This window comes from Arachis hypogaea, chromosome 10 (genome assembly GCF_003086295.3).
Source record: "Arachis hypogaea cultivar Tifrunner chromosome 10, arahy.Tifrunner.gnm2.J5K5, whole genome shotgun sequence".
NCBI classification, from domain to species: domain Eukaryota; kingdom Viridiplantae; phylum Streptophyta; class Magnoliopsida; order Fabales; family Fabaceae; genus Arachis; species Arachis hypogaea.
Window position 1 is genome coordinate 112,871,440 of NC_092045.1, and position 69,745 is coordinate 112,941,184.

A 69,745-nucleotide genomic window follows, 5' to 3' on the forward strand; every position below is an offset into this window, starting at 1 on the left:
GTTTGTGGCATGCTGTTTCAAACCTCTAATCTTCTTTTATTTATTTATTTTTTGGGAGCATCTTTGGCAACAGGTGGTTTCAAATTCAATAAACTAATCTTTTTGTTAGAATTTTTTTTTTGAATTTTGGACATGAAATAATATTTTCTTGCAAGTTTGGAATTTTGATGGAATTGTTGTCTCCATTTATGATCTGTTTTAGCTTGGTTTTTGTTTCATTTCTTATTTTTGTTCCTCTATCTCCCTTAGAAAAAGAGAAAGCAAACAGAGGAGGAGGGTCAGCTGTGGAAGCAAAAGACCAATCTACTGGTTCAAAACAACAAAAACCAAAGACCACAAAAGCTGAAAGGCGAGCTCTTCAAGAATCTCAACGTGCCGCAAAGGCTGCTGCAAAAGGTGTGTTATCATGCTCTAGTTTAGTTAGATATGTTAATTTGCCTGCCCGTGGCTCCACCTTAAGCTAGCTTATTGAAAACTCTCTTACCATGGACATATTATGCAATTCTATGTTTATTTTTTTTTCATATATGGCTGTATGACTAGTAATAGGACTTGGTTCATTTAGAATAGACACATTCCTCAGGATTCACTGGACTTGTATTGTGTTTTGTAATGATTTTAAGTTTAACCATGCCTAAAATTGGATGCGTAGATCAACAAAGGGTTGGTTGAAGTAGTAGACAACTTTGTTCCCTTGAAGGGAATGCAAATTCAAGTCATACGGATATTGAGAAGTGCTATAGAGCAACCATGGGGGATTGTAGAAGATTAGTGGTGTAATTAGGTAAAGGGAATTTAGGCATGTCAATGGGCCCACAGCTCCTTAACAGACCTGATGAGCTGTCCTTCTCTGGTTGGTATTGAGTATCCCATTTGATTCCCTCTCTTTGTTTGAGGTTTTTTTTCCCCCCGGGAGGGTTGCTGGGTGGAAGTTTAAGGGAGCTCATTCTACAAATGGTAAACTTGGAATTGGACATTGAGAGAGATGAAAAACCCACGAGAGTGGGTCAAATAGAGACAGCCTGATGATAGCCAGAGGTAGAGGGAGAGAGACTGCGGAAAATTTTGGAAGATAAAAGAGATCCAAGTAGAAATGGATGAGTTAGACACTGAAATACTCAATGACAGGGCATTATGGTTCTATGTGGTCCATCTAACCAACTCTACCTAGTGGAATAAAGTTTTGTTGTCATTATACGGCTACTTCTTGTTATTTTTTATCTTCATCAACAGAGTCCATATTGGATACCTTTTGAGAGTATTAATATTATGTAAAATTTCCCTTTCTTTTCTCTCCCTATACCGAGTATTTATCATGATGATGCTAATAAGATAGCTTTAAAAATGTGTCATTAGCTGAAGGCAACAAGGCATCTGGAGCTGCAACTTCAGTGAATGCAAAACCAGCCAAAGCTGCCAAGCCCACACCAAAAGTTGATAATGCTGCAGTTGCAGCATCTGAGAAGAAGGGTGGTGATTGTCCTCCAGAAAAGGATAGAAAGAAGGATGTTCCTCAACCACGAATGCAATATGATGACAAGAGTCGAGTGGAGAAAGCTAAGCGACGAGCTGTGGTGAAACAAACTGAAGCTAGGAACAGAGTTGAGTTGTTCAGGCATTTACCACAATATGAACACGGAAGTCAGCTTCCAGATCTTGAGTCAAAGTTTTTTCATCTGGATCCTGTACATCCAGCTGTTTATAAGGTATTTGCGGTTTTCTGGTATCCATTATCCATTATTTCGTGTATGTTACACTTCATGTTCATATAAGGTCCTCCCATGTTTGGGACCACTTTGTTAGTTTTTTGATTGTTATATGTAATGATTATGATAAATAATTAACTGGTCATATGAAAGAAATAAATATAGATAATTAAAACCGAGTCCAACAACTTTTTAGAATTGCAAGTTAATCCTTGTGTGCTCTTCCTGAGTTGTCTCTTTGCCTGCCATATCTAGTTTCAGTGGCTCAACATTGTGAGTAAGAATATACTAACTTTAGCACTCACAGTTGTTTCTCAGTTTGTCATAAAAAATACAATATTGATGGCATGACTAAAGGAAACCCATAACCCATAAGCCCAAGTTTCTTTGTTTCCCTTGCTCAGTGCACCGAACCCAAGTTTATGTAACTGCTGATACGGGTACTGAAACCAAGGTTGCAATAGCTCCAAATTCAGTATAAACCAAGGTTCCAGTAACTCCAAATTCAGTATATGTAAGTTTATTCAATAAAATATAACATCAATAAATTGTTGGGATGTTAATATTTAGAAAGTAAAGGCCATGTTTTGAATGGTTAAATGGTTAATGTGGCCACATGGAATAAAGAATAGTGCTTGTCCCTCAAGGCCTCCATGGGATGATTAGAAGGACAAGAGAGTAGGACATGTTTCCTGTTCAAGCTTTTCCCTCAAGCCACATTGATGTTGGCCTATAGTGATATATTCAATATAATCTGTTCTGGTCTTGCATTTTAATGCACAACAGTGTCTTGAACTCTCCTCCAAATTGCATTCGCAATAAAAATCTTAATGATCTTCATTGTGGTTTGTTAGGTGGGTTTGCAGTATTTGTCTGGCGATATATGTGGTGCTAATGCTCGTTGTATTGCAATGTTTCAAGCATTTCAAGAAGCCATAAAAGACTATAGAGTTCCACCTGAGAAGACTCTTGTGAGAGACTTAACAGCAAAAATAGGTAGTTATGTTTCATTTCTAAATGAGTGTAGGCCTATTTCAATCAGCATGGGAAATGCAATTAGATTTCTCAAAAGTCGGATAGCCAAGCTACCTTTGACCCTGTCTGAGTCAGAAGCCAAAGTTTCTCTCCAGTCAGATATTGAGCGTTTTATAAGTGAGAAGATTGTACTTGCCAACAAGGTGATAGTCAAGCATGCTGTCACCAAAATAAGAGATGGTGATGTTCTTCTAACTTATGGATCATCATCGGCAGTTGAAATGATACTGTTACATGCACATGAATTGGGAAAACAGTTTCGTGTTGTTGTAGTTGATTCTCGTCCAAAGCTTAGAGGACAGCTTTTACTTCGGAGGCTTCTGGAGAAGGGTCTTAGCTGTGAATACACTCATATAAATGCTGTTTCATACATAATGCATGAAGTTACCCGAGTTTTTCTGGGTGCTTCGTCAGTGTTGTCTAATGGAACGGTATATTCAAGGGTTGGGACTGCATGTGTTGCAATGGTTGCTCATGCGTTCCGAGTACCTGTCATAGTATGTTGTGAGGCCTATAAATTTCATGACAGGGTACAGCTGGATTCGATATGCTCAAATGAACTTGGTATGTATAATGATAATTTTAGATGATGAGAAGATCCTCTTTATGATTTATAATTTGACCTTTTGCCTTGTGACTGTAAGATGTTGATGTTCCTATGATGTTTTTACAGGTGATCCAGATATAATTTCAAATGTTCGGGGTAGAGAGGATGTCAACTACTTGGATGGTTGGGCCAATGTTGAAAATCTACAACTTTTAAATCTGATGTAAGCATTTTAAATTGTCCAAATACGATGCGAATTTGTCATTTGCTCACTCTAACCTTCTGGTTTCTCCTTATACATTATTGGCAGTTATGATGCAACACCTTCAGATTATGTTTCAATGATAGTCACAGATTATGGCATGGTAAGTTCTGGAGTTATAAAGATGTTGACATTCTCAACATGCATTATCACTTCATTTCATATCTTCACACTTGGATCATATGATAATTCAATTTTTTATTGACATTTTTATTATGGCAGGTGCCCCCCACAAGTGTTCCTGTAATTGTAAGAGAATATGGGAGAGAGCAGGTCTGGATTTAAATTATGCAATTGTGGATCGGCTCAATTTGGTTGGCTTCCAAAATCTATTTGAAATCATGGTAACAATAAATTTAAAGATTTTAGTTGTTGTATTATTCCCCCATCTTGGAATAATGTGATGTAGTGTACCTTTCTCTTCTGAAGTTACTTACAATTCTGTATTTGCCTGTCCAAGCGAAGAGTGCAAAATTTTGCCTCTCCAGGCAGATTTAGTATGCATTCTCATTCCAAAATTATGTATTCAAGTTTTGCATAATTATGCTACAGTTTTGGGTTTTTGCCAAGTTTTAGTTTTGACCGGCTGGAATCGTAGCTTGTTCCCTTGCAGAGTGCTTACATTTTATCTTATATAGGGTGAGGAGTCCAGAAGGCCAAAATAAGAAAAAAGAGTACGGGGGCAATGATTGTTTCAAACCATTCAAAAATATTCTTGTTCCTTTCATGTTTCAACTTTTTATTTTCAAACAATAACTATTTAAAAAAGAGGTGTTTGACGTAAGAAAAACAATTATATAACAAAGGTTTTTTTATATGTAACGATCACAACCACAAATTTTATTCCATTAGTTTAGGATCAGTTAAACGGATCAAACGATACTATATATCATTACATTCTGCTACTTTTTCCTTCAAAGAGTTAACCATTTATCGTTGCAACATATTTGATGTCATAGGCTTGATTGAGTTGATGCCATTGCTTTTTTGTTCTTGTTTGGTGTGTATTTATTAAAAAATTGAATTACACAAAGGAAATCGCTAGCATAATTTATGAAGTAAGAAATTTTTATGATACATTTATTAACTTCAAAATAACATTTTTAGATTCAAATTATTTTTGAAAGATTATAAAAAGAAATTTGAAAAGATGATTTTTTTTAATTTTTTAAGTTTCAATGTAATTTTTCCAAAATTCAGCCATATGCACCCTAATATTATGTTAGCTTTATTTATTTAACTATCAACTTCACATCTAGATAACAAAGCTTTCGTTTATTTAATAACAATAACAGTAATTAGGAATTAGTCGAGCTATTAACACACTAAATCACTTAAGCAAATATGGAGAAAATATGGAGATTGATTATCATATGATGTACCTATTTAAAAAAGTGATTATTTAAAATGAAGTATAGGGAGCCAATGGAATATTTGTACAATGTGTACAATGAAGGTTTAGGAATATTCGATTCAATAGGAGATCAAATGTTTATTATCTCTGGTACCCAGATGGTTATTATTGATAGTATGGATGTATTGTATTTGATAAATTTGTAGTATTTTATTCTGGATGTTTATTTTTTAACTTATATTTGGCCAAATAAATAGCCTATTGTACACATTGTACAAATACTCCATTGACTCTCTAGCGGGATTCATTTAAAATTATTTTATATTTAAAAATTATTAAATAATTTAATATAAGATTTAGCTAATATGTATTTTTAGGATATATAATAAGATTATTATTAATAGAATATTTTAAATATTTTTATTTAATAAATATAAAATAAATATATTAAAAACTTTTTGTATTTTTAAAAAAAATTATTTATTATTTTAACATATATTTTTAAGACATAAGTTAGATAAATTCTTTAATATATTTGTCTGAATTATTTATGATAACATTTATGGTAACATCTTATGTATTCTTTGCCACCCATTCTAGTTCAAATTTTTAACAAGGAAGAGAGAGAGTTTGGATGGAATTTGGACGGAAAGGATGCCCTTATTTTTCAGCAACGCAACCTGAATATAAGTCAAGAAATAAAACACAATCCAGTTTTACAGAGTGTTGCGAATTTCACGAAGTCGATGCCGACTTCACTCTGCTATGGTAATTCCTAAACTGTTCAAAACCGTTAGGTTTTTCTTCTTCTTCTCACTTCCTCACTCTCCTCCTTCTTATTCTTCCACCTGTCTCTTCTCCAATATCACTTCTTCTCCTTCCACAATTTTCCTCCGCCTTTTCCACTCCCCAAGTTCCTTCCTTTTCTCAACTCCGACCTCTTCTTCTACTATGCACTCTGATATTCATAACTATGCCACCACATGCTCCAGCGCTGCTCTTCACTTGCATTCACCTTCCACTCATAGGTATTTATATTTGAATTCGTATTCGTATTCGTATTCGAACTCTTATTCTTCTTACCGTGGTAGACTATCTGGTGAAGTTTCTGATATTGTTGCCTTGATTCGTGAGGATGGGAATGATTTAGGGATTAGGTTAAATAGGATGAACTTGCGTTTGTCTAATGCTTTGGTTGTTGAGGTTTTTGAGGTCTTGGCAATTGAGAGAGTTTCAGCACTGAGGTTCTTTGATTGGCTGAAAAACAACCATGCTGAGATTTGTGGCGATCCGGAGATAGGTTTCTTGGTTGTTAATAACTGTGGTCTCTTGGGAAATTATGAAGCTATGGTTCCAATTTTGAATGAATTTAACCTTAAAAGGGTGCCCTTGAGACGAAATGCTTTTGGATTCTTGCTGTTTTTGTGTTTGGACAAGGCTTCTGCAATCGAATGTGTAACCAAAACGATTGGTGTGCTAAATGAGGTTGGTGGGGCATGTCAAAGTTCTGGTTTTCGGTTATTGATAGAGATGTTGGGTGTTTTGGGGCTTGTTGATATAGCTAAATTTGTTTTAGGAACAATGAGAAGGAAGGTGAATCACTATAATATCTTAATAAGTATAATGTGCAAGAGAGATGATTGCAAAGGAGCAGAGGATTTGTTAAACGAGATGAAGAGAAGTGGTTGTGATCCAAACAGACTTACTTATAATTTGTTGATTAGTTGTCTATGCAAGAATGGTAAATTTGCAGAAGCTTTTGAAATGGTTAAAGCTATGGAAAAAGAGTGTGGTAGACCTGAGGCAAGCACCTTTGATATTCTTATTAACTTATCATGTAAACATCACCAGTTTGATTTAGTTTCAAAACTTCTTGATGAAATGACGCTGAAGGGTATTGAACCTTGTGTTTCAACTCATGCTGCGGTAATAAAGTGTTATTTTGCTTCAGGAAAATATGCGGAAGCGCATGAATACGTGGTTGGTACTACCATTAAGCGGAGTTTTTCCAGCAATGCAAACTACAGCTTACTTGCTGACCTTCATTTGAAGACAGGAAATGTTCTACTTGCGCAGAAGATTCTCTTCGAGATGATGGATAAGGGTCTTAAACCAAATTTTCCAGTGTACATGAAGATAAGGAAGCGTCTTCAAAAGAAAAATGAAATGGATTTGTCTATGGAATTATCAAGAAGATACTTGAACTTGATTGAAAAATGAAGAACTATTGTGACATTCATGTCATGTGATGCTTTAGTGTCATTCAGCATTGGCTCAGTATTGACTTTGCATTCAGAGAGGATGGCTGAAGATTGTTGCTTCATCAATATTTTCCTTGCATTCTGGTACGCGTGATTTCAATTCAGGTACCTGTCAAACAAGGAATGGCTGGATCTACTATTGCATCCACCAGGTACTCATCAAGGATCCCCAGATTATGTTTTCGGATATTTAATTGACACTAAACCTGACTTAATGACCTTTTCCTCACCACCGATGATGACTATCTGGGTCTGCTGTTATCTGTGAATCACCGGGTTTCTTGAGTATATCTTATGGAGCATGAATTTTTTACATATCCAGTTATCCTTAAATTTTTTTATCAATTTTTTTCCCTCTTGCTTGAAAGTAACTATAAGATTGAAATTGGGGGCAAAAATAATTTTATGTATACCTGTGTTGCTCGGATTGTATCAGTAAGAATAAATTGCTCTTGTTAATTTGTTATTAAAGAGAGAGAATAAAATGAAATAGCATAAGAAAAAGAACAAAATCATGTATAGTTCTCTAGATATGGTCTTTTTAGATTCTTCAACAAGTAAAACAAAGGTAGATGATAACATCAGTAGGGCGATATCTTAACTACTATACGCTTCTTGTGTGTTTTAAGATTGATTAGTTTTTTCCTGTCCTTATATGGTCTTTTTAGATTCTTCAACAAGTAAAACAAAGGTAGATGATAACATCAGTAGGGCGATATCTTAACTACTATACGCTTCTTGTGTGTTTTAAGATTGATTAGTTTTTTCCTGTCCTTATTTATCAACTATTTCCACTTTCTGATAGAAAGATGCTTATATATTGGTGATGATAAGTAGATACGCATGTAATATGGGGAATCTGTGTAAGCAGCTTTGTTTAATCACTGGAAACTTTGATCATAACGTGCTTAAACTCAGAATCAGAATCAGAACCAGAACCTCTGCATCATAAAAGAATTTTGTTTCCATCAAAATTCCTGATGAAGCTCAAGTAGAGTCATATAGGGTTAGCAAATCTTTAAGGAAATGAATAAGACTAGAAAATAAAAAATCAATTGAATTATAAATTGTTAGTGTAGATGACAGGTCTCTCTAAATTTTTCTATTGCTATATTTGGTAGCATTTATTTATGGAGAAAGGGTATATAGAGGGAGACAGGGAGTCAACCTTTGGAAGAGTGTTTGAAATGAGAGATAGGACTTAAACAGCTGGTCTTGGGATACAAAATTCATGTATTTTGGATACTTCCAAGAAGTGGGGACATTGGAGACGCAATATTGACCTCATTGCCCTGCTAGACCACCGCCGTTGCCGGTGGCCTTTCGGCAGCATTCAACAATGGTTTGGTCCTGTCTCATGCCACTCCCAAAGTAGATATAAAGACATTTTTTTGTACATCTATCTCCACTATACTGATATTTCTATCCATGAAATTCATATGCCACCTTTTCTGATCCATTTATATTTGTCCAATTATCTGGTTTTGTCAAAATCTTTCACCTTTTTCTTTTTTTGCCTCATGTAGAACAGCTTTAAAAGCTCTAGTAAGGAGTAGATTAGGTAGAGGCCTAAACATGGTAAAGGGAAGTCTGAGAACAAAATTATAGGCAAATCCATTCAGAATGAGCCATTGACATGGTCTCCAGTAGAATGAACCAACGTATCTGATTTATGTAATCACCTTCACTTAGTGAAAAAGGCTTTGTTGTTTATCATTTTTTCAAAGAATGACATGATTGACGCATTTCTTATTCATCTGTGGTTGTTGGCGACTTGGCGTTGTAAATGAGCCCGGCTGTTGATTTTAAAAGTGGATTCCCACTTCTTCCTCTTTGTGTGGCTGTGGTTGCATGTGAGGTTATGCAGTGGCCTGTTGATTAGTACCTTGCTTCTTCTTTGTTTACGCGTGTTATATTGCAACAACGATAAGGTGGCTTGGTTTGCCTTGGCCAAGAGGTTTTTTTTTTTGAATGCTTGCTCACGGTATCCTTTAGCTCGACAAGTTAATGACTAATATGAGCTTCATTTAGAAGTTTATCGCTGGCCAAAGGATTGCTCCATGCACAAGGTAAGTTTCGAACTTTTGACACTTATTTAGACGGACGAGTGAGTTGACCACTCGATCAATCCAAGTTGATTAAAGAGGAGATACCGGGTAAATACGGCATAATTAGGACTTCGCAAGGTAACAAAAACAAAAACGGCATCGGAAACCAAATTTGCACCATATATTAACATGATTTGGTTCTTGATACAATTTTGCTTTGTGGTCATGTCAAACAATAAAGGTCCCCCCCCCCCCCCCCCGGCCGCGTTTCTTTTCTTTTCAGTCCATTGACTTTGTGAATTGTTAGCTTTCCGATTTCAATTATAATGCCAATCTTCTTCTTTCACCGTGTCGGTTTGTGACCAATGTTTAAAAAACGAGTAATATTAAGAAACTAGTTTTTTTTATTTTTTTATTTATTTAAATTTTTAAATTATAAATTATAAATTTTAATTAAACCCTCTAACAAAATAAGAATTTTAAAAATTAAAAAAATTTACTAATATCAACTAATTTCTATACTTTTTCTTAAGAAAAGTATTAGCATTTTGCATTTTCATTCCCTTTAGCATATCTTTGACAAGCACTCACGTGGAAAATATTTAGAAAGTCAATCATTAGGCTCCAGGCTTGCGTATTGAAAGGTTGTTCTTTTCTAAAGGTTTGAAAGTCAACTGAAATTACAATTGGTTCACCTAATTCAAACTTTCCAATATGCATGATTATAAGTTGAGTTAAAGTTTTAGAAAAAAATGTATATATTCTAAAATAAAAAATTAATAAAGTGAAAAAGTATTGAACTGTCATATTGAACTGTCACACTTACAGTTTGCGGATGACACTATCTTGTTCTGCCCGCCGGAGACTGAAACAATTGTTAACTATAAGAGACTGTTGCGGTGCTTTGAGTTGATGTCGGGGCTGAGCATCAATTTTGAAAAATTAAATCTGATATCGGTGAACTGTGAGCAAAGATGGATTGATCAGGCATGTGGAATACTGGGATGCCAGCAAGCTGCTCTACCGGTAAGATACTTGGGAATTTCTTTAGGTGCAAATCCGCGGCTAGTAAAGACTTGGAAACCAATCATTGATAAGGTGGAACAGAAGCTTAGCTTGTGGAAAGCGAAGGTGTTGAATAAATCAGGGAAGCTGGTCCTTATCAAGTCGGTACTGAATAGTCTTCCCATATATTATCTTAGTCTGTACAAGATGCCGAAAGCCGTGGCAGACAAGCTGATCACTCTACAACGGAACTTTATGTGGTGTAAGGAGAATGGTAACTCTGGTATACCTATGGTTAAGTGGGAGCTAGTACAGGCTCCAAAAAAGGTGGGGGGCTTGGGGGTTGGTGATGCAATGCTAAGGAACACAGCGCTCCTGTTTAAGTGGTGGTGGCGGTTTTCAAAGGAGGATTGCCCGCTGTGGAAGAAGATTGTTTGTTCGTGTAACAAGTTGAACCCGAATGTAATGTTGGCAACTCAGCCTTTACAAGTAAAAGGAGGGCCTTGGAGGGACATCTGTCAGCTGAATATAAAAGAACCGCGGATTCGGGATAAAATGGTAAGTGGACTGGCAATGGAAATAGGCAATGGTATGCAAACCCGATTTTGGGAAGATAATTGGATTCAAGGGGGTGTTCTCAAAGGGAGTTATCCGAGACTATACTCTATCTCAAGCCAGCAAGGACTTCTAATTGGGGACTGTGGCTTTTGGGATGGGCTTGATTGGATTTGGAATTTCCAATGGAGGAGGGAGTTATTCCAATGGGAGCTAGAACTTGTCAATCAGCTGCATGAGAGGTTAAGGCCAGTGAGGTTGTCATCAGGTCGGGAGGACAGCGTGGTCTGGAAGTTTGACAATAAAGGTGTTTTCTCTACTCGTTCTGTGATACAGGCTATACAAGCGGAGACTCTTTCGGCTGAAATAACGAGTTATAGTTTCACGAGCTCCGTTTGGAAAGGTTTTGTTCCTCCGAGAATTGAGCTATTTGGGTGGTTTGTGCTAGTTGATCGAGTTAACACCAAGGAGCGGCTGGGTAAAATAGGAGTCAACATTCTGGGGGATAGTTTATGTGTAATGTGTACTAAGGAATTAGAATCTGCTGAGCATTTATTCCTTAGGTGTGAGGTAGCTTGGCAGGTGTGGTGTAAGTGGTTGAGGTCACTAGGTAGAGCGTGGGTGATCCCTGGAACCATTAGGGAAATGTTTGAAAGCTGGCATGGCTTGCATAATAGACAACAAGGGCAGCAGATGTGGATGACAGTGTTCTTTGCAGTTATTTGGAACATCTGGTTGGAACGGAATGCACGAATCTTTAAGAATACAAGAGCAAGTCTGGAGGTAATCCACACAAAGACGGTGATGAGCTATACAGAATGGCGTGGTGGTGATTCTGGGGGAGGCTGTTGATAGGTCTGGGGTGTTAGGTGTTGGTTTGGTTGGTAGCTCGTTGTGTGTCTTCTTCTTTATTTTATGCTCCACTTTAATGTGTTGAGCTTTCTATGTTTCAAAAAAAAAATAAAGTGAAAAAGTAATGATATGATTATTATTATTGATTTTATAATTTACATTATGCGTAAATTTTATTATCTTGATTTAAAGATAATTAGTCTCATTTTTTACTTTGTTAGTGTTCTGACTTTAGAAAAAATTGATTTCAAATTTTAGGTGTATATATTTATTGGATTGACGAATAACAACAACCACCCTAATAAAGTCAACTAACGTGTGTGTGTTGTATCAAAGACAGTCTGTACTTTTGATTTGATTTAAATTTCTTGGTAACAAAAAACTCAGGAGTAATTGAGGAAAATAAATTTCTATTCTCTTAATTAAATATTGTGTGCTTAGTTTTTGCATTGGACATAAAAAGTCTTTAAAATTTTGGATCACTTACACAATCTATCTAGTTAATTACTATTTTCGTGGGAGAAAAAAAATTCTTTAGTTAAATAATCTTAAGATATGACCTTGGCTATTTGCTTTCTGTTAGGAGCGTTTATGAATCGCATCGAATCTGTAAATCCGTGGTAAATATTCGTATCCAATTCGAAAATTACGGATACGATCCGATCCGTAGGCTGATCGGATCGGATATGATGCAATATGCACCCTTTAAGAATCGGATCGCGAATATCTGCTCTACATCCGCAGATTTGCACAATAATAATTAATATATATATGTTTAGTATTATATTTACTTGTTTGTATGTTTTAGTTAGTAGGTATTATTCATATATTGTATTATTTTATTTTTGTTATTTAGAAAAAGTTTGATTAAAAGTATTTTAGGAATAAATAAGTTTAAAAGTGTGAAAGAAATAAATTTATTGAATTTTTTACATAAAAATATGATTAAAAAGATCATGTTCAATTATGTGGATATATTCGATATCCGATCCGAACTGCAAATGTGCGAATCGGATATCATATCCGACACAAAAAAAATTGCGGATATCATATCCGATGGAGATTGTGCAGATCGGATCGAATTTTCGACTATACCCAATCCAATCCACGTACACCCCTACTTTCTACTGATTGAATTCGATACGGGTTTCAGATTCCAAGTCTTATAAAACAATTTATATGCAAAATGTATTCAAATATTTTTTAATATTTAATATAAAAAAAACCCAGAGAATATAAAATGTCTGCATTAGTTTTTTACTTCTTCACAAAGAATTTTTCAATTTTATTAAGTATTGTCATCTTTAAATGGCTAATTTTTTTTATATGAGGATCACATATGAGTTTCGCTGAGTTATGGAACTTTGGGGGGTATACAATGTTGTGACGCTGTTGCTTTTTTGAATTTAGGCGGAAGAAATTGGATCGTCCGATTTCTTTGCAGAGAGAGATAGACACAAATTGAACCGTCTGATTTGTGTGAAGCAAAATTTGTGGGGGACCGAAATTGGACCCACCGATTTCTGAACTAAGAAAATTGTTTAATTTGAGAGAACACTAATCGGACGGTCCGATTTGTTTTCTGTAAAAAAAATGAAATGACAGCAAACGGTCAGACCGTCTAATTTATTTGTTTGTATATATAAGCCAATTTTCCATAGCTCCCCACTTCTTCTTCTTTTTCGTCGTCTATTTCAAATCTCAGGAAGTCATCTTCTTCCTCTCTTCTCGTTCTTCTTCTCCATTCTTTTAAAAAAAATAATAGTGAGATTGAGAGTGTTTTATACACGTATATTATCATGGATGAAAAGTTATGTTAAAAATATATTGTTATGGACAGATTTTATTACAAACATATGAAGGAGTTCAATTTGTATGTGAAAATTCATTAGATGTTATTCCGTTCGTATTGTCATTTGAGGAATTAAAAGGTGTGATTTGTGAGAAGATAGATTCTCAAATATCTAGGAGAGTATCGTGTATTTTGTACATGTATCCTTTATCTGTATTTGGTGAGTTCGTTCAATTTCAAACCAAATATGTGACAGATGAAGCGAGCATACATGAAATATTTTCAATGTATATTGCAAATCGCCACCGAATATCATGCATCAAGCTGTATATTGAGTTTGAGTAATTTGAAGCGGACCGAAATATTGAATTGAAAAATTATAATAGTGATAACGAGGAGGAATTCGAAAGTAACTATGAGATCGTTGGTCCAGGTGAAGATGAATATGAAGCTGACAGCACTATGAACGCAGACGTGGCGGAGGTTGTAAATGCACTATCAAACCAGCATCCGTTTCTGGAGCCTTCTTTCATGTGATTGTTGGATTTAGAGGCTATGCATGCACCAGAGTTTTCTCAATATATGAATGCAGGTATGTAAAGAAAGATAGCTGTGTGATAGTTTAAAGTGGTAGATCAAGTAGGTCAGATGAGTAACATATGTGATCTGTAGATTATAATTTGTTAAATAGCATTTTATTACTTTATTGTTCTTTATTTAGATAAAATAGCTAAAATATAGACTATAATTATATATGTTAAAGTTTATTAATTATTTATGTATATTTTTTAATTGATTAAATCATATCTTTGTATAGTTATTTATTTATTAAGCAGCATTTGTTTGCTTTTTTATATTTAATTTATTGTATAGATAATAAACAATTTATTATTTATAATGTATAGATAAATTTTAACCGTTAAGATATATATATATATATATAATAATAATTATTTATGAAAATATATATCTTGCGGTGTGATTGTAGCAGAGTTTCCTATTGTGGTGGATGGTAAATTCACGGTGGGAATGAAATTCAGTTTGAGGGAGGCAATAATCAAGGCAATGAAAGATTATACCATCTATAGAGATGTAGATTATCAGGTGTATGAGTCGGAACTGATGACATTCTATGCTAAATGTACATAATATGGCGCAGGTTATGATTGGCTGATCAGGGTTACCAAAATGCAGAAGAAGTACTGCTGGGAGATAAGGAAGTACAATGGTAGTCATACTTGTACCAAATCTACTATTTCTCAAGACCATTCGAAACTGGATTCCAAGACAATTGCAGAAGCAATTAAGCCGTTGGTAGAGGTTGACCATCTATAAAGGTGAAATCAGTCATTGTAGAAGTACAGTTGAAGTTTAACTACACCATTAGTTATCGCAAAGCATGGTTAGCAAAGCAGAAGGTAGTGGAATCGATTTTCAGAGGTTAAAAAGTTTCGTACGAAACTTTGTCCATATGGTTTGAGGCCATGTGTAACAAGGAGCCATCAGCAGTGGTTCATTTAAAAACAATGCCTGTATGCCAAGGGGATGATTTGGTTCCTGATATCCATGTACTACATCGAGTCTTTTAGAGTTATTATCCTTGTATTAGAATATTCAGACATTGCAAGCCGGTAGTACAGGTGGACGGGACTCATTTGTATGAAAAATACAAGGGTTGTTTGTTGGTTGCAGTTTCACAAGATGGTAATAACAATATTGTGCCTATTGCATTTGCCATAGTGGAGGGAGAGACTTCTGAGGTATGATACTTTTTTCTTAGTAACTTGTGACAACATGTGGTGACAGTGATGATGTAGGACTTATCTCGGATCAACACGAATCTATCAGGTCAGCTATTGCTCGTAGTAATGGGGCTTGGTCTCCTATATGTTTTGTATCAGGCATATTGAGTTGAACTTTTTGAGAAAGTTCAAGGCACCTTACCTGCAGAAGCATATCGTCAATATCGGTAAGATTGAATAAAAGTAACTTTGTTATTAATATAACTACATTTGAAAAGAATGTTGTTCATAGTTGACTTTTTTTATCATAGGATATTCGAGGACGATTTGGAAGTACCTAATGCGCTATCAACGATTACGCGAAAGGGGTGACGCTTACACCAACTGCCTTGACCGGATTCCACGTGAGCAGTATGCTTTGGCATTTGACGGTGGATACCAATGGAGTCATATGACCACCAATATTGTAGAGTGCATCAACTCTTTCTTAAATGGGGGCACGGAATCTCCCAGTCACTGCGCTTATTAAGGCAACATTTTACAGACTGAATGAGTTGTTCACTAGGAAAAGAGCTGAGGCTGAGGCTCGGATTAATGCTGGACATGTGTTCTCTGAGCTTGTGACCTCCAAGTTGCATGCAAATCAACGGGCATTGAAAAACATCCAGGTTAGTTTCTTTGTTAGAGAAAATGAAGTCTTTGAAGTACGTGAGATACCCAGTAGGATGGAGTATGCAGTTGACCTACGCCAACAATGTTGCGACTATAGTGAATTCTAGGTTGACCGAATTCCGTGTCGACATATATTTACTTGTTGTGCAAATCAGTGGTTGGATTGGCAAGTGAACGTTCATGACGTATTCAAGATGGACTAAGTTCGAAGAGTATACAGAGCTAGGTTTAGGCCACTGAAAAATTCTACAACATGGCCTGCTTATCATGGACCTCGATTCGTTGGCAATCCGTTCCTTAGACGGGTAGCCAAATGTCGGCCTAAGATGACCCGTTTCTTGAATGAGATGGACACTCAGATGTTGCATGGTCCTAGACGATGCAAGCAATGCGATGCCGTGGGCCATAGTCGTAGTAGATGTCGTCAAAGTGGTGGTCCAAGTGCGGGTCTGTGGCACTCCAAATAATCGAATGATGACTGATGTCTAAAGAAATTACGTCTGGCTCAATGCGTTTAATGCCATAAGCCTAACAAACAAACTGGACACATCGAAAGTATAAGATGATTACACAACAAATAATTCATTGACCAAGCAAAATTAGGTACTAGTTTTTTACAACATACTTGTTCTTCTTGCAAATCATCCAACAACCTCCTATAGTGAGCAAGAGAATGATATTTGTAAGGCCGATTTTTATGGTCTCAGTTACGCCACCTGCCGTTAGACAATCTCTTAGTTAACTTATATTGTAAAAAATAAAATACAATTTCCTACACTTATTCAAGAAATACAGTAATTCATTTTACCTGTTTGCAATCGAAAACACTCGAGGATTGACGGGAATCGGCCAAGAAATGGTAGACGGATCCAAACCCAAGTAAGCAAAAGTGTCAATGGACCATCCATCTCCTTGCAGTCGACACGAGTTATCCTACACAATGATCTATGCAAGTGCGCAAGGCATGTCGATCCCCAACTAAATTGTATGATCCTACCGAAGTTACAGAGCAAAGGCAGAAATTTTCAGTCCACCGCTGCACCTGACTTGTCTCTAAACTGAATTGTCCTAAATAATAACAATACGTGACACTTTACGTACCTCTAAATGTGAATATCATCAGTCAAGACTATGCGATCTTTCAAACCTCTAAACCACGTCAACTTTATGAAGCTTCCTCTACAATTCATCTTCCTTGGTGCAACCTCAAACTGGTACAAGCATTCGGCCTCTAAAGCCTCAAAACTACTCATGGTCGGTCTTATAATAAGAAGACTATTTGTCGGCAGACCAAGGATTATCGCCACATCCTCCAATATCACAGCACACTCACCAACCAGAAAATAAAATGTGAGTCTCAAGCCGTCACCTCTCGATTAGAACATTAATCATTGCTGACTGACATTGGATAACTTAAATTTAGAAAACGTGATAAAAATCAGTCTCCCATAAATGCCCCTTAACAATTTGGTTATACCTATCCGACGGCATTAAGTAGTCATATATCAACATCCGTAAACTCTACAATATCACATTTTTATTATAACTACGAGTATAATTGTATTTCAAACATACATACTAAATCTGTTATACAAAAATCCTACATTCATATTTATTAGCTTATAACAAAAATTAATTAACCTTAAATAAATCTAACATATAAATCTAATTATTGTTTTCACATACATTAAAAATATATTTTCTAATGTTTAAAATCTATTTATTTTATAATAACAACTATTATTTATAAAATTCATATATCTGTTTTGTACAACAGGACAAACCTCTAAAATCTATTTATTTTGCAATAATAATTATTATTCATTATATAACCAGAATAATTTTAATAATAATAAATTATTTATAAAACTGATCAATTATTCATTATTTATAAATTATTATTCATTATTTATAATTATTATTCATTTTATAACCAGAATAATCTTACAATAATTTTAATATATATTTTTTATTTATATAACCTCTAACATTATTATTATTATACATACATACATACATACATACATACATACATACATAAAGACCAACGTTATTATTAATAATCATAAAACAATCTATTAAATTTATGTTTTAAATTTAGCATTTACTAATTTATTGTCTAAATTACTCTAAATTATGTTAAATTCAATTATTAATAATCATAAATAATTTATTAAATTCATTATTTTTAACTTAACTTAAACTATCATATTAATTAAAATTACAAAATAATAATAATAATAATAATAATAATAATAATAATAATAATAATAATAATAATAATAATAATAATAATAGTATGCATACAGATTTTATAAACTAATTTCATTCCAAAACATATTAATCAATAATTGTTCACAGATTTTATAAATTAATTCTATTTTATTCACTATTTCTAGTAGTTAATAATAATAATATCATACATATATATCTAATCTCTAATTAGCACTACTATAATATTTTTACTAAAATCTAATTTTATCACTATTATTTTTATTAAATCAAAATGTTAAATAATAAAACTTACATAATTTGGATGCTCAAGATAATTAACAATGTGAAACTCTAAGTGATTCACTTCTTTCATTTTTGTTTTTCTTGGCATTGTATTTAATTTTTTTTCCTGCTACTTTGTGGTCCAATAATAGCTAAAAATAAGATAGTTGTAGGGTTGGAGGGCAAGCCATTCGAAAGAGTGTATGAGAGTAAAAATGATGGATGTTGGGAGGGGGTAACATTCGAATGTGTATAGGAAGCAACAAAGCCAACCTGGGAACCTGCATGCGAGACACGTGGACGTCAGTATGCAAATCGAACGGTCCGATTTATGTACCATTCGATTACTGTAATTGGACCGTCCGATTACACTCCCTTCATCGAACCGTTCGATTTGCTTGACACAACCATTACAGCCCGGTAAAATATCCTGTACCCCCATAACCATGCCATACACCAATACTTACTCCATATCAAAATTAAAAAACTTTCTTTAAATCATATGTTTAACAACATAGATTCTTCTATGTTCTTATGTAATAATGATACTTGAATATAAAATTTTACATTTAATGTATAGATATCATAATTTTAGTCAATAATTTTATATTTTATATTTGAGGCTTATAAATTCAATTTTTATTCAAAATCAATGATTAATATTAAATGTGATGTTTATATATGTTTTCATTTTACCAAAAACTACAAGGAAAAAGGGAATGAGAGTTGAATATTAGATCTCAAAGAAGGTGACATAATTGCTAAGTTGTGTTAACTCAACTGTTGTGGTTTGAATGTAAAGTTTTAATTCAAGTATCATTATTGTTTATTGATATAATACAATAATTTTACAAATTGAAAATGAATTTTTTATTTGATACTATGCTATTTGAAAAGTTATATTTGGGTATATACTCACATGCTATCCTTAGCCTCATATTTATAGCCTAAGCCACCCACTCCATTTGCTATCCTAAGCAATGTGGGACTAATTCAACCAAATCCTAACAATCTCCACCTTGATTGAAATAGTCACACATCTTCAGCTTCCATTGTCAACACCGACAATTCTTTGCTGCCATTGTCTATACCGACAATCATAGTTCAGAGAACTATCATACTCCACCATGAAAGTATACTCACTTGGAATTAGACCACTTCAAGCATTTCGCCTTGGTACAGTTCGAAACCTTACTGAAAATTCATGGTCCAACTTCCAAATTGGCTTTTCCTGGAAGTTCTTCAGCCATCGACCTAACTCCGCCACACACCTTGCATCTCAACGCCAACCAATGCCCGTGTGTAATTGTGGACCCGATTGCCACAACTTATCCTTATCCATGGCAGTGCGGCAATACCATGAGGATACTTCTTGTCTTCTAGAGAACATCATCTTCTCTCATAGAGAGAGCAACCAGAGATTTTCTCCTTCAACGCCTTGTGCAAACCTGATTGTATCAACACATCCTTGACTTGTATTTGCCACAAGCCAAAATTGATTCTTCCATCAAATTTCTCTATTTCAAACTTCACAACACTTGAATATCCTGACATTGTTGCAACCGTATACTGGGATAGTATAACTCAACTGTAGACCGTAAACTAGGAAAGGTCCCCAGGAAAGAGAGGTGGGTCACAATGGACACACTTAAATACCAGGTCTTTCCTTAGCCAGAACCTTTCCAAACTGCACTCTCACAGTGTCACACTGCCTTCCAGCAACAACAACAGCAACCAAATATCAACCTCAAGCCATAGGACAAAATTCTTTTCTGATGTGGAAGGTCAGACTAGGCTGCAACCACAGAGCATACAAGAATAAATCCCACCGAACCGAAGCTCTGATACCACTTGTTGGGAATAAGACACCATTCCCCCTTGAGAAAACACCTTTGACAGAGAAATAAAATAGACACAATCACAACACAAGAATTTAACGTGGAAACTCCAATTACCAGAGAAAAAACCACGGCCGTTGTCAAATGACAACCAGAGAATATCACTATGTGAAAATTGTTACAACACATAGACTTCTTTCTCTCACCGGCACCCCAGTACACCCACACTCTCTCAAAGCAAATATCTAACTACACCTCACAACACTCTCTAATCAAAGAGTACAGAGGAAAAGAAAAATCAGATACAAGTTTAAAGTGTTTCTGACTGGTGCAAAAACAAATGGAGAACTTAGCCTCATATTTATAGCCTAAGCCACCCACTCTATTTGCTATCCTAAGCAATGTGGGACTAATTCAACCAAATCCTAACAGTATATTTGGAAAGAAAAATATTAATTATAAAAAAATTGGTAATAAGAATAAAATTGATGCAAATAAAAAATTTGTAGCACAAAATTAAAACAAATCAAAACTTAGGAATATTTTTGAATTTTTAGCAAACTTTAAGGATAAAAAATATATTTTACTTAAAAATTAATTAATCATTTTAAAAATCGGACTTAAATTAATTCATCCGAATTTTGAGACCAAAATAAGGGAAAGATGATGTTTGTAAGTTTAAATTATATTATATATATTTTTAAATATGTAAGTCTTATTTGGGTTTATTTGATATTTATATAGGTTTTTTTTATTTGTCTTATACTTATTTTTTTTATTTTAGAATTTGTCAATGATCGAATTTTAAATTTTTTTGGACAAAAAATTTCTGATATTATATAATGAAATTACTCATTTTAAAAATTTAAGTTGATGAGAGAAATCAACGAAAATAATTATTAACAGGACACTCAGTGTATAATGAGATGAAGTTAATGTGTATTTAGTTTTTTAGTTGGTATTGACAATTAAAGAGCATCATTATAATTTATAAAACTATATATAAATTGTAAAGTACGTACAACCATTTTATATGAAAAAAAAGGGATGGACGAAAAAGTTGATATTATTCTTTTATTTATGAGAAATATTTTGATAATATGAAGAATAGAATAAAATAGATGACATATATATTGATGATTGTGACTGAGTGAGGTTTGTTTTGTAGAAAATATCAATATAGAAGAATGAATTTTGTAATACAGTTGAATCTTAGAAATTAAATGATAATTTTGTATGATAAACGTGAATACATTTGACTGGAGTCTCTAGTCTCTAGTCTCTACCATGGACTGTGTTCTTCCGCGTTCTCCACATTTTCACACGTTAACCACGTTTCACTCTCTCCGTCCACCCTCACTTGCAATATGATCTTAATTTTATCTCACTGGTCGGTAATATGACTAGTATCCCTTTCTTTGAATGATCATATTTTTATTTTTTATTTTTTCAATTATATATACTAGTTGATTCTTTTCCGATCCTTTTAAAATGCATATGAGAAAGTGAATTCCAAGACATATGCCACAATACATCATGGATTAAACTCTTTTAAAATAAAAAATAGAATTTAATTATTTTAAATTAAAATAATAAGATTTATATAAAATAAAAATTATAAATTTAATAATAATTAAATTATTATTTATAATTCTCTTCCTTTTGAATAATTCTTTTCAGTTATATCTCTTATAATTTTCTTTCTCTAAATAAAATATAATTGATTATAACTATATTAGATGTATATTAAAATCAGTCACTAAATTAAAATATAAAAAATATATATATTTATATAAATAAATAATGACTAATTTCGATAGTTAGTTTTAGTATATACATAATATTTTTTATTATATTTTTTATTGGATTTTTATTTTTTGTATTGTAATATAGGTAGTATTTTTCAATAATATAAAAACTTAATGTATTTTCATACTATAAATTTGATTACAAATCTGAGGGTCATGTTCGTATTCCAACGTAAAAATTTTTTTGAACATACAAATTAAACCCTCCAATTTAGATTTTCTATTTTTTTTTGTTTTTTAGCCGACCCTTAGATTTGTAGTTTTTAATTTAAACAAAAAAATTGTTTCCATATTCATAAAAAATACACTAACTCTTCATAATTATGCATAATACACTCCTCCAATCTATTACCAAAAAAATTAGTCTTTTTTATTTGTTTGGTATAATAATAATAATATAGAAGATAATTTTTTTGTTAGTAAATACTTTAAATACCCTTATTAAAAAGAATAAAAACAGAAAAAGAATATATTTTTTATATTCTCAACAAATCTTAGGATTTATTATTACCAAAACAAAAATGAAATAAGATTATCCCCATTCACCAAAAAAGTAGAATAAATAAGAGTTGAATGATGTGACAGCCATTCCTTATTTGTTCTCTTTCCCAATATATAAACCACCATTGCCACCCTCACTCTCTCCACACACACCCCAATAACCTTCCACTTTTTTTTTTCTTTATATTTTCTTTCTTTCTCATTCTCATTCCAATTTCCAAACTCTTCTCACTTCTCAGATCTTCTTCAACCATGGCTTCCTCATCAACTACTTCTTCTCTCAAAACACTCTCTTCTTTCTCTCTCAAAGCTTCCAACTTTCACCCAACAGCAACAATCTTACCCTTCACTACTTCATACTCATCATCATCTCTCTCTAAAACACTGAAACTAAACATCACCACTTCACCACACTACTCATCAGTTCCTAAAAGGTCTTTTACTTTAAGAAGCCAAGCTCAATCATCATCTGACTCAGGTAACTGAACGCTTTTGTGTTTTGGCAACACTTTTTATTGTGTTGCTCTGAAACTGTGGTTTAATTTCTTTCTGCTTGAATATATGCGTTGACTCTCTGATTTTTTTTTTGTGGTTGATGATGATGATGCATGTTGCAGTGAAAGTTCAAGAACTGAGTGTTTATGAGATCAATGAGAGAGATCGTGGAAGCCCTGCATATCTTCGATTAAGTCAAAAGAGTGTCAATTCTCTTGGAGATCTAGTCCCTTTCAGCAACAAGGTTAGAATACCTCTTTTGATTTCTTCTAAAATAAAATACTTAATTACTTACAATTTTACCTTTTTTTCATTTTTGGTATATGATCTATCAATTTATTTCGGCACCAAAACAAAATGGTAAAAACTCATATATAAAGTTGACCATTGAGAGTCCTTAAATATAAAATCTAAGGTGGAAACTGAAATACAGTTGACTTCACGAGAAATTGATAATTGAAACCCGTTGACTGATTTGACTAATTTTTCATCTAACGTTTCTCAACTATCAACTGCACTTAAAGACGAATGCATATGAGTTTTCACCAAAATCTAAACTTATAAAACTAACAAATTAACTCAAATATTAAACTTAGATAACTTAATCTCTAACAATTTCAACCTACAATGCATAATCAAATAAGGTAGGCAACAACTCACATTAAGAAATTTTCATGTGAAAATTATAACTCATATCTTGATATATATTATGTTAAATAGATTGGTCATAGTTACCAATTATTTCCATGATCTCTGCTAATTCGATTAACGGTAATACTAGGGAAACAAAAAAAAAAAGTCGGATTCATAATGAATACTAAATAAAACAGGCAAGTTCTGATTGTTTTTGACTAGTTCTTTTTTGTTATCAAACATTTCCATTTGATTAATTGTTCAATTTTGTGTATCTTAAGTTAATTTACAGCACTTGAAATTCCAACATGCACCATGATTAAAGAACTTGAATTTTGCAGTAGAAACTTATGTTATGGTGATTTGATTGATGCAGTTGTACACAGGGTGCCTTCAAAAGCGAGTGGGAATAACAGCAGGAATATGTGTTCTAATCCAAAACAAATCAGAGAAGAAAGGGGACAGGTATGAAGCCATATACAGCTTCTACTTTGGAGACTATGGCCACATTTCAGTACAAGGATCATACCTCACTTATGAGGACACCTACCTCGCCGTCACCGGCGGCTCCGGCATCTTTGAAGGTGCCTATGGACAAGTCAAGCTTCACCAGATTATCTTCCCTTTTAAGCTCTTCTACACTTTTTACCTCAAAGGTATCAAGGACTTGCCTCAAGAGCTTCTTTCCAAGCCCGTTGACCCAAGCCCGTCTGTTGAGCCCACCCCAGATGCCAAGGCCTGTCACCCTCATGCTGTTATTTCTGGTTTCACTGACTGAGAGGAAAAAGGAACAAAATTTAATGTCTTAGTTGGTTTCATGTTGTTTACTTTTTCTTCTTCCTTCATAAACTAGACAAGCCGAATTTAATTTCTTTGTTGTAATGACTTTTCTGGATTCTGCTACGTTGACATGATTGTTGTTAGTGACTTGCATAGGATCCAATTCATCTTAGTTGTGTGTTTAGAGATGATGAAAAATTAGACATTTATTGTTTAGAGGAATAATTAGATGATGTTATCAAAAGTAATTGAATTAATTTATTTTGATAAGTCATCATCATCCATGTTTGTTTCACACTACAATAAATATTTATTTATTTTTGGTATAAAATTATGTTTAAAACGGATGTAAGGTGAAAATTAAAAGAGAGGTGCTGAATTGTTATGTAGTTATCATTCTGGTTATTGGAGATTAATTTTTGTGGGGATGTCCCGTTGAATAACAATAGGCAATTCTTTCATGTGAGAATATTTTTTCAGTTTCAATGTGTCATTACTATTTTCGAATCAATATCAAATTGTTAAAGTAGCGTTTATTTTCAGGAATTGGGATTGAGAGAGAAATTGAGATTTAGTATTGTGTTTGGCGATTAGAAAATTAAAATATAATACTAAGATATAAAATATTTTAGTATATTTTACATTAAATACAATACAAAAACTTAATTTAGTCTCTATCTCTCAATTTTAGTGATCTTTTTAATGCAGTCTAAAATATATATGATACGATAGGGTTTAGATTTCAATCTAATTTTATTTGTAAGTTAATCTTTTTTTAAAATTTAACCTTATTTTACCCGAGTTAAAAAAAAACACTCTAATCTTATTCACACTCTAATATTTCACATCTTAAATTATTTTTTTTTGTAATCAAACACAATATTTAATTATTCTATATTTTATAAACATATTAATAAAAAAATATAAAACTAAATATATATTAAAATTAGAAACAGCAAATCATAATATAATTTATATTAAAATTACAAAAAAGAGAGAATGTGGGTTTAATTTTATTATACATATATAATACATTTTAACTATGTACTATTATATATAAAAGTACTAATAAATTTAACAGGATTAGGTTTAAACTCACATTTGACTCTATTTATAAGTTAACTCGTTCTATTCTCAAATCGATTTATTGTAAGTTCGATTATCAATTCTATTTAAACAAATTAGATCGAAATCGAATTGAATATCCTTAATAGCGTCAATATTAACAAGCTGAAATTATTATGTATTGAAAAGGTTAATTTATTTGTCTATTTAAAGGAGGACAAGGACTCTAAGAAACCAAAAAAAAGAAAGATTTCAAATAGATAATTCATAATGGTATAAAATTGGATTAGATCTAGGTTGACCAAGCATGAAGTGGGAAGTAAATTGAAGCGAAGTAGGAAACTAAACAAAAGGACTTGCTCCCCTGTTTTTCCAGGTTTTTCTTCCAAGTCTCTGAGCATCATCACCATCTTCTTTCTTTCTCGTGTAAGTTCTAAATGGTTGTTGTACAAGGTTCCAAGATTACCCTCCCAAATCCATGCACCACCCTCTCTTCAATCCTCTTTGAACCAACCTCTCTCTCTCTCGCACTAACCCACTCTGACTCCTCTCTTTCCCTTTACCCTTCTCTCTCCCTTCTTTCTCTCTCTTCACTCCCTTCCCCGCAAACCCTAATTCCTTCCCCTTCTTCCTCCTCCACCTTCCTCCTCCTCCAAACTGCCCCTCACAATAATAATCATTGTAATTCCAAATCTGCCCCTCGCGTCCTCTTCCTAGTCTCTGCACCCCACCGCGCCGGATCCCAAATCCTCCTCCGCTTCTACCTCTTGAACCACAAAACCAACGCTTTCTTTAGGCCACGTGTTATTTGTTCCCAGAAGGACCTGCGCTTCGAGCACCAGCTGGGCGTTTTGGTAAATTCCAAGCATGGGGTTTCCATCAAGCTTTCTGGTTCCGTTAATTACTTTGCAATGTACTCCGTTTCCGCCGCAAAGGTTTGGGTTTTTGCCGCAAAATTGGATTGCAGCGACGATGGCGATGCGGTGAAACTGATGAGGTGTGCGGTGATTGAGTGCTCCAGGCCTGTGTGGTCTGTTACCTTGTCGTTTGGGTTCTTGCTTCTTGGAGAAGAAAATGGAGTTAGGGTTTTCAGTCTCAGGCGAATCGCGAAAGGAAGGGTCAAGAAGGGGAAGAATGTGTATTCGAAGCCAACGAATGGCGGGGATCTGGTGAAGAGAGGAGGGAGACGAATTAGCAGTGGTGGTGGTGAAGGGCTGGTGGATTTAGCTTGCAATGGTGATTTGGAAGGGAGAATTGAGAAACATGGTGTTGCTGGTAGGTGTATATATAAATATATATAGTATAATTTTAACTTCTGGTTATAGGATTTTAAGCAAGGTTCAATCTTAGTTGCTTATACTATATGCCCTTAGCAGAATTCTTGCCTGTCACTTACTACTTGCTAGCACTGTGTTTTGGTTTAATTTTTTTATTAACTTTTTTTTTGGGTCTATATATATATGATATAAAGCTTAATCTTGGATTTAATTTTGATTCTGGGTTCACATTTAATGAAGTATTGACACTACTTTTAATAAGTTAGATAACTCGTGGTTTATAATTCACTAAATGTGTTCTCAACATAAGATTAGTATATCTGTTTGAGAATGTTTTCTATTGTCAGTTCTTCAAAACTGAAGTTTCTTCGGTACCTTTTTCTTTTATAAAAGAAAGATTAAATTACTTTTCTTTGGTTATTATTACAAGTCCTGTATCTCCAAGCATTGATCTCTAGATTGCTTATAAATGTAGGGCATCTCTCACCTCTTGAGCTAGCTTTTGGGATGAGTTAGACCTACTCAATTCTAATAGTTATTGTTTTCCTTGTCAAATTGTGATCTTCCTGAAGATTAAGTTAGACTGTACTTAAAATAAAAAATAAAATTGCAGCCTAAACGTGGCAGTCCTTTTGTCATACCTTTGTCATTGTGAGAGAATTCATACTTTTAGTCTCAATTTTACATGGGATTTTGTTGACAATTAAGCATCACTGTTCGGTAACCTCCAAGGTCACTTTAGTGGAGTGTAGTGTGTACTAGTTGATAGTTGTGATGTCATGTCTCAGCGAGGGACACTGCTTTTGGAAACTAGTATGTGACGTGTGTGCACATCAATGCCTAACCTGTTATGGGTGGGTGGTAGTTCGTTAATTCAGCCATCATTGTCTGGTGACTTGATCTTCAAAGGAAGGAGATGAATCTTATCTCTACACTTGTTAATTTTTTCATGTTCATCTGTTATCTGTTACATCTCATCTCCAAGCATACACAACAATGAGCATCTTTACATGCATACTTCAAAACGTCTGAGTTTGATACAGTTTTTAGTGATCGGTTGATCTGATTTAGTTTCAAAATAATGAATAACCATGGGAATGTGATGTGTTCCTGAAGATACATTATTTACAACTACTTGCTTCAATTGTTAATTTGAACCTTTGGGTCATCATGCGTTTGCACTTCACGTATTATGAATCAAAATGTTACCGATGGCTGATAACATTGGCTAATCCACTGTGTTATTATCTAAAAGAAGAATTATTGTTAGAGAAAAGAACAAAAATAATTACAAGAGAAGCCAATAAGATTTCATCTTGGAAGAAAGTAGAAACCAATGTCGACTAATTCTAGGTCCAAAAAGATAAGTGCATCAGTTCTATCATACAGTCCTTATTGAGTCTTGCTCTGCGTTCAAATGGAGTGCTCCCCCTTATGAGGTCTAAAACTTATTAGAGCCCAAAATATAAGATCCAAAGTATTCGGTTCTCTCTATTTGTCCAAATTGGTAACCCCTCTTGATGAGTTATTGAGCAACATCAGCAGGCTAAGATGGCTAACTCCTTTGTTACACAAGTGACTTTCACACCACATATTTTTTTAAATTTTTAGCATCTGGTTAGCCAAAAATAGAGAAATTGTATTTTATACTATAGAAAACTCTAAATGAACCCTCTGCAAACCAGCTTGAGACCATTTAAAAGTACCTTTTAGTTTATCATTACACTAATGAATAATTTACTGCAAACTGCAATGCTTTTATCAGTGACTCGATTGGACTTTGACATGTTTACAACCATCTGATCCCGAGGGTATTGATCTCTGTTCTCTTACCGATTCCTGTTGTTGCCTAACAGTAATTAACACATTGTGATGGTTGATATGATCAGTCTACATATCATAGCATGATCTTTTTGGTATTCTGAAGTTTGTGGCTGTAGTCAAGGATCTTACTGAGGTCATATGTGATAAGTTACATATTTATATGTAATTTCTGCTAACAAGTTTAGGTATTTGTCATTGACCAGGGTATGGGTGCAATGCAAGGTGCTGCCCTTTGTTTAATCTCGAGATGTTTTAGATGGTAATTAACTAAATATTAAGAACAGAAGTTTAACTGTGGGATGTATTTTGAATCTCATCTCAAAAATCGAATTCTAGCATCAGATTGGAAATATTTGCTACATGGTAGATGTAGTGATTTAATGACCTGATTACTGTAATCCCCCCCCCCCCCCCTTCCCCAAATGTTCTTCAGTATTGTATCTTATCCATGTATTTTTTTTACTTTTAGTGAAGCAGACAAATGTTAAATTAAAACATGATGACAGAGATGGAGGTGCATATTTTGTGGCATTGAAGCAAAATGATGTTGAAACAAAATCCATGACAAGAGCAGCAATGCCTGTGAAAGCAATTTCCATTCAGGCTCTTTCGCAGAGAATGTTTCTGATTTTGGACTCGGACGGAGATGTACACCTGCTATCCCTGTCAAATTCTGGCATAGGTGTTGATATCACTGGTCGTGTTAGGCAACTGCCTCATGTCATGAAAGTGCAAAATCTGGCAGTTCTTCCTGATATTTCTACAAGTATGTGTCTCTTTCTTTGTTTATTTTCTAAGTTCAACTATTTTAATTTGTGGATTCTTTATCAGTGAAAGAATTTATGTGACAGCGACAAAAGACAATAAACATTTTGGCATGGATTGAAATTTTCTGTTTGAAATTATTCTCTTGACCACAAATTATGGTTGACAATAATCATGTCTACTGAAACTTCAAATATTGTTATAGTTAACAAACAATGACAACTATAGGTCATGGTGCTAATACCTTTTAGAGAAAAAAGACAAATAAGTCCTATATTTTTTAACTCAACTAATTGAAAATACAAAAATATCCCCACCTTTTAAAACGCGAGAATCTAAGTCCCTCCGTCCAAAATATATGAGGACAAATAGGTCCCCCGAAAGGACTTGGATGTCTCGCATTTTTGAAAGTTAAGGACATTTTTGTATTTTTAATTAGTCAAGGACTTATTTGTCGTTTTCTCGAATTTTTATTGTTGTCCTGATTAGCTCCTAATTGGTTCGGCAATTGATTGCAATGTCATAAATTAAGGGTTAATATGCAGCCTAGAGGCACACTTTCTGCAATATATCTCTGCAGTAGGATGGGGAAGGTAAGGATTTTCTTCATTTTGGGGGGATTTTATTAGGCATCAGATTGAGAGATGACTTACATTTGGAGGGCTGTGCAGTCCTACAATCAATATTGACACTCTTCATTGACAAACGTACTGTGATTGAATCTGGACAAAGTACAAGATGTCTTGCCTGTTTGACAGTAAGATTGGAATCGTGTTACTCCGTATATCAAGAGTTATCCACCAAAAAAAAATAAAAAATTCAAGAGGCATTCATTCCATTTTTCCTTATAAGAAATTTAAAGCTAGAAAGTTTAAAACTGTTTGGTGTGGTTGTAAGTATCTAACAAGTTATAACATTAGCATTCCTTAGCCTGGGTTAATTGTTAATACCTACCTTTGGGTTTATATACTATAAAGTGAATAAGGCTGTACCAACTTTGAGTTGATTTGAATTCTATGAAACATTTGTTAGACCAAGTTTGTTATTTAAGACTTAATAATGATACGAGTTTGAGTGCCGTAATGCTTGCCAATTAGTGAAAGGATTATACCTTTTTTCCCCGTTATGTAACCATCATATGAGTGGAGTACTGGTTTCTTGTCTGCGCTTCATGTTTTCATTTCATATCGATGTTTGCTAGATGTGTTGATAGCAACTGATTTGCGTAGTTTCTACCATGGGATCAAGAATTTTCCTTCAAAAGCAAAAGAAGTTGAACAGTTTACTTGTGTGGTGGGAAAGGTTAACCTTAATTTTCATTAAAGGAGAAATCTTATCTTGCAGTATCACAGACTGTCTGGATATCAGATGGAAGCCACTCTGTGCATATGTTCAGTGCAGTTGACATGGAAAATGCTTTAAATGAAATCGATGGAAATGATGAGGACGAAAAGCAGATTCATCTCCCAGGTTCACAAAATACATTGTCAATTAAAATTTTTATTGAAGTAGAAAATTTTAAGTTGCGGTTCTTGTTTATGGATATCTGAAATAAGATTTATTTTTCATGTATTTTCAGTGTAACAATTGCTGCATCAACAAAATTAACTATTTTTTAAACTCATTAGTAATCTAAATGCATGAATCTCATTAGATAAACTGTCAATACATCAAATTGGACTCTTCGAAAAAATCTAACTGACACATTGATAAATATTTCTTTTTTATTGAGGAGTGGTTCAGCTTGTAACGATTATTGGATTGGCCGAAATAAATAATTTTTTACAAGTTTTTAATCTAATACTTGTAATTGTATCACATTCATGCTGAAAAGAAATTCTATAAAGCTTTCTAAAATATACTTTGGAATATGAGGTTATATAGACATGGGATAGGCAATGTTTTCTTGGCAAAAATTTCTCGTTTTAATCCATTCCCTTCTTAATTAGCATGTCACACTTCATATAATTGGAGAACTTTGCGAATTTTTCCCTGAAATTTCCCTTTATTGCCAAGATAAGATTTCTCCTTTCAATGAAAATTAAGTATCCTAGAAGCCTTTTATGTTTTTTTTTTCTCTTTTTAACTTTTTTTGTTCAGATTCCTGCATAATCTTAGGAATTTCTTCCCTTTGTTTCAGTTGTTCGAGTTCTTTTCTGTAGTGAGAAGGTCCAAGATGTCACTTCTGTTGCTTCAAATTCTGTTATGATTCTTGGACAAGGTATAATTTATATTTATATTCCTGTCTGCCATTTTGTTCATTTATAGTCTCAGGACATTCTTGGATAGTGGGATCTCACCTTGTTTCAAGCATGTGGGAAGATTATTTTTAGAGCCCAGTCAAGAGAAGAGGGTGGACCAATGGAGGACAAAATCAAATATGTAGTAGTGGAGGACCTAGAAAAACTATCGTGGAATTTTTTAGAATGCATAGCTGATCGCACCTAGTTGGAAAAAGGCTTTGGTCTTTGTCATTGACAATCCAAGAACATTCATGCAGCTTTTCTTCCACATCCTTCTTTTGACAAATCAACTAAATAAAAATGAAATTGATGATAAAATAATTTATTATTTGTGGAATTTCACCATAAACTCTTAAGAATGATGTTATGATTTCGTATTTCTGTCTATTACTTAACCACCGCCTAAGATTTTTTCCTGCTCAACAGGAGGCTTATATGCATATGCGATTTCCTGAAGTTGCTTTCTAGTTATCCTTTTATCTTTTCCAGTGGTAAGCATATGTGTTCTTATGTGCCCTCACTGACCTATAATTGCTATTTGCTACAACGTTCTAATGTAATCTTGTTTGCAGGAAATCAATGTTCCTGGCTCCCTTGATGTTCTAATGTGTTTCATGGAGTAAATGCTATCTTTCATAGTAAGTATTTTATTACGGTAAATTCATTTTTCCCCCAAACACTGAATCGATCTCAAATTTTAATCTAACTATTAGTTGGATTGTCCTCAAGGTCTGGTCCCCATTATAATGTGTTTGTTTTAACGTGGCTGGTATGTCATTATTTCTTGAGTCAGGTGCTCTGGCTGCCTCACCAGATGTTGCATCCTCAAGATACTCGAGCTCTTGAAAGGTATGTATATTATATGTAGTAAAACTTCCCCGAACTCACATCTTTGAAACTCTCAAGTGTAACTTATGTGGTTGCCAGGGATAGATATACCTGTTCTTGACATCTAAAGTCATTCATTAATGATATAGCACGACCTGCTTACATGATATTTATGATGAGATTTGTTACCACAAGTGACAATTTGACAGTTATCTTATCTCTTACCCCTTGCGTTCAATTTTTATTGAAGATACAATTGACTGATCTGAAAGTTGCATTTTTCCTCGCACGTAATGAGTGCAACTAATACTTGCTTATTGTTGTTTTAGATAGACAAGATCATGGGACTGATTAAAAATCTGTGGGGTTCTAAATTCTGAAGTGGAGTTTCCCAACAGCTTTAAAGCCGTCTGTCCTGTGAGACATATCACAGAAACCTGAAAGATTGAGGACTGAGCTGGTTTGAATGAATCCCATCTTTTGGAGCTTGGCCGAAATCATGATTTTCTGCCGGAGAACTGAGCAGGCTTCAATAGGAAAAAGGGGGTACAGTCTTTGCAATTGGATTGTTCTGCATGATGAAATATTAGCTTCTCTCTAGCTATGTCTGTAGTCCTTTTATGAAAGATATTTTTGGTGGAGTTTGAGTTATCTTTTTAAAATTTTTTTTTATGTAAGGGTTAATAATATATATGTTTGTCACCCTGTTGGATATGTTTCTTTGATGATTATTATGCCTTGTATGGTACGTGTTTGTGATGGATTTATTCTCTTACTTTGATGGCTGTATGAAATCTTTATGTTGAGGCCAGCGTCATAGTTCATTCATAAGTGTATGACAGTTGAATGATGGTGAGAGCTTTGGCATATTAAGAGAGTAGAAAAATGACATAATATGGGCATAAGCAATAAGCATAGGTTCCTAACTGTTTTTTGAAGAAAGTCCTCATTCTAGTAAACTATCATAACATATTAAATGTCGTTTTGGAGTAAGAGAAGCAACGATAAACGAGTGGTGTTCATTTCTCATGCATGTAGTGGTAGGTGTTCTTACTTACCACCCATTAGAGACTAGAATGCTTAATAATCTCTCATGGTTGTAAATATCTTGATATATGGATAGACTAGTGCTTGGGCATGGGAGATGATAGGACAATTCGATGGGAATTAACCTCAAAATAAATCATCCATGTGTATCATAATGTCAAACAATTTTAGAACCTCTTCTCGATACCTACGTCGCATAAAGTATCAGACAAAATTGACAACTAAAGTTGAGATCCAGAGGGTGGGACCCTTCTTCCATAATGTGATGACCCTTGGACAGTGTTTGGTTTAAAAGTCAAATTGATGCATCAATTGATCTCTCAAATTATATAATATATCTTCCTCTTGATGTCGTTTGACCTATACTAATGTGGATGTTCAGGTTTGTAACAAAATAATGTCATTTGAGTAATGGCTGTAAATGATAAAGAAACTTCAGGCGGGAAATGAACTAGGGGTTAACATAATGCACGTTGTTTAATTTAGGGGCCATTTATGATTCAATGCAAATTGAACTAACGTGACTAAACATTTAAAAGACTAATTTGAGTATCTACTATTATTGTTGTCATCCACCATTGCACGAAAAATGAACCAATACCAACGGTTAGCGGTAGTGGTTTGGTGGGAATGGGATAGTGTAGTTAAGTGTTGCCGTGACAATCCGAAACACCGATGTAGTAAGGCATATTACATCAGTATTTAACCTGTTTTCTAAATGTTACTAGATTAAAACTAGTAAAAAAAAAAGAAACTCTATATGAATAAAAATAAAAAAAAAAATGAATCTTTCATAAGAGCAAACAATTTATTTCCCAGATATGTCTCAGTTGTCCGTCCTTGTTGGGGTTAAAAATTTTAGTTTTAATGTTTGTCTTCGTAGTCAAACTTGTTTTTGTCTTCCATGTCCCGTGCATTTTTTCTCTTTAGACTAAACCAAACACGTGTGCAACAACAAAAAACATTGTGATTCCAACACTTTCTTCACCAGTTATTCATTCCTACCCTTCTGACAAGCGACATCCACTCAATTTTAGTCTCCACTTGACGCCCAGCTCACACAGAAAAGTGAAAACAACCTAGCATCACCAGCCACTACGTTGCTATTTTGCACATTTTCCAATCCTAGATTTGATAGAACCTTATCCTGGAAAAGTAACAGTAACAATCCAGATCAATTTACCCTCAACTGGGATTTTATTTCACTATCTTACAAATTTACAATGAGACTCAATAGATCAAATTTGGAAAGTTCGAAAGAAACTTTACTACAGTTGAATTAGAGAGGCTATTGTCATACCTATTGTATTTGTAGCTGTTGTCATATCCTTCTTAAATCTTATTTTCTTTTCCAAAATACTTTTTAAAAATATATAATATATATACAAATACAAAATACATGCAAAAAATATATATTAAAGAGTAAAATATCTTTTTTGTCTCCAACGTTTGGAGTAAGTCCTATTTGTGTCCCTAACGTTTAAATCGTCCTATTTGTATTCCTAACATTTATAAAAGTGATTCAATGTTATCCTACTATCAATTATACTAACAAATCAGATTATATTTTTTAATTATTCTCACTTGGATACATTCATTCTCAATTAGGTCTCACTTGAATGTGTTCGATTTTAATATTATACCCACTATTTGTGTTTAGATTCAATTATGTCCCTAGAAAAGTAAATTATGTAAATATTGTAGAAATTATTTTCAACTTTTGATGAGCTATTTTTTGGAGTGGGTCATCGATTCTATCCCAAACATTTGTATTCTAACTTCAAGAAGAGATTTTTAAAACTCAAACTAAAGCATTCATGATGTGTAATTGACGGCAGGATAACATTGAATCACTTTTACAAACGTTAGGATACAAATAAGACGATTTAAATGTTAGGGACACAAATAGAATTTACCCCAAATGTTGGGGACAAAAATGATACCTTATTCTATATTAAAATATAAATGCACAATAAAAATAACTTAAACAATACATAAATTTATATATAAATATATAATAGCTAATTTGATGACCAATTTTTGACATGGATATAGCATTTTTGTATCCAATCGTTTCTTCTTTCTTCAATATGATTTAGTGACTTACAAGAAGCTGGCGTGTGTCGGTAGATTAATGGACATCCCATAGTTAATTGACACAGGTTCCTTTCTGTTATCTGTAATGATTACCTCCATATTTACCTCGTTCTTCTACGTTTTCTCTATGAATATCTTTATTCCTCAAGAAAAAGGCTATGTTAACGAACCACATAAACAACGAATAAAAAAAACTTTTAATTTTGTACTACAGTCTAGAGTAGGTGTTATTAACAACCTAATATAGCATTGTTGATTCTTCAAAACATAGTATTATTTTATCTATACTTTTGTCATAACAAAAGCCTTTAATTTTTGTGCTTTTTTTTGCTTACGTTTACTCAAACTAATATCTAATGAGCATTTAACAAGTTTAAAAGGTAAGAAACAAAAGCTTGAGTATTACAATAGAGAACACGAGTATTCCCTCTTCATTATTATATTCCAATCCAAATAGTAAATATCACTTAAGACAGTGATTCTGAGTGGCATGCAGTACACTTTGGATCAAGCTCAAAGTTGTTGGGATGAGTCAAAATTCTGGTACCTGGCTCCTAAAATAGTTTACCACTTCCAAATAAAAAAAGGAAAATGAAAAGAAAAAAGTATGTTGATTATATAGTAAATAATCAGCGTTTACATGATTATTTACTACAAAGAAGGAGATAGAAATAGAGCAGAACAACAGAGCTTTCCTCTCACCTTTTTACAGTCTAGAATTCAAGATGCAGGGCACCATTAATGGATCTCACCCTTGAACAGTATACATTACACTTAATATACAGAGAGATATACATTCGGTAGATTCTTTCTTCAACTTACTACAAGGAAATTTCAAGACTAAGAAAGTACCCGATTTATTGGGGATGGTCAAAAGAACGCTAATGCTGATGCTACTACTCACTCAATCTGCACATCCTGTCTCTTTAGTCCAGCGAAAAAGTTCCATCACAATATCTACAAAAAGTAACATAAAATATATTACTTACAATTACATTTTTTCGGTCAGTTCAGTAAAAGTCAATAAATGTTTAAGTATGTAGCTTTGAATGTTAAAAGAACTAATTACGGAAATGTTGAAATACCTTGAGTAAGTATGCATTTCTAGATAAATATAAGTTCTTGACTTGAAATCTGATCAACTTTAACTTATAGTTATGTTTTACCCTTTTGTTGTGATATTTTCATTATAATGATGATGATATTGAGGAATGCATTAATAAGAATATGTAAGAAAATATACTTGTTGCTAAACTTCTCAACAGCATCTGTGGCATATAGAAGGGTTTCATTGGCTTTTTCCAGAACCATGTAAAGCTCCCTCCCTCTAGTGATTCGAGAGATAACCCAGGCGTTGTTTTTTGCTCTAATGCACACCTCCATATCTTTTTCACAATCAACATTATCTAGCTTTGCTCTACTCTTCTCCAACTCAACCTCTTTCCTAAGCTTATTCATAGCAAGTAAGGATTCCTGAACCAAGTACGTAAACGAAACAAGTTTTACATTTTCTAAGTTAATGAGTTTGCTGGCAAATGTATAAAATGCATATCAAATACATAACACATCTTGATGCCAGTATCATACCTTAGTTAAGGTTGCAACTTTTGTTGGTGGAGTAGCCCTGGACACGTTTCTATCACCATCCACTAATAAATATCGGTACCCACTGACATGATATGCATTCTCACCACCCCATCCTTTCGATAGTTTCTCTTCAACTTTCAATATCTTAAGTGATGCCTGATGTATTCAACAAAGAAAAAGATGAGGCTTGGATTAGACCTCCTAAAAATCCACCTTTCATAAAGGATAACTTGTTGATGGATAAAACTTAACCTCATTTGTTTCTTTAAAGCACTAATTCTTATTAAACAATGTGACATATTTTAAAGGTTTTCTCAGAATTTATTAGGAAACAAGATATTCAATATAATAGAAAAAGTACTAACCTGTTCAAGAACTTGCTGCTTCACCGCTGACACTCCTTGTTCCCCATTGGCTATAGAGGCTACAGGAATAAGAAGCAACAATGTAAGGTTTCTATGCTGATAAGCACACAGATACATTCTCTCACCAGTCTGTCGAAGCCAAACTGTTGGTGTGGCAAACACCCATGTACCAACCTCTGCGCCCCATAAATCCGTGACAAGATAACCATCTTTTCCTTTGGACCACTTTTCACTTTGTAAGGGCCTCACCACATGATACTGGCTATCCTCGGTAGGGGATACTTCAGATGAACCATAGAAACTTTCAGATGCAGAGCTTGGAATCGCTATGTTAGACTCAATGGCAACACTGGATGCAGTATTGCCTTTTCGTAGGTAGGACCAGGAACTTACACCAACAGATAGAGCTTGTGGAGTCAACCTTAGCACAGCATATGTAAACAAATTGATGGTGTCATCCTGACAAATGAGTCAATAGTCAAGGTTAATCAGAAACTTAATGAACGACCACTAATTTGCCCAAAACTATTCCATCATTGAAAAACAGTATTGTACATGATGATTAAAACCATACAGGTGATAGTGTTGTCGACACCAGCAGGTCCTGAAATAAAATGAGAGAGTAGCAGGGCATGTTTCCAGCGGAAGATTCAAGTACCCTGACAAGAGACTGGCAAAAAAGGATGACATCAATAAAACAGGGTGAACAACTGCAATATAGTCAACATCTTATGTGGATATGATCCGAAGCATGGGATTGAAATATGCTAACACATATACCAAATGTAAATTATCAAAATCAACAACGCCCTCACAGAACAAAAAGGGAACATCTAACAGAAGCAGTAAGGATAATCACAAGAAAATAAATTTATGACAATGCAGAATAATAAATTTTATCAAACCATGTGTTGCATTCATTTGAAGAGCTACACTTGCATTTGGAAGAGAGAATAAAGGAATGCGCAATAAAAGGATCAGATAACCACAACATCTTTTGCACAAACAATTTTGTTCATTGTAACAAATCATTCGTATTGTATGGACTTGATGAAACCCAAAGACAGCATTGCAAAGTCAACTTAGAGAAATCAGACTGGGCTACAGTCTACTTTGTATATAAAATTAGAATCGACCAAAGAGATAATCCGAGGATCTATCATCATATCATACTTTTACATAAATTTCCTAGACCTTCTCACGTCACAATTCACAACTTAAAACTTACCTGAACCTCAATTGCAGCCTCACGGCCTATTGTCAACATCTGCACAGTTCCTTGTTCCTTTAGGCAATCACGGAACGACGGTAAAAGCAGCTTTTTCCCCACAAGATAATCTGCCTCACAAGAGAAAATTGATAAATAAGGTATGAGAGACAGCTACTTCAGCATGTGTCAGGCAGCACAGATCCAAATGAAATCATTTGATACAGCAACTTCACCATTACCGCAGCAGCAATTATTCCATGGAGGCCGCTTTTTACATGCTGACAATTATGAGTTATGACTTACAATGAAATATTTTGAATCTCAACTCAAACTGAAGGATAATCACGATATATCGATTTTGCACTAATATGATGACTCATACCCCTTAGATAATCCATGACAAAGGAATACAGATGACGCCTTATTAGTCCTCCACCAGGTTCTTTCTCCAGCAGTGCCCTTATAGTTCCATGAAACATCACAAAAAGTGAGTGGATTTCTTTAAGAACTTTCCTCAACGCATCATCTCTCCATATAGGTTCTGAATCATTGCTTTTCTCAACCACCTACAAGGCAAAAACTTCACATCACAAGAAATTGCAAACACTTAATGCATGCTCTAAGAACATTTATAGCACTCATCTTTTATTTAAAAATGCCTAAAAGTTATATAAAATTCAAGATCAGAGTAAACGCGGCGTGATCATCCATGTAAATATTTCTAAGATAGCGCTTAGAACTCAAATCAACAAGCTCTCCCAAACCTTCTAATGGAAGTTACGAGGACGTAAAAAATTATTTCTCAAACAATAATACGGTAAGTTCTCGTCCTAACATGAACAAAGGAAAAGGTAGAAACAGAAAATTAGGGTTAAGGAAAAACAGACCATAACCATCCATATATCGGGTTCGGCCTCGTAGAAGATGTGAGAATGTCGTTCAGCTTCAATGACCTCGCACGCAGCCTCAGGAGAGAAAATCCTAGAAGAAATCATGGAATCAGAATCGAGAAGGTTCTAAATCAAAGAGTAATAAGAAGAAATCGAGGATGAACCTGGTGAAAGTGATGAGGCCTTCGCTGAGGCCAACGACGGAGAGTTGCTTGGAGAAGGGGAGGCCAGCGGGGAAGAAGAAGAGGATCTTGTCGAGTTCTTGGCCTTCGTGTTGGCCTCTCCGCAAATCGAAAATGCATAGCTCCACACATTCATTTTCTGTAGCTGCAGAAGACAGCCCCATTCTCATTATGATTATTACTCGCTCTTTGATTTCCTTCTTATTTATATGCTTTTCTACTTTGCTTCCTTCATCATTATGCTAATCCACATTCCATTTTACTCTAAACCCTATCATTTACCAATGCAATTGCTCATTTCAATTCTATATACTAAAGATTTCATAAAGCTACTAATCTTTGCTACAATTCTTCTCCTTGATAGCGTCAACTAATAATTGCTAACATATTTCAAACTCTTAAATGAAATTTAGATATACGACGAATTAAATTTTAATCTTTTTTTGGTGACAATTAAGCTTTAATTTATCAAATTGAAAAATATAATAAACAACCAAAAATTTCTCATGACAAAGTGTCATATAAATCACATTTGCTGATAAAAGTTTTAATAATCATTCAACAATTTAATTTAAAGTTTTAAACACGTTTACGTAGATGCCCACGAATAAAAGAAAAAGAAAATAAGTGAGAGCTTCCAATAATTTAAAAATGAAATGAATATCTTATCGATTCTGAGTTTCTGACAATTATTTTGGAAGAACTACAAAATCTTAAAAAAAAATACCTAATTTAATTTCTGATTTTTTTTATGATTGTAGTCCCTATGTTAATAAAAACTAACATTAATTTTTTTTGGCACATGACTAATTAGTCTCATAAAAATAAAGTTCAAGAATTGAGTTGAGTTTTTTTTATTAAAGATCTCATTGTCTTTTGAGATAATTGTCAATGCTATTTATGATTTCTTTTTCTTTAAAAAATAGTAATTAAATTTTTATATTAGATAAAAAATTTAATTTAAATTATGTTAACTATTTTTTGTTTGAAAATCAAACTGTTCTTGAAATATTCAATTTTTATATTTAATATATGATTAATTATAAAATACTTGATAAGCAACTATTTTAACTGCTTTTTTTTCTAAAATTAATTACTAAAAAAATTAATTAAAAATTTTATTTAATAAAAAGAGTAAATTAAAATTTTTAAATTATAATAAGAATTTAATTTTAATACATTAATAGTATAAAATATCTTATACAATTGTATAATCATAATTATTTTCTTAAATGATTATTCACACAGTTAATGTAAAAGATAATTATTTTTACTAATATAACGTTATATTATTAAATACACATTGACACTGCATCAAGTTAAATTCTTATAATAAATTCTGTAAGACTACATGAACCAAATAATTAATCCTTTCCTGGATTAGTTACCAAGAGTAAGTATTTCACAGCAAAAAAAATCAATGATTTGGTGAGCTGGTGTGACTTCCGTTTGAACAAGTGAAATAAATTTAAAATTTCACAATTCGCATAATATGATTGTAAGGTAAGACCACTACCAACTTTTGTCCCTTAGTTTAAATAAATAAATGAATTATATTAAGGAAAAAAAAAAGATAAGAGAGGGTATGTTCACAATTCACATAAATGTCAGCCTCTCATTTTCATCTTGCCACAAATTCTAACGACAATATCTGTCCTTGCTTGATACAAGCAATTGGAGCATAAGTCTATAAATGTACGCCTATATAATATAATTTTTACAAACTAAAATAAATTAGCACACTATTTGTTATTTGATCAATAAAGAGATTTTATTAAAAGAATTATTGATAAACGAAAAAATATACCAAATAAAACATTTGTTTTTATAGTTTTGCCAACTTATTAACCATTATATTTGTATTCTAAGTTCTTACAACAACTACAGACAACTTGAAAACCTTAAATCGAGTCCGTTTCAACTTTCAACTCTAAAAACAAAGGACTTTGCTAGATAGAAAATGGCTTTTGTGAACAATAGATTCTAAAATTGAGTTTTAGATTCTAAAGGTAAAGAGTTCGATCTTTAGTAAATCCCAAAATCAGCTTTAAGCTTTTGGGATGAGTGGTTTTAAGACATGATATGTTTATTATCCATAGTACCGAATGGTTATTCTGAATATTATGGGTGATGTTCATTTTGTAACTCATATAACCCATTGTACACATTATATAAATAAGCGATTGGCTCCCTAACGGGACTCAATAAAATAAAAACGCACTACACTCCCAAATTATTCATCTAAATCTTAATATTAGGATAACCATCCGCACACCTAATGAATTGAACGTTTGATATATCTATTGTTCATATTGTTTAGTATTTTCATTGTCTATCTATATTTTTCAAAAAATAAGACATCTAACTCCAGTGTTCGCACATCTGAAGCTGAATTTCCTTAAATAAAACCAACAACCGAATCTTCATTAGATAATGAAATTTTATTAACAACTACTCTCAACAATTTTTTTAAGGTACATTATTGTTTTGTAAACTCATCCATGCGTATCAATTAAAAAGTCATATCTGAGGTACATTATTTTTTTAAATCATTGCATCAAAATTAAATTATATTTGTAAGAATAAGATCTTTACTGTAAACAACAAAAATAGTTGTAGACAGAGGCATATCTGAGGTGAAAAAGACCAATATATCTACTTAGGCACTCTTAGCCTTATTAACACATACCACCTATTTATTATTCTTCCCCTGAAATAATTAAAGCCTCTTTATTCATCAAAGTATCAAACCTCTGCAAATAAAACCATACACATACCCTTAGAACAAAAATTCAATTCAATTCAATTCTACACAGTTGAAATGCAAGCCTCACCCTACAGTTCCAGAAAACAAGATGATTCTGAGTTCAATAACGCCAAGCCTAGAAGGTACTCAGCATCATATATAAGAAACATTAGAGAAGACATAACAACAACAACAACAAGGTCTTTTAGATCAAACACAACCATTTCTAGCACTGCTTCCTCACCTGGATACTCATTTAAAGGTAGTATTTAGAACCATCCTTTGATTTATTTTAATTCAATTCAAGTTACTAATCTTTATTACTTCCAAATATGTTGTTTCAGATGAAATAGATCCTTCAACTTATTCTTTCAATACCGCTCTTAAAGGTGATTCCACGACTTGAACCCGTGACCTTCAGGTTTAGTATTTTACAATATTTTGTTGAAAATTCTTCCAAAAAAATAAATTGCATAATGGTGGTCCTTCATTGCAGCATTGCAAACAAGGTACTGTAGAAGTAGCTGGGAATGCTTATCCCCAGATGGGTTTGCATTGAATTCAAAGTGGAGTGAAGCAGAGAAATATATATGCAACCCAATTTCAGGGGAGGTACCAATGGAATGCTTATCAGCAAAATCTCTTAGTGGAAGATCATTCAGAAAACCATCATCAACAATAAACACTACTATTAGAGTAGTGTCTGATCCTCTAGTTTATTCTTCAACACATATCCAAACAAAGCCTTCAATCTACAGTAATATACAAGAAGAAGAAGATGATGATGATGTAGCTCTTCAGTTTCCAAATCCAGGTTCACATATATACATTTATTGGAAACAAGTTCTTTATAGTATTTTTACTTTTACTTGGTGACACTGACACAGTTCAAAACAAGTCATTTCTTTAAAATCTTTATTCAACAACATTTATCATTTGACAGCTTTTAATATAATTCTTTTCTAGAATTGTATCATTTTAGTAAAAAATGTTTTGTGTACACCAAAATAGCTATTTGTATATGAGTGACTGATTTTTTGTATACACATAATACAGTTAATTTTAATATCTTTTAAAAAAATACTAGTTGTAAACGAAGTGAAAATTAGATTTTTTTTGTTGAGTATATTAATTTTACACTTGAAGTAATTTGAAGAGATCTTTATGTAAACAATTTCATATAATACAGATAAGGTTCGATCAATGATATCGTTTAACTCATGTAACTGATCTTAGATAATGAAACAAGACTTTCTAGTCGTTGTTTGTTGTTATTTTTATTGTTTAGTAATTTTATGTTAAAAATCTATTAAAAAATGTTTTTAATGTAAATTTTCTAAGAATGTGATAATATTTTCCTATTACCATAATGTGGCTCTTCTATTTGACCTATATTTTTACGTACATGATCCATCTATTATAATTTGATTATAATCGAAGACTAATCCGAAAAAAAAAATAACAATTTATCCATTATAATTCAGTAATAGCAGAATAATTTTACTTTATTATGATTATTTATTATTTATACAGAAATAGAGAAAGAGGAAATGACAATAGAGACTGATGGTACTCAAAATACACCTCCTTATCTTAGTACAAGCAGTGGCAACAGTGCTCTAACATCATGCATTCTGGAGAGATCAACAAAGCCATACTATGAAGATTCACCTAATTCAATTGTCATAACCAAATCTAAAGAAGAGGTATGTGCTATTTTGGTTTCAAATAAGTTAGTCATCACCAGAATCTATTTTTATATATCAATTAAGATCACCAATCTAGTATGGTAGGCATAGATTTCATTCTTCTTTTCATTATTAATGAACTCCATCAAGTGAAGGGACAAGTGGTCCAAAACATTGTGGTGTCTTATGTCCACTACTTTTGTCCTTAAATAATATTCATACTTTCAGATTAATATATATAAAAAAAATCAGGTTTGATTTTAAATAAGTGTTTGTTTGAAAAGTTAGGTAATATTATTTTTTTATTAGTAATTTTATTAAATGAGCAATCATATATATATATATATATATATATATATATATATATATATATATATATATATATATATATATATTTTATATGAATGACTAATTTTTTATTTAGTAGCTGATTATATATATATATATATATATATATATATATATATATATATATATATATATATATATAATCAGCTACTAAATAAAAAATTAGTCATTCATATAAAATATGTATTAAACACAAAAATATAGTATTTGATTTGAATGCATGTATATTTTTGTTAAACAAAAAAAGTCATCTAAAAAAAGATTTATTTAATAGAAATAGTAATATATAATTAATTTAATTCACCTAAAATAAAATGATTTAATATTTTTTTTTTTGGAAAATGTATGTACATAGTTAAAATAAGACCCTCTTGACATCAAAAGTAGTAGTACTAAAGTTTGATAGCGATAAGTTGACTCATCCTTCATTCTTTTGGTAGCAAAAATAATTAAGATTTTATGCAGGATTCAGAAAGATAATACTAAAACATAAAACACGCAAGATTGTACCCCAGATTATAGGATCCCACAAAACCATATAATGATATAAGTACTTAATAACATCCATATAAATTATACGTGTTAACTAACATGATATGAAAAAGTAAGTTAATATAAAGTAAAGTTAAAATAGGTCACATAACATAATAATCGATGACTTATATATTATTTTGTAAAATAGAATTGTAAAATGATAAATAAATTAAAAATGTGACTCATAAAGACAGAGAAACCATTTGTGTAAACCTTTTGTGTTCAGTACATTCACTTATTTTATCAGTATTAAATCTTAGTTTGGTCCGTCTAACAATTGAATTTTAATTGGGAGTTAGAGGTTTATAAACATTTTATTAATTACAATTTACAAATAGTATAACTATAAAGTACTATTGCATATAATAACTTGAATTAAACTATCAAACTTATTATATACCAAAATAATACTTGATTCAAAAAGGTTGATTAAACGTTGACAAAGAATACCAAATATATATAGAGAGAGACCTGATACCAAACCTGTAATTAATGTGTATAATACAACTGCACGTGCAGGTAGAAATGCAAGGTAAAGAAACATGGGAAGCAATAAAAGAATCAGAAAGAAGAAAGAATGAGTATATGAAGAGAGATATGCAACTTTGCAGGCGAAGTGGGTGTTTTTCATGGATGAAGCATAATAAGAGGCATAGAGAGAATAATGAAAGACGCAGAAAGAATACTACATCTTTCTTGCATTTTAAAGGTTGCTAAAGAAAGAGTTTGAAAATATCTTAAAAGAATAAGTGGCAACTACATTAGGATGATGAGATGCCAATAATTTCTTTGTTCTCCCACTTTCTTCCGCAATTTTCGCAACTTATTACTATGGTGGTATATTTTTTTCAGGATTTTTTGTGCGAATGCAAACAAGTGATGATTTGTATATTTTGAAGTCTGTTAGTATCTTGTTTTACCCCACTCCTTCTACTTAATAAGAAGTTTATATAGATTGACTTCACTCTGTTGTGAACAGGGTTAAAAAACTATATCTAAATCGATAAAATATTAATATATTATAAAATAATCATATATTATAAACATATTTTTTAAATTCATCATATTTCATTAAATCAAAATATAATGTCGAAGATGAACTAGACAATTAGTAAGATTTTATTCTTGAACAAAAATAAGATAGACTACTTGCTTGAGGAACAGTCCAACTGATATGCAACTAGTAGGAATTGAACCTAAAAATTTGCGGTTGTTGGTGGATTAGTTTGGTTTCACATAAAAGTAAATGTAACTAACTCTAACTAATCACATGGCTAGCTATAACATGGAGCCAGTTGTCACTGACTATTAATAATCTATCACATGGGCTATACTCATCTTTGAATTGCAATTCTTTTCTTATGAATATATGTTAAAATAATTTACAATGATTGAATACATTTGAATCTAATACTTTTACACCATTCAAAGGACACAAGTCTTGTGATTTATCTAAAACAAATAAGATAGAAGAGTAGAATAAAGATCAAGATCTTCATGAAGATGATTTGGGGTCTGTATTAGAGATAAGACGAACCTCGTATAAATCTTTTTCACCCTTACCTGCATCCATCCAGATATTATGTCAGAATGTACTCATTTATGTTCCTTGGTTTTTAATTAGTAAATATTGGCAAATAAACTTTAGTTTTCTGAACTATAATACTCACCAACTTCAGCTGTAATTCCTGGCCCGAAAAATGATGCAAATTTAGCCTAAACAAATGTTGGAAGAATGAGGAAGAATTAGCACATGTACTCAGTATTAAAAATCTAGATTTTATAATATCTTAGAACTGTAGACAATAAGAAATGCACATTACATTTGAAAAGAGATTCAGTCAATTTTTTATACCTGTCTCTGTTCAAAATCTGACAACTGTAGAGCCTTGGCCTCAAAAACCAACACCAAACTGTATTTACCATCATCAGTGACCTATAAGTCATAAAAAAAAGAATGAATGACGTGTGGAAAAGATAGCACAATACCAATCATCTTTAAATCAAAGTTGAGTTGTATTAAGGAGTTACAATCAACTCATATAGACGTGGAGTGAAATAGACTTTTCTATAGGCCAATCTTAATACACTTAGAGTTAATTCAGAAATGAATTGCAAAGAACCTACAAAGATTGGAGCAAGAAAAATGGTGTTAGGTGCAACTCAAAGTGCTCAAAGACAACACAGGTATTGAGCACATTTGTAATTCAGATGGTTGCAAGCAAGACATTAACTCCTAGGAAAATTGAATAAATTGTATCATGCAAATAAAACATTCTAATTAGCATTATTTTAATTATTAACGAGTTGTCTACGAAATATTTTTATCTTAATATATATACATATTGGATTTATATGAGAAACAAAATAATATAATATATGATGATGATTAATAAACCCAACTAGATGTAAAATATAGAAGAATCTTTTAAAACATTCGTTTTAACATTTTCAATACGTTTTGTTCTTCTCATTTGTATGTAATTATTAATCTTGTTCTTGTTCTTGAGACCGAAGGTTCATCTCTGATCGGCATCAAAGAAATGAAGGGTTTTGTTAGGTGAGAAGTGAGAAATTTTGCAGGGAAGAGTATTTTACTCTGAGCCTCACACTATATATATATATATAAAGGAAATAACTTCTCCTTGATCTTCTTAGGTGTGTGAAGATTAGAAAAACAACAGAATAATAAGAATATTAAAAACAGCAGAACAATTGTAGGACAACAGAAAAACTGCAAAGACAACAATATATAGCATGCATGTTCATCAAATCACAATTCACAAATGCACTTGCCTCAAATTAAAGAACGACATACTTTTTTTATTCTTTTTCCTTTTATCTTTCTTTCCTACCTGGCTTCCTTCAATACTCTGATATCCGATTACTTAAATTGTGGTCAGAGTCCATGATATTGAAAGCATTCAAATAATATATAATCTTAAAATTATATAAATAGTAATAGAACGAGAATATAACAGAAAAATCAGAATATTTAAAGCAGTTCAATGAGACCTGCATTGTTATTTCCTCTTTGAAAATTTTGCACCATTTAGTAAGTCAGACGAGAAAAATGCAAAAGTAAACTTAAATGATAGTACTGATATTGCATTAACGAAAATTGAAATGCATACTTCTTCACGGATCATTTGTAGAACGGGTGCGCTCCTTCTTGGTATTCCGCCTCCCTGATAAATAAAACAAATAAAATTATCTCAAAACTGAACAAAAATACCTCAGGTTGCACAAGCAGAAAGAAAGAAATGGGTGAAAAAGCTCATTATTAGCTAATGATGTCAAAAGTTTTCCTAGATCAAGTATTGATTTATATCCATTTCAAATACATGGAGGAAAAGTAAAAATCTACTTTCTATTCTGTCAAATATGAAATCGAAGAAAAGATTATGTACAAAAAGATAACACATTAATTAAAATAACATACTTGACCATATTGGAATATCCGTTTCAATGCCTCGTCCAAATGTTGTTCATCCCCATAACGAAATCTAGTGACATCGCTCTTTACCTAAGACGGCACAAGAAGGTTAGCAGCACATTAATATAATATTTTAAATCATCTAGATTGTGATAAAGTTGCAATGAGTACGTATGAATGACTAGAGAAACATTGAGTATACCAGTAAATTACTTAATAGATGAAAATGAAATGACAATATTAATTTGAAAACAATGTAGGATTTGATCATGATTTCTTAAAATTTACGATTTCTTTAATAACCTGAATTTCCTTAACAGATGCACAATATTTGTGTAGGTATTATCAATTTTTGACATGTATCACGGATGTAAGTTAATCAACTCTGTATTACAAAGATTGGGTTTCCCATATGAATTCTGGTCAAATATAAAAGCATTGTCCGACCTAACAGGCACAATTAATAAACAAGTTGACTTGAGTTAAATCATAAATTCTCAAATTGATCATTTTGCTAGCTAATGCATGTAAATGTGTTTTCTATGTTAGCTAATTAACTTGATGATAACCGTTGACAATTTAAATTGAAATGAAAGTACCTAACGAACTACAGAATTTAATAAAGAAAGAATTCCAAATTAGAAATTTAAACTGATATATAAATGACCAAAACCTAAATATCAATTTATTTGCTTTCTTCAATCACATAATCTTGATTGCTCTCGGGTAAATCAGTTGCGAGGGGAGAGTTAGGAATACAAAAATTAAATGGAATTAATGTAATGGTTAGTCTATAATCGTTTACAATAGGACACTATAGCTAGTCGGTCCGTTATAGTGGGATACGGAAAATTATTGTTGTTGTACTAATGGAATCAACAGACAATCACATGAATCAGAAATATAAAGAGTATATTTTCCCAGTTACAATAACCTGAAAAGAATAGAAACATATATGACAAGGAAGATTACATAGCAATAAATAATATTGAGATTACCTGTTTAAGAATTGGAGTTGCACATTTTTCACTCAAGCTTTGAGCATCAGAATATGTGAGGCATGGAACTGGTTTGAGTTCTGCATACTGTAGCAAAAAAAATGTCCAATTGTGAAAGTAAGAAGAAAATAAATAATCTTCAAAGAACATTAGGATGTGGGACTCTCAGCATGATTATCTTTTATACAGTTTAGTTATCATGAATGTCCATCATACAACACTAATCAAATTTATAAGACTTTTATCACCTTAAGTGCCATGCCAATAATTGCAAGTGGGAAGCCATACGTTAACATTATAGCAGACCATTCAGATCCAGGTAGAACATTAAAATATGCTCCAAAACCATAGCTGTAAAATTCAAAACCAAAAGGCTAATATAAGAATCAAAGCACTTCATACATGATGCAATTTCAACGAAGAATTTGAGAAAGTAAAATTAAAATAGAACTTACGACAAGAGGGAGAGTCCAACACCTAGACCAACCACTCCAAATGAAACCTGCAACAATTAAACTACATGAATAACGCAAGTAATTGCAAAATACTGGTTAGTTAGCCCGTACTATAGGATTTCTATTCCCAAATTAGTGCTAGATTTCCATGAACTAGTAATGACTCAAATTGCATCAACAATCACTGGAATAACAAATAATAAATAAACAAACTTAAATAACACCTTAGGTTTTTTTTTCTATTTGCAGTATTTTATGTTTTCATATGCTATTTTCTTTACAAAATCACAGAAGCAAAACATTAAAATAAAAATAGAAAATAAAAATATAAACCAAACTCACTAATTATTTTCACTATTTCCACACCATTTTCTTAGCAGAATTATAAAAACAAAAATTCTTGAAACTAAAACAGAAAATAAAAGCACAGACCGACTTGTATTCTAAATTAGTGCTTAAATTTGCATAAACTTCTGATAGCGAATAGAAAGAGACCTTAGAAAGGGAGAAGCCATCATCCGAAATGAGGGTTTTATTGTAATTGTTATTGGGAATTTCAACTGACAAAGCGGTTTGTGTGGTCGAAGAATCAGATTCAGCGGCTCTGAGAGGACTCAGCAACACTAACTTTCTCTCATTGGCTTTCAAGAAAACCTTAGCACTTCCATTGGTGCGACTACTTATAAAATATAAACCAAACTCACTAATTATTTTCACTATTTCCACACCATTTTCTTAGCAGAATTATAAAAACAAAAATTCTTGAAACTAAAACAGAAAATAAAAGCACAGACCGACTTGTATTCTAAATTAGTGCTTAAATTTGCATAAACTTCTGATAGCGAATAGAAAGAGACCTTAGAAAGGGAGAAGCCATCATCCGAAATGAGGGTTTTATTGTAATTGTTATTGGGAATTTCAACTGACAAAGCGGTTTGTGTGGTCGAAGAATCAGATTCAGCGGCTCTGAGAGGACTCAGCAACACTAACTTTCTCTCATTGGCTTTCAAGAAAACCTTAGCACTTCCATTGGTGCGACTACTATTTCTCCTACGCCATATGAGTTGCGATTGAGTCGAAGCGGGTCGTGACCGAGTTGAGTACGGAAGTGAGGGGGAGCGGTGCCCGGAGCACACCGTGGCTCCACTTGCTATTCTCATTTTCGGATTTGTTTGTGAATTTTGAGCGCCCTACGGAATCTTAGAGAAAAAGTGGTCGTTGCTCCTCAACCGCCAAAATTTGGATCACGTGTCCTCGTTATCTTTCAGAAAATAATAATAATATATTTTTTTGTTTGGATATATAAATTTAATTTTAAATTGTGCCTTTCAAAAATTTTAAATGTATACTTAATTATAAGTTATTATATAAATAAAAATAATTATTTTTTATAATTACTGCACGAATAAAAACGAATGAGCGATGATATTATATGTATGGGTATTTTTATAATTTTTAGTCATTGTTTTTTTTGTGCTTTTTTTTAAGTAAAAACTCAACACAACAAATGGAGTACAAGACAACAGAAAACCAACTAGATCGACAGACTAACGTAAACTAATGTAGCACTAATTGATACCTTTTGTCACCTTCGGCAATACCATCAATAACAGAAATGATTCACACCTAGCCACTTTTTATAGCTTATGAATGACTGTTGAACAACATCTTCAACCCCTCCACCTTTATTCTGAAAGATCCTTTTATTTTTTTCTTGCCAAATATTCTATATAATCGCACAGAAACATACCATCCACCTCTTGAGCTTTATTCTATAAGATCATTATTTTGTTGTGCTTTTTTAATATAGAAATTTTTGTTGAAGAGTACACAAATGTTTACATTAATACAAATTTATTAATATAGTATAAATTTGATGTGCTATGTTACTTTTGTTAGCTGAATATCAATGTACTCGACAATAAAATATTTGTGTTGTGCATTAAAATTGTCGGTTTAATAATTTTACTTTATATATATATATATATATATATATATATATATATATATATATATATATATATATATATATATAGGAGAATGAGAAGACGATGATGATGATAAAAGAAGATGAAGAGCAAAAAGAAGAGGGAGAACAAATAAAAAAAAATATATTAAAAAAGAAGAGGATGATGATGAAAAAAATACCATAAGTGAGACTTAGTTCAAAAAAAGATTTAATCACCTAATTTTATTAAATAAAAAAAGTTGTATAAAATGATAAGAAAAAGACACTTTTAATAAATGAAATTGACGTTATAAAATATAAATAAATTTTAGGAAATCATCACTTTATACAATTATTCAATAAACAAATAAATAAAAACAAGTGAATAGAAATTTTTTTTTTTATTTCTTACCCTCAAGACAGAGTGTGTTCAGTAGAAACAATATTTTCTTTTCTAGGAGTAATATGTTTGGCTTTGGTTAAAAATAGAATACAGATTTTTATGACTATATTTCATTTGTAAATTTATCTATTATCATCATCGATTGGGTAATAAATAACTTCATGTTTTTTGGGTATTACTTTTTTTTTTTCGATTAAATCAAGTAGAAATCATAGTCACCAAAAATAACGGTAAAACTTGTTAACTTTTAAAAGTACTGATACAATCCATAAAACTCTTATTAAAAACTAAATTATCTTCTGTTTTATCAGATTAAATATTGAATTAAGGATCAAAGTTTAATTTTCCCCACCAAGGATTCCACATCCATCTTTTGAATATCATCCTCAAAACATGCATTAAGATATGAGATTCTATGAAAACATCACGAACTAGATTCAACTATTTTAAAATGTTGATTGTTGGAGACAATTCACTTTCCAATAAAGTGTATCTGCATTTGCCCCAGTGATCCCTACAGAATACATAGATAAGGCCACAAGGGTTATGGTCCTATAGACACTAACCCTACCTCAAATTAATCTATTAAATTGTAATTACAATGAAACATTTTTAGTCGCTCAATTCATTACAAAAATACGGACCCAGCTACGGAAGAAACCTTCGTTATCCTCTTAGCTTCCTGCTTCAATGAATACAAGAAATTGGTATTAATTTCTAACATCAACTATCACCAACTTTTAAGAGTCTTAAAAGTATCTAAACACTATTAACATATACGTACTAAAAATTAACTATCAACTAACTATTATGTATTTGTATATATATACTGCATTGTTTTACAAATTTTGAATATAAAAAAGTATAAGTGAACAATATAAATGTTAAACAATATAAACAACGATCTAAACAAAAGGTTAAATTAATTATTAAAATTAAATTTTCAATGAATTAGAATTATCAATTTTTAAATTTAAATTATTAAAATTAGACAAAGCTCATTACCCATTTTTGGTATTGAAGGCATGATATTGGACCATTGATGGAGTCATCAATGGATGAAAGGTATGCAGTGAAAGTTTTATATGCATGCAGATGTTTATTTTTCATGCAAATGAAGGTTAGTTCTTCATGTAAATGAAATGTTTGTTCTTATGCATTTTATTATTAAGAACTTGAATAGTTACATTATTTGAGCATCAATATTAGGGTAGATAAGATTGCAATGTTACTAAAAAAACTTGTTGCATTCATAAACATGTTCACTAATATAAGGTGCAGATAATTCTTCAATGTGAAGTACCAAAACAAAAAGCACAAGAACAACCTATCTGGATCAATAAAAAGTGTTCACCTTGAGGTAATGTACTTATCAATCTCATCCTTCTTCTCAGAACCATAGACAAACCATCTTTCATCGGATGTCGCACCAGTTTCGTTGTCCATTTTGATATCTGTGTTTTTGCTTTCTTTTAGAAAACTTGCTAGAGCAGTAGAGCTCAACTCATAATGGAATTCACCACAATAAAGAATGAAAAAAAGGGCTGATTCATTGCATTACCTTGTAACAAAAGAGCATAGTCACCATTATAACTTTCTAGTTTCCAAAATGTCTGATTACCATCTGAAAACACAGGCTCTATTCTCATTGCATCAGAATGTTGTTTGCCTGTTAAAAAATGAAAAGGTTATTAAAGAAAAAAATCAACCACTACAACAAGAACTAACAAAAAAAAAATAAAAATAAAAAGAAAGGTAATCACAGTTGAGTAAATTATTATTTTGACCCATGTACTAAATATAGAGAAACATACTCTAAGTGCCATTATTATTTTTACACTACATGCACTTTTTTTGCAATACTTTTACACAATGACCAAAAATTCAAAATAAAAATGAAAAAGGAGTATAGAGGTTGAATTTCACTTTTTTTATATATCGATTAAATTATTATCCAAATATTCTCACAAAAAGTGAATTGAATGCATCAGTTGTTTGTCATTTATATTAAAAAAAGTGCATTTTGTAGACTCAGATAATATTTAAGGGGCTAAGCTTCATTTCTGTTTTCGTAGGCCATTACATCAATACTAAATCTTTGAGGCCAAAATTGTAGCTTGTGCTATATAGTTTGATGAGTGTGAACTCTAATATGTAAGAACAAACCTTTCGGAATTAGGCCCATTGCCTCAATCACTTCAGCATGAGCTTCAGCTGCTTGACTTTTTATCTTTGACATAATAGCTTGATGCTCAGCAATTGAAAGGAGAGCACCGTCTTTCACAATAGCATTAGCCAGCTTATCTTGTAACTTCTGCTTTAGTCCTTTTTCCTGTTGAAGCATATATTAATTCGTATACACAAAGTAATAGAAGCACTCATCCAGATACAAAGAACATATAACAATCAAGTTTCAAGTAGTTAGTTACCTTTTCCTTAGCTGCAGCAATCTTAGATTTTGCTTCTTTCTTTTCTTCAGCAAATCTTACATTTTGCTCATCAATATAACTCCTCAGTTTCCTGCACATTATGTTTCAAACCACTTTAAGCAAAATGAAGACTAGAAACAAAGCGAGTAAAAGTAGAAAACTATTAAGAGAATGAACCATAAGGATCATTAGGCTCTTTGAAAAAATTTCCAATTAAACTGAGTTGCTTACTCTGTGCATAAAGCTTCATCACACAGAAAATTCAATAAACTGAGCTTTTTGGATAAATCTAATTCATGATATCCACCAATTCCTTCCTTGAAGCAATCCAATGGAAACCCTTCAAGTGCAAGTTTGGATTCAGAGATTAAATCCTCCAGAGCTTTCAACCATGAATTATTTCCACTGCCAGTAGTTAAGGGCGGAGAACTGCAGAGAAGTGATCCCAGAAGGAAACATCAAATTCAGAGATCTTCAAACCTAAGGAAAAAAAAAAGGGGGAAAGGGGGGGGGGGGGGGGGGAGAAGCTAAATGATAGCATCATACTTGACTCCTGAATCAACTAGTATCAGAGTCAGCAATCTAATATGGAACTGAACAACCAAGGTGTTCTGTGTCCGCCGCAGATTTTGCTTTCGCACTAATTCTCGTAATATTGCTTCAGCTTCTCCTTTCTTGACATCAAGGACCTAATAATAAACAAGAAGAAATATGAAAAACAGCTGAAACTCGAAAAGCAACATTGAATGAGTGCAGCTACACTGTAAAAATAAGTGTTATTTCTGCAATGGTAACACCATTGTATGTAGAATTTAAAGTATTACAAGGAAGGAAAATGTGATCACTAATTAAATGATCAACTTAAAAGTAAATATTACATTTGATTTTTGAATTGCATGATATTAATTAGCAGAAAATATTTCTCGAAGTTGGACTATGATATAAAGCATTAAAACAATTTACCAGTAATACATTTTCAGCTAGCCAACTACATCAGGCAACAGTAACAAAGATTTAAGAGAAACTCGACATAAAAACCACATGCTTTGTCTTTAGTCTTTACTGACATATAACATAATAGTATACCTTTCGAAATGATCGACAAAACTCTAAAAACTGCAAGGCATTGCCAACATCTTCAGGTTGGAACTCAACGTCTGATATATCCTTTAACTCGTCACCAGCTGGCAAAAGAACTTCAACCTGAATCTTTTCTATCTTCTTGTTGAAAGCATATGCTCCATCCTTTGGAGCCTTTGCTATCCCTTCAGCTTGGGAATTGACAGCATTATGATCATAGGCAGTCACTGCAGCTCCTTTCAAGACTTTTGCATGCATATCTTCTTTTGCTTTAGGTTGATTATGATAGGACACATTATTTGAAGCCAAAGTGCTAGGAGGGAAGAAATCATGTGCACCCCTCACCTTAGGGCAATTCTTCTCTCCACAACTTAAGCTGTGATTGATATCTACCTTCATTTCCTTTTTAGATTCATGTTTTTTCTCTTTCACATCTTTTTTGTCATGAATGATGCCTTTATTCGCATTTACTTTGATTTCCTTTGCAGACACATCATTGAAACCCTTGATGCCACCGTTAGCTTCATGACAGACTTTAAGCCTTTTTGAGCTCCTTTTTTTGCCAGCATCATCAATGGTTTTGCCATTAGATATTTCCTTTAATCCTTCACGCTTCATCTTCCTAGACTTCTCAGGTGATGTCTTCTGAGCTTTGAGAGAGTTGAGCTTTGAAGCTTTGTTTCCATCCAATGAATTTTCCTTTTCAGGTTCACCTGATATATCAATTACAAGCTCCTGCAAGAAGTAACAAACATGAACACCAAGCAAATTCAAAAGGTAAAACCTATCTGCCAAGAGATATGCGTTTGTACTCATTTGTCATACGACACATCCCGAAGCACAACGCATCCACCACTAAGCAAGATCTTAATAGAGCGCATGCTCATTAAAATCTTGTATAATGGTGAATAACTTGCGAGTCGACACATTATCTTATGTCAAATTGATACACATAACATAACTCATCTGCTAACCTTGTCTGATGCAATTGCCTTTGTATTAGTAACAATATTGCTTACAAGTACCCCATTAATCACAGCATCCTGTCATATCATCAACCAGCACAAATACGTGACTTTAGTTCTCTCTATTTTTTTGCCAAATATATGATAGGTGGTATAAAGGGCAGAAAGAAAAATGATTAAACCTTTTTCAAAGCAGAATTCTTTTTAGGAGAAACATTAGTTTTGAGCTTGAGGACTTCCAAAGTTTCAGGAGTATTCACTCTAAGCATATCAGATACAGAATTATAGCCAGATGCCTTGGCCACCTTCACCATCTGGCCGGTGGGTTGTTCGCCACGCTTTTTCCTACAAGATCACTCCTCATTCAATATCAGTGAAACAGTAAAAACACAAAAACAGAAGGAAAACTTGAAGACAAAAACTACTTGCCTGCAGAGACTGCAATTGCAAGAACCCTTGCACTTGGGACAGATCCATTCTTCTTGTTGCATCACATCTTCTGCCTTCTCTCCATATCTAATTTAACACAACCAAAGATATCCATTACTCTACCTCTCTATTTGTACTCCTAATTTATGTGTTTTTTTGGTTCACTGAAGCTAACCTGTTTAAGAGGCACTTGTGGCAAAACTTGATGACACAAGGCTTTCCCTTTCTCAAATTCTTGCACATAGCAGCAAAGTCCCTTGTCTTTTGCCGGCACTATCAACATTGCAAAATTAACATTAAATAACCAAAAAACAAGTCAACAGACAATTTCTTCTTATTCTTCTTCTTATGTATTTATTTATTACTTTTATTGTAATTATTTTGGAGTTCTGAGTGAACCACCAACATCTAACTCCCATTATAAGACATTGAAACAGACTAGCAAATAGCATCTAAGATCTGTTATCTTTATTTATTTATTTTAAATCTTACAAATTAAACGATTAAATCCCAGCCAATAAAATAAAGCACTTCGCAAAGTTTCAGTAACACAAATTCTCTAACACATTACACAGTATACACCTTCAGATTTGAGCTTCTTCGCTGTTCAGGGATGAAAAAATATAGCTAGAAAAGATGTACCTGATGGCAAGTTATGCCATTTGCAGAGTCGTAGATTCTGCTCCCAACAACACGAATTCCCGGCGCCTTTGTACGCTTCGCTTTCTGTGAAGTTGCGTTGACCTTGGTACCGGCACCGTGGTTCAGCTCTTGATGAGAATCAAGCTCAATTGCCATGGTTGGTGTGTGTTTGGAAGTTGAACTTTGCACTCTGAAAAATGGAGTGTGTGAGTGTGTGTGTGGAGTTTGAAGCTCTTGGGGTTTGTGTTGTTATTACAGCATGCGAAGAAAGTGGAGAATGGAGAATATTAAAAGATGAAAAGAAAATTGAAGCATGTTTGGAACTCCATCTTTTCCCTCCTTCAATGGTGGGGTGGCGGGAGGGGAGGTTTTGAAAATGAATTCGGAGATTTTAGGGACGAATGTGGAATTTTCAACTTTCGTGAAGGTCCCATCTCAATGGATCTCGCTATTCAGATTGGAAGGAATTGGTAAAGTGATAAAAGGAAAAATTCGAAGAGGAAGAACTCTTTCTATTGATTTTATAACATTATGTATTTATTTTTTATTTTTTTTAAAGAATTATGATGATATGAAATAAGAAGATAAAAAAAAGCAGTAGAATATGAAAAAGAGGAATAGAAAGAGTTTTGAATAATGTAAAATTTATCCGTATACATACACGAAAAATTTTTAAATAATACACTCGAATATTTTTGTGTTATACCTAAATATTTTCGTGTTATACCAAAATTTGCTGCAAATATAGAAAAATATTTTCTTTAATGCTACATTTTTTCTTTTTTTTATATTTTTTTCTTTTAGTTGAATGAATGCAAATTCTTTTTTTTCCAAGTAATTTTGCAGCATTATGTGTTTCTTCTTTTTTTGTTTGATTTTTTTGTTTTTATTCTTGTTAAACAAAAAAAAACTTGAGAAGGTAAAATAAAAAGAAAATAGTGATGATGATGAAAAAAAGAAAAAGCAGTAGAAGATGAGGAAGAGAAAGAGAAAGAGTTTTAAATTATGCAGAACTTATCAGTGCACATACACCGAAAATTCTTAAATAGTACACTCAAATATTTTCGTATTACATCCAAATAACTTCATGTTACACTCATTTGCTGCAAATACAGAAAAATGTTTTGTCTAATGCTGTATTTTTCTTCTTCTTCTTTTTCTTATTTCTTTCTTTCTTTTAATTGAATGAATGTAAGTTCATCCTCTTTCAAATAATTTTGTAATATTATGTATTTTTTTCCTTCTTTGTTTGATTTTTTTGTTTTTATTCTTATTAAAATAGTAAAATAAGAAAAAAATGAATAAGAAAAAAAAGAAGAAGATGATGATGATGAAAAAGAAGGAGAAGAAGCAGCAGAAGAAGATGAGGATGAGGGAGAATAAGAGTTTTAAATTATGCAGAACTTATCAGCACATATACACTGAAAATTTTTAAATAATACACTCAAATATCTTTGTGTTACACCCAAATTTAATACTAATAATCACGCGACGTGAGATAACTTTCAATGCAACAAGAGAAGAAACCGCACATTCACTTTAGACAAAATCATCAATTCAAATAACTAAGTTATAATCTCTTCCTATAAAAATTTCAAAAAAGGTATTTTCTCAACTCAATCCTCACATAAATCAACTTAAACTTTTACTGGCTTAGGTATCAGTGTCCCTTACAGGTACCTCAAACTGTCATTTTGGAGATAACGTGAAGGCACTTTAAACACTTTCATTGTCATCTCCAATATCTTTTATCTAGTCTATTTATATACAACCGGTTTCAAGTATACCTTGTAATGTTGATTATGTTATTTAATAAAAAAAATTATACGATTAAGAAACATATTTTTTAAGTCTACAAAACATGTATTTCATAGAAACCCGAAAAATAAAAAAATGTGTGTTTTGATTCTTGATTTCTTGTTAAAAATATGCGTATTTTTTGACAAACAAAAATATGTTTAATCAATCATACAATTTTTTTAAATAACATATTTATATATTACAAAATTTATTAATGTTAAATTATTGTAGAAAAAAAGTATATAATAAAAACTAAAATGTTAAAAATATTTTACAAAAGTACTTATATTTAAACGGCATGTGAAAAAATAGAATTGAAATTAGTGCATTCATAAGAAATAAGATGGGGCCGAAAAAGATGAATGACTATTAAAATAGATTTAGAAAAGACGTATGGCAAAATTATGTGAAGTTTTGTGTATGAGACTCTTGATGACGCTGGTCTCCCTATTCATGTTACCAATCTTATTATGTCTTGTATTTCTATGACAATGATGCAAATCCTATAGAATGGGGAGGAATTTGATAAATTTACTCCTTTTAGAGATATTCGTCAAGAAGACTCTATCTCGCCATATATATTTGTTTTGTGTATCAAATGCCTTTTGTTACGGATTGATCCTCGGATCCCCCAAACCCAAAATGCCTCCGAAGCCGAACTCCTGGGTCGGATTATTTCCCTCTTCTAGAAGGCCCAAAAATCGGCCTGTTAGATCTCCTAACCAACATTCAAATTTGAATACCTCCCTTATCTTACTCAAACAAGATAAGATAAGATAAGCTACCTTCACCTATATAAAAGGAGCCTCAGACTTCTTCAGGTACGTAATTCACTCTACACACCTTATACCTCTTAGATTCATTCTGACTTGAGCGTTGGAGTGTCTTTACAAGTATCACCCTACATTGCTCCAGTCAGATAATCTAGCATCCGTCCCGACCCGCAAGTTTCCGATCTATCTCTTAACCCGTACCGGAGCCCTCTAGTATATTGGTGCCGTCTGTGGAGACTTGCAACATCACGACGGAATGGCAGATAACCCTGAAAAGCAACCCCAAGCTCTCGTAACTCACGCACACAAAATCCCGAATGTCGGGAGGCTACCACACCCGAGCATTGCAGAGTGACCAGCGCCATTCGCCAACCAACCCCACCCCAGCAATGACCAAACCACCATCGACAGCCCGAAGTCCGAACCCCCATGGCCTAGGGAAAAAGCGGTCCAGATAATCCAAGACCTCTACCTCTGAATGCAGGACCTCGAAGGTTGAGTCGCAACTTCCAAAAACCGATCCCATCGCGATACCAAACACGATAGGTCACCTGAGCGGCGACACAGCAAAAGGCATGATCACAGCATCTCCCGCGACCCAGGACATCGACACGACACAAATGACGACCAACGCCACCGGGAATCCAAACGCACAAGAAACGAGCACGTGATAATGGGAGCCACCCCTTCACGGAAAGAATCCTAAGAGCAAAACTACCCAAGGGCTTTGACAAGCCCACGGATATAAAGTACGACGGAACCAAGGATCCTCAGGAACACCTCACGGCCTTCGAGGCCAGGATGAACCTGGAAGGGGCCGAAGACGAGGTCCGATGCAGAGCCTTTCCAGTAACCCTGGCGGGACCGGCGATCAAATGGTTCAACGTCCTCCCAAACGGGTCCATAACCAACTTCCACGATATCTCGAGGAAATTTATGGTCCAGTTCACCACCAGAATCACCAAAGCCAAACATCCCATCAGCTTGTTAGGAGTCACCCAAGGACAAGACGAATCCACGAGGAGATACTTGGACAGATTCAACGACGAATGCCTAACGGTCGACGGACTCACGGACTCAATCGCGAGCCTCTGCCTGACCAATGGGCTTATGAACGAGGACTTCCGGAAGCACCTCCCCACCAAGCCAGTTTAGACCATGCACGAGATTCAAAGCGTCGGCAAGGAATACATAAATAACGAAGAGGTAAGCCAAGTCGTGGTCGCCAATAAACGGCAGAACGGCAACACAGCACCTCGCCACAATCCTCCACCAAGAAAAAACCAAAAGGAACATCCCAAACTGGCAAGTGTGAACCGACCCCCCAGAGTTGGAAAATTCTCAACTTACACTTCTTTGCCAGCACCCATCACCGAAATCTACCACCAAATAGTAGACCGAGGTATCCTCCCAAAGGCTCGACAGCTTAAAGAAAGAGCAAGCGGCAACAAGAGCCTGTATTGCGACTACCACCGAGGATACGGGCACAGAACATAGGACTGCTTCGATTTAAAGGATGCCCTGGAGCAAGCCATACGAGATGGCAAGCTCCCCGATTTCGCCAAGATCATCAGAGAACCGAAACGCACTAAAGAGACGGATCACCAAAGCGCAAAGGACGCAAAGACAAGCCCCCCGGGAAAGCCCAAAAACTGACCCGACCATAGTCGTGAACGTCATCACGGGCAATGATACACCAGGGAAGTCAAAATCAGCGTTAAAAAAGGACCTTAAAGTTTTGATGGTCAAAAACCAAGCCCCGAACATCATCACCACCGATGCAATAACGTTCTTCCCCGAGGATTGCTAACACGGCACCTCGGCGAAAGACGCCCCGTTCGTCATCTCAGCAAAAATTGGAACAGGACTAGTTAGAATAATAATCGTCAACATTGGGACAAACTCTAACATCCTCTTCAGAGGAGCCTTCGACAAGCTTGGGCTCAAGAATGAAAACTTACAAACACACCGCAATGGGGTAACCGGACTCGGGGACAACTTCCTCAAACCGGATGGTTCCATCGTCCTCCCGCTCACCATCGAAACCGGAAGCCAGAGGAAGACAGTCCTATCCGAGTTTGTAGTCCTCAAAGATTCCACAGCCTATAACGTTACCCTCGGAAGAAAAACAATTAATGACCTCTCCACCGTCATCTTTACCAAATTCTTGCTCATGAAGATCATAGCAGAAGACAGCTTCGTTGGAACAATCCACGGGGACCGAGAAATCGTAGTATAATGCAACAACACCAGCTTAGCCCTCCGAAAAAGATTCCACGATGCGGCTGGCATCTTCCTGGCCGACCTGGACGCCTGACAAGACGATCAGCCTAGACCGGAGCCGGAGGGGAACATGGAGAAAATGCAGATAGGGCAAACTAACGAGGAGTACACGGTCATCAACAAAAACCTTCCATGCGACCTTAAGGAGGATCTCATAAGTCTCCTAAAGCGGAACAGAGATTTGTTCGTATTCACTCCCACCGATATACTGGCATAAATCCCGACTTAATGTCTCATCGACTAGCAATGGACCCCAAAGCCAAGCCCGTGACCCAAAGAAGACGAAAAATGTCACCAGACTGAGCAGTTGAGGTCAAGAAACAGGTTAAATCCCTCTTCGAAGCGAGCTTTATCTGGGAACTACCCTATACGACCTGGCTGGCCAACGTTGTGTTAGTCAAGAAAGCAAATGGGAAATGGCGGATGTACGTCGATTACACGGACTTGAACAAAGCTTGTCCAAAAGACGCCCTTCCCCTACCAAACATCAACGGGCTCGTCGATGCCGCGTCCAGCCACCAGTACCTCAGCTTCATGGATGACTACTTCGGGTATAACCAAATACCCATGCATCAACTTGACGAAGACAAAATGGCATTCATCACTCTCGACAGCACGTACTGTTACACGGTCATGCCCTTCGGCCTTAAAAACGCTGGAGCCACTTACCAGAGGCTCGGCAACAAAATATTCCAGGGTCTATCCGGAACCAAGCTAGAAGTTTACAAAGATGGCATGCTCGCCAATACCCAATCCGGCGAACAACTCATCGGTGACCTCGAACTCGTGATGAACACCCTAAGGAGACACCGAATGCGCCTTAACCCGACAATGTGCGCCTTCAGAATGGAAGCCGGGAAATTCTTAGGGTTCATGATCACCCAGCGGGGGGTGGAGGCGAACCCCAAAAAATGCAGAGCCATCCTTGGGATGGACAGTCCCAAAAACCTTAAAGACATCCAAAAACTAACCGGTCGACTAACCGCCCTCTCCCTCTTCCTCGGTGCGTCGGCCCAAAAGGCAATCCCCTTCTTAAGCTCCTGAAAAAAGGGACCCCATTCAAATGGGAAAAGGAATGCGAAGAAGCGTTCCAACACTTTAAAAGAGTGCTAGCGGAACCCCCCATCCTCTCCAAACCCCAAACAGAAGAAGTCCTCTACCTATACCTATCCATCACAGAAGAAGCCTTGGCAGCAGCACTCATCCGAGAAGATGAACATAAGGCCCAACGACCCATCTACTTTATAAGCAAAGTCCTTCAAGACACGGAGGCACGCTACTCTTGACTTGAGAAACTCACTTTCGCACTCCTCATGGCCTTCCAATGCCTGCGGCAGTATTTCTAGGCCCACACCATCACAGTCCAAACCGACCAAGCGGTCAGGCAGGTCTTGCAAAAGCCTGACCTAGCGGGAAGAATGCTGTCATGGTCCGCAGAGTTATCCCAATTCCAGATCAAGTTCGAACCTCTAAACGCAATCAAAGTGCAAGCGATGACAGACTTCGTCGTTGAGATGACTTCGGGCAACCCCACCACAGAAACTTGGAAATTACACATGGACGGCTCGTCCAACACCAACTCCAGAGTAGCAGGAGTAATACTTGAAAATCAGAATGGAATGGTCATCAAACAATCCGTCTGATACGTGTTTCCAATTTCCAACAACCAAGCCGAATACGAAGCCCTCCTGGTCAGACTAACGCTAGCCAAGGAGGTCAGTGCAAAGGTCCTGGACATTTGCAGCGACTCCTAGGTAGTCAACTCCCAAGTTAACGGAGACTACCAGACACGGGATCCCCTACTGCAATAATATTTAACAAGGGTAAAGAAGTTAACAGAAGAATGTGATCACGTAACCATCCAACACGTCCCCAGAGAACGAAATGTAAGGGCGGATCTACTCTCAAAGCTAGCAAGCACCAAACCAGGCCAAGGGAACCGGTCACTAATCCAGGAGATTGTCAGGACACCTTCTGTGTCGGCCACAACCCATGTCAACCTCCCGATCTCCAACCATGACTCATGGACCTCCCCTATCCTCCAATACCTCCTCATCGGAGTCTTGCCCAAAGACCCTAAAGAAGCAAAACAGATAAAATGAGAAACCGCTAACTACACAACAATAGCGGGACAATTATACAAATGCGGACTCTCGCAACCTCTACTCAAGTGCGTCGAGCCCGAGAACACAGAATACATACTTCGCGAAGTCCACGATGGCTGTTGTGGCCACCACATTGGAGGCAAAGCCCTGGCTCAGAAAGTTATCAGAGCCGAATACTTCTGGCCCTCGGTCATCAAGGACTTCATGTAATTGATAAGAAGTTGTAATAAATGCCAGATACACTCTGACTTCCACCAAGCCACACCACACCAGCTCAGCACTATAACGGCAAACCGACCCTTCGGGACATGGGGCATCAACCTCGTCATCCCCTTTCCCATGGCTTCTGGCCAGCTTCGGTACCTCATCGTCGCCATCGACTACTACACCAAATGGATAGAGGTCGAATCCTTGGCCTCCATCACGGTAACCCAGTGCCAAAAGTTCTTTTGGAAACACATAGTAATCTGGTTTGGGATACCCGAGGTCGTAATCTCAGATAACGGAACCTAATTCACTGACAAGCGATTCAGAGAATTCCTCGAGGGACTCCACATATCTCATCGCTTCAGCTTGGTAGAACACCCTCAAATAAACAGACAGGTAGAATCGGCTAACAAGGTAATCGTAAAGGGACTTAAGAAACGGCTCACAAAGCCAAAGGACTCTAGACCGACAAACTAGGATCCGTTCTTTAGTCATACCGAACTACCCCACAATCTTCTACGGGAGAAACCCCATTCCGGCTAACTTACGGCCTAGAAGCTATCATCCCAGTAGAGCTCGGGGACCTCAGTCCAAGGAGAACCGTCGGGAGCAACGACGAAAAAGCAGAGCGAGATCTCACAAACGAAATACGAAATGTAGCCCACCTGCGGGAGCTAGCGTTGAGGCAAAGAATCAGCCTAAGGTACAATTGCAGCATAATCCGACGGGAATTCGTACCCGATGATCTTGTCCTACAACGAAACGACATCGACGCCCCCACCCCCGGAGAAGGGAAGCTCACCCCTAATTGGGAAGGCCCGTACAGAATCAAGGCGGTAGTTGGGAAATGAGTCTACAAGCTCGAACAACTTAATGGAACCGAGATCCCGAGAACCTGGAATGCCGCCAACTTACGACGATACTACGCATAGGCCCACCCCCTACCTCTGAAAACTTGTCTCTTTATTTTATTTCATTTAGGTGTTAGTGTCGGGCACTCCCCCCCCCCCCTCGTCGGAGGGTTTTAACAAGGCCCAATATCTTAACAAAGTTCCATTTTCATTTTCAATGCGTTTTCGTTTAAGTGCTTTTTCTTTTATCTTTTTTACCCTATTGCCCTTCCCAAAATGGCAAAAACGCATGGCCACCACCGGGGATCGATCACCCCCGAGGCCCAAACACACGGATATCCGCAAGTATACGATTGTACAACCTAAATAAGGAACCTTAACAGTCCACGTACAGACCTCAAACGACTAACGGTCCAAACAACCTAAACATTAAACAAAGGCAAAACAAACGACTTAAAAATAAAAAGGCTCGGACGGCACAAACACAAATTCTTAATTAGTATCAACACCCAGAGTTGACCAAACAGCTTAAAAGGGTAAACGGCTCGAACGGCCCAAAACACAATCATTCAAAACCTTAAGTATCCAAGTCACAAAACATGGCCAAACGGCCAAAATTCTAAACAAAGAAAAAATTACAAGTCTTCAAACCGGCACAACAAACCAAAATACAACTAGAGATAAGCAGCAAGGTCGACGATGAGGCCATCTCGGATGATCTTGAACGCCCCCATCACGAACACATTAGCCTCCGGTGCAAGAACCTAAGCCTGAGCCTTCATGGTCTCCTCGGTCGCCGAGATCGCATCCTTCACATCAGCCAACAGCTCCACCCTCTCCTTCCTCAGTCCCTCAACCTCGACCTTCAAGGCCTCCACCTTAGCCTTTAGGGACAAAAGTGAAGTTTGAACTAGAGCCGGCTGGCATTGCTGAAGATTGATGATTCCGATTTGAACCTCCTGAACTACAGACCACATCAACAAGCTTGGTTAATAGCTCAAGGGTCCTCACCTCGAAAAACTGACAACGACAATAAAACATAAGTTGCAGATCTTTGCCACTGTCTATGACGAAAGAATCGAACTTCACACCATCTCGCAACATAGAAATTGGAATTCTATAGAATAACTTGTCCACACGTTTCATGCCTTGCAGCCCAGTTTTTGGATTATAGTATTATGAAACTTGATGAAACTCGTAGAAGGCTTGAAGAAAACACTCAGCAGATCCTTATAAGTAAATTTTATCCCAGATCGCATTTTTTTTCTTAATCAACCCTCTATACTGAACCAGAACTAAAAAACTGTCATTACTAGCCATTATGAGTCCCACTTTGATACACGTTCAGCTCCCTTTTATATATGTTAAGGTCATAGTAAATCGAATTAATTTGGCTAGATTTATATTTATACGTGAATGCATGCTAAACCGACCTTATTGGCTTTGATTTGCTACTGGTAATAATTCTTTATAAATCAATTTTATTAAAATCAATTTACTAGGGAACTCTAAATCGAATTGATTTAATTCAATTTATTAGATTACGAACACAACAAGACTAAATCAAAACTGATAGCGTCAATTTACTTAAGAGTCAAATTTCACCTCTACGTAAATCGAACCTAATAGCTTTGATTTATAAGGTTTCGTACTAATTCGATTCATCTTCATTTGATTTAGTACCAGAATTTGTAAATCGATAAATTCGATTTATATAGAAATATAATTGGAGACATGTACGTAAAGTTTTTTTTTTGTTTTGGACTTTAGTGTAATATTGTGTTGCCTTTGGTTTATGAATTTATCTTAAAAATAACGAGTCAAACTACACTAAAAACTTATATATCTTACTTTTATAAAGTTTATGAACCTGAATTTAATAAAAAAAATTTTAAAGACAAACGCAAAATTTCTTAGGAGCTATTTGAGTATATACTCTAACTTCAATGTCACAAGAATGTATCTCCATCCTAATGCAAGAACCAAGATTAATAAGATATATATAAAATGGTAATAACAAATAAGCATGATAACAATGTAACATAAACAGACATTACTTCATGTTTCTACATTGTTTTTCATTCTTCCTTCCATGCTATGCCAGAGCTGCTAGGGAGTGATAGTAGACTCTCCAAATACATCCAGAAATGATACTCATAATTCCAATTTTCCATACACTCTCTTAGCTCTCCTTTCTCATCATATTTTGCTAAGCCTCCAAGGCTAGGGAATCCAATAATTTCATCACTTTTAGTAAAGTATAAAGGATCAAAGTTGCTTTTAGGGATCCTATACACCGTCCATGACGATGCCACTCCATATTCCTTCATCACCCATATCTCAGTTTTCTTGCTCTCTCTCCAAACAGACAAGCACAGAAATCCTCCCAGTAACTCCAAACAACAAGACATGAATTCTTTTCCCAATGGTTCCGGCAACGGAATCTCGAAAAACTCTCTTTCAATCATATCAAAGGCCAGAATGGAATCGCTTGAAGTGTCCCAGTGAATAGCACCATTTAAGTAGTATCCAGGTGATGATAATGATGCAGCAGCATCCATGCTAGGCCGCGGCAGCGCAATCTCAACTCTCTCCCATTTATTGATTCTCACGGAAAAATACTCCAAGAATCTTCTCCCATTAACATCACACCACACAATAATTGCCAAGTAGTCATCTCTCCTAGCGTCGTATCCGAAACCAAACATAAATGAATCTAATATTATTTCAGATTCAAGATTACCTGGCGATAAGTGATCATATGAAATTCTTTTGTTTACGCCTGTTGATGGATTCCATATGACGAGATCAGGAAATTCCTGCAGCATTATGAAACCTCTGCAAGAACCTTGAATTCTGACATAAGCGGATAAGGAATACGGAATAGAGAGCTTTGTTGTATGAGGATCTTTATGGAACAACAGATCTGGATCAATGGATCTAAGTTCACCGTCTCCATGGCAGAGAATTCTGTGGCTTGACGAAGCAGAGCGTTCGAAGTGTGATTTCGCAAAGCTGTCATTGGAGATTATGGCAAACCATGACTTAGACACGCATTTGAATCGCATGAGAGATTTAACAGGAAGCCTCGTAAGGATTTCTATTATCAACTCATTTGGAAGGTCATTTTTGTAATTGACTCTCTTCGTCATCTCCATGGCACCGTTCTGAACTGAAGCTACATTCACGAAAATACACAAAATCATGTTCTATACACTAACATTAATTACCAGAAGCAGTTAACAGTTTAAATATATGTTAACTGATTTTGGTGTGCAAATAGTAATTTTGTATTTTTTTTTGTCCACGGTGTTTTTCAGCTCAAGAAGCCAACGCCATTGCAGATCTGAGCTCCATTTAAAGGTCTACTAGCTAATGGATTGTTAGATGCACAAGGATTCGAACCCCCCAACCCTTTATTAAGCCGAATGAGCTGACTATTCGAAACAAAAGACAAGTTTATTTTAAGATCTTTTCACGAAATGATACAAATTACAGACACGATCAAAGCCCCCTATAGCAATTTGCTAAAAAGACACTAAGCTTAAGCTCAATTACAAAGAGAAAGGCACTAATTATGCTAAATTACAGAAGAAGGAAGAAACGAACCTGCTACTACACAGAAGTGTGTGTATGTATGTGGAAACGCAGTTTGAGAGTAATGAGAAAATTGAGAGCTGAACTTTTGGATTTATAGAGTGAAGAAAGATGAGATTTTTGAAGGGAAGTGAGTGTGAAGAGCTGCCAAAATTTATGAGGTTTGGTTTTGCGTTTGGCCGTTTGGAAGCGGGTGTGACGTTTGGTTGTACTTGCAAGCTTCAAAAAATGGCACACAAAACAACAAACCTGTCACTGTTTTATTA

At 34.3% G+C, this 69,745-nt stretch overlaps 9 protein-coding genes across 16 annotated transcripts in view; 5 read left to right on the forward strand and 4 right to left on the reverse strand.

The window, feature by feature from the left end:
• The window catches only part of LOC112716690 (uncharacterized), a 5,593-nt gene extending 1,474 nt beyond the window's left edge, over positions 1 to 4,119 (forward strand). The window contains exons 2-7 of the mRNA XM_025768659.3: positions 250 to 396; positions 1,357 to 1,706; positions 2,561 to 3,305; positions 3,415 to 3,511; positions 3,599 to 3,653; positions 3,773 to 4,119. Coding sequence (XP_025624444.1) covers positions 250 to 396; positions 1,357 to 1,706; positions 2,561 to 3,305; positions 3,415 to 3,511; positions 3,599 to 3,653; positions 3,773 to 3,835 — 1,457 coding nt within the window. The 3' untranslated portion in view covers positions 3,836 to 4,119. The remainder of the gene's footprint in view (positions 1 to 249; positions 397 to 1,356; positions 1,707 to 2,560; positions 3,306 to 3,414; positions 3,512 to 3,598; positions 3,654 to 3,772) is intronic.
• Positions 4,120 to 5,669: 1,550 nt separating this feature from the next.
• On the forward strand, positions 5,670 to 7,124 carry LOC112717994 (uncharacterized). Its single transcript, XM_025769908.1, has one exon. The coding sequence runs from the start codon at positions 5,670 to 5,672 to the stop codon at positions 7,122 to 7,124; it is 1,455 nt and encodes a 484-aa protein (XP_025625693.1).
• Positions 7,125 to 22,603: 15,479 nt separating this feature from the next.
• Positions 22,604 to 24,713, forward strand: LOC112716691 (allene oxide cyclase, chloroplastic). The gene is made up of 3 exons (XM_025768660.2): positions 22,604 to 22,952; positions 23,092 to 23,213; positions 23,979 to 24,713. Exons 1-3 carry the CDS (start codon positions 22,727 to 22,729, stop codon positions 24,378 to 24,380), a joined length of 750 nt encoding a protein of 249 aa, XP_025624445.1. The 5' UTR covers positions 22,604 to 22,726; the 3' UTR covers positions 24,381 to 24,713.
• A 939-nt stretch (positions 24,714 to 25,652) lies between these two features.
• LOC112716692 (uncharacterized) lies at positions 25,653 to 33,159 on the forward strand. 2 transcript variants are annotated; one of them, XM_025768661.3, is made up of 8 exons: positions 25,653 to 26,722; positions 29,018 to 29,314; positions 30,658 to 30,783; positions 31,454 to 31,534; positions 31,983 to 32,047; positions 32,129 to 32,194; positions 32,350 to 32,405; positions 32,714 to 33,159. In XM_025768661.3, exons 1-5 carry the CDS (start codon positions 25,885 to 25,887, stop codon positions 32,009 to 32,011), a joined length of 1,371 nt encoding a protein of 456 aa, XP_025624446.1. In that variant the 5' UTR covers positions 25,653 to 25,884; the 3' UTR covers positions 32,012 to 32,047; positions 32,129 to 32,194; positions 32,350 to 32,405; positions 32,714 to 33,159. The 2 variants fall into 2 exon arrangements, with proteins under 2 accessions (XP_025624446.1, XP_025624447.1); XM_025768662.3 differs by having other exon boundaries at positions 25,685 to 26,722; positions 32,718 to 33,159.
• Positions 33,160 to 35,928: 2,769 nt separating this feature from the next.
• LOC112716694 (vacuolar fusion protein CCZ1 homolog B) lies at positions 35,929 to 40,308 on the reverse strand. Of its 6 annotated transcripts, none has more exons than XM_025768668.3 (11): positions 39,745 to 40,308; positions 39,578 to 39,671; positions 39,073 to 39,256; positions 38,930 to 38,968; positions 38,709 to 38,818; positions 38,055 to 38,150; positions 37,606 to 37,939; positions 37,481 to 37,539; positions 37,116 to 37,271; positions 36,772 to 37,001; positions 35,929 to 36,485 (listed from the first exon to the last, which is right to left on the reverse strand). In XM_025768668.3, the coding sequence occupies exons 1-11, from the start codon at positions 39,930 to 39,932 to the stop codon at positions 36,455 to 36,457; spliced, it is 1,521 nt and encodes a 506-aa protein (XP_025624453.1). In that variant the 5' UTR covers positions 39,933 to 40,308; the 3' UTR covers positions 35,929 to 36,454. The 6 variants fall into 6 exon arrangements, with proteins under 6 accessions (XP_025624453.1, XP_072061608.1, XP_072061609.1 ...); XM_072205507.1 differs by having other exon boundaries at positions 38,924 to 38,968; XM_072205508.1 differs by lacking the exon at positions 38,930 to 38,968.
• A 2,152-nt stretch (positions 40,309 to 42,460) lies between these two features.
• LOC112716695 (uncharacterized) lies at positions 42,461 to 45,984 on the forward strand. Its single transcript, XM_025768670.3, has 5 exons — positions 42,461 to 42,770; positions 42,853 to 42,897; positions 43,005 to 43,322; positions 44,042 to 44,214; positions 45,598 to 45,984. The coding sequence occupies exons 1-5, from the start codon at positions 42,584 to 42,586 to the stop codon at positions 45,793 to 45,795; spliced, it is 921 nt and encodes a 306-aa protein (XP_025624455.1). The 5' UTR covers positions 42,461 to 42,583; the 3' UTR covers positions 45,796 to 45,984.
• Positions 45,985 to 46,417: 433 nt separating this feature from the next.
• LOC112716696 (uncharacterized) lies at positions 46,418 to 51,249 on the reverse strand. Of its 2 annotated transcripts, XR_011867064.1 has the most exons (10): positions 50,825 to 51,243; positions 49,968 to 50,014; positions 49,761 to 49,863; positions 49,513 to 49,599; positions 48,521 to 48,604; positions 48,213 to 48,266; positions 47,110 to 47,201; positions 46,934 to 47,014; positions 46,749 to 46,794; positions 46,418 to 46,641 (listed from the first exon to the last, which is right to left on the reverse strand). XR_011867064.1 is itself a non-coding variant. In XM_025768672.3 (9 exons), exons 1-9 carry the CDS (start codon positions 51,125 to 51,127, stop codon positions 46,574 to 46,576), a joined length of 873 nt encoding a protein of 290 aa, XP_025624457.1. In that variant the 5' UTR covers positions 51,128 to 51,249; the 3' UTR covers positions 46,418 to 46,573. The 2 variants fall into 2 exon arrangements, 1 of the variants encoding a protein (XP_025624457.1); XM_025768672.3 differs by lacking the exon at positions 47,110 to 47,201 and having other exon boundaries at positions 50,825 to 51,249.
• Positions 51,250 to 52,729: 1,480 nt separating this feature from the next.
• On the reverse strand, positions 52,730 to 58,408 carry LOC112716698 (uncharacterized). The gene is made up of 13 exons (XM_025768673.2): positions 57,864 to 58,408; positions 57,397 to 57,494; positions 57,222 to 57,308; positions 56,975 to 57,137; positions 56,802 to 56,870; positions 55,834 to 56,562; positions 55,294 to 55,436; positions 54,979 to 55,176; positions 54,748 to 54,838; positions 54,485 to 54,650; positions 53,880 to 53,987; positions 53,673 to 53,772; positions 52,730 to 53,000 (listed from the first exon to the last, which is right to left on the reverse strand). The coding sequence occupies exons 1-13, from the start codon at positions 58,017 to 58,019 to the stop codon at positions 52,985 to 52,987; spliced, it is 2,124 nt and encodes a 707-aa protein (XP_025624458.1). The 5' UTR covers positions 58,020 to 58,408; the 3' UTR covers positions 52,730 to 52,984.
• Positions 58,409 to 67,820: 9,412 nt separating this feature from the next.
• Positions 67,821 to 69,745, reverse strand: part of LOC112717996 (F-box/kelch-repeat protein At3g06240) — a 2,961-nt gene continuing 1,036 nt past the window's right edge. Inside the window, exons 1-2 of the mRNA XM_025769909.3 lie at positions 69,492 to 69,745; positions 67,821 to 69,060 (exon numbers count right to left, since the gene is read on the reverse strand). The exon at positions 69,492 to 69,745 is cut by the window's right edge and continues 1,036 nt beyond it. Of these exons, the coding sequence (XP_025625694.1) occupies positions 67,961 to 69,040 (1,080 nt within the window). The 5' untranslated portion in view covers positions 69,041 to 69,060; positions 69,492 to 69,745 and the 3' untranslated portion in view covers positions 67,821 to 67,960. The remainder of the gene's footprint in view (positions 69,061 to 69,491) is intronic.

What these genes read in the sequence shown, in the direction of transcription:
- LOC112717994 (XM_025769908.1), top strand. Translation starts at nt 5,670, where the DNA reads ATGGTAATTCCTAAACTGTTCAAAACCGTTAGGTTTTTCTTCTTCTTC.
- LOC112716691 (XM_025768660.2), top strand. Translation starts at nt 22,727, where the DNA reads ATGGCTTCCTCATCAACTACTTCTTCTCTCAAAACACTCTCTTCTTTC. An exon ending in TCAATCATCATCTGACTCAG is followed by an intron (nt 22,953 to 23,091) that starts GTAACTGAACGC and finishes TGCATGTTGCAG; the next exon opens with TGAAAGTTCAAGAACTGAGT. An exon ending in TAGTCCCTTTCAGCAACAAG is followed by an intron (nt 23,214 to 23,978) that starts GTTAGAATACCT and finishes TGATTGATGCAG; the next exon opens with TTGTACACAGGGTGCCTTCA.
- LOC112716692 (XM_025768661.3), top strand. Translation starts at nt 25,885, where the DNA reads ATGGTTGTTGTACAAGGTTCCAAGATTACCCTCCCAAATCCATGCACC. An exon ending in TCTTCCTGATATTTCTACAA is followed by an intron (nt 29,315 to 30,657) that starts GTATGTGTCTCT and finishes CTTATCTTGCAG; the next exon opens with TATCACAGACTGTCTGGATA. An exon ending in AAAGCAGATTCATCTCCCAG is followed by an intron (nt 30,784 to 31,453) that starts GTTCACAAAATA and finishes CCTTTGTTTCAG; the next exon opens with TTGTTCGAGTTCTTTTCTGT.
- LOC112716694 (XM_072205506.1), bottom strand. Translation starts at nt 39,932, where the DNA reads ATGAGAATGGGGCTGTCTTCTGCAGCTACAGAAAATGAATGTGTGGAG. An exon ending in CCGATATATGGATGGTTATG is followed by an intron (nt 39,257 to 39,577) that starts GTCTGTTTTTCC and finishes TTTGCCTTGTAG; the next exon opens with GTGGTTGAGAAAAGCAATGA. An exon ending in AGGCTGCAATTGAGGTTCAG is followed by an intron (nt 38,151 to 38,708) that starts GTAAGTTTTAAG and finishes CTTTTTTGCCAG; the next exon opens with TCTCTTGTCAGGGTACTTGA.
- LOC112716695 (XM_025768670.3), top strand. Translation starts at nt 42,584, where the DNA reads ATGCAAGCCTCACCCTACAGTTCCAGAAAACAAGATGATTCTGAGTTC. An exon ending in TTTCAATACCGCTCTTAAAG is followed by an intron (nt 42,898 to 43,004) that starts GTGATTCCACGA and finishes CCTTCATTGCAG; the next exon opens with CATTGCAAACAAGGTACTGT. An exon ending in TAACCAAATCTAAAGAAGAG is followed by an intron (nt 44,215 to 45,597) that starts GTATGTGCTATT and finishes CTGCACGTGCAG; the next exon opens with GTAGAAATGCAAGGTAAAGA.
- LOC112716696 (XM_025768672.3), bottom strand. Translation starts at nt 51,127, where the DNA reads ATGAGAATAGCAAGTGGAGCCACGGTGTGCTCCGGGCACCGCTCCCCC. An exon ending in ATGGCTTCTCCCTTTCTAAG is followed by an intron (nt 50,015 to 50,824) that starts GTCTCTTTCTAT and finishes TAATTGTTGCAG; the next exon opens with GTTTCATTTGGAGTGGTTGG. An exon ending in GGATATTCCAATATGGTCAA is followed by an intron (nt 48,267 to 48,520) that starts GTATGTTATTTT and finishes TTTATTTATCAG; the next exon opens with GGAGGCGGAATACCAAGAAG.
- LOC112716698 (XM_025768673.2), bottom strand. Translation starts at nt 58,019, where the DNA reads ATGGCAATTGAGCTTGATTCTCATCAAGAGCTGAACCACGGTGCCGGT. An exon ending in CTAGTTGATTCAGGAGTCAA is followed by an intron (nt 55,177 to 55,293) that starts GTATGATGCTAT and finishes ACTTCTCTGCAG; the next exon opens with TTCTCCGCCCTTAACTACTG. An exon ending in CTATGCTCTTTTGTTACAAG is followed by an intron (nt 53,773 to 53,879) that starts GTAATGCAATGA and finishes GCAAAAACACAG; the next exon opens with ATATCAAAATGGACAACGAA.